General features: G+C 39.4%; 1 protein-coding gene across 1 annotated transcript; it reads right to left on the minus strand.

Moving 5' to 3' along the window:
* Positions 1–20655: 20655 nt before the first annotated feature.
* TAT (tyrosine aminotransferase) lies at positions 20656–34125 on the minus strand. Its single transcript, XM_020963744.1, has 12 exons — positions 34043–34125; positions 33101–33337; positions 32769–32873; positions 30991–31058; positions 28043–28201; positions 26749–26887; positions 26065–26117; positions 25439–25591; positions 24510–24635; positions 24027–24110; positions 22738–22836; positions 20656–21868 (listed from the first exon to the last, which is right to left on the minus strand). Exons 2-12 carry the CDS (start codon positions 33333–33335, stop codon positions 21728–21730), a joined length of 1362 nt encoding a protein of 453 aa, XP_020819403.1. The 5' UTR covers positions 33336–33337; positions 34043–34125; the 3' UTR covers positions 20656–21727.
* Between the last annotated feature and the right edge of the window lie 37964 nt (positions 34126–72089).

Below are 72089 nucleotides of genomic sequence, written 5' to 3' on the forward strand. Positions count from 1 at the left end.
CAATTTGGAATGGAGATGCTATTATTATCCCCACTTTACAGATAAGGAAATTGAGGCAAACAGAGGTTAACTGACTTGCTCAGGAAAAGTGACTGAGGCAGGTCTTGTCTTTGACCTCATTTTCCTGACTCCATGTCTAGCCCTTTATCCACTTCACCACCTGTTCTAGCCTCTAATCCCTTCTCTCTTCCTCCTCTAAGATATCTAATCAACTACAAAGTCTTTTTTATCTTTATTCCTTGGCATCTCTTGCATTCATCCACTTTTCTCTATCCACACAGCCACCATCTTAGTTTAGGCTCTCACCACTTCTCAACTAGACATTGGCACCAGCCTACTAATTGGTCTTCTTGTCTCCAACTCTTCTCTCTCCAATCCATCTTACTTTCAAAGAAAAGCAACCCCAGGACTCTGCAAGAGTTCTGACCCTTGTGTCTGAGCAGAGAGTTATGTTAAAGATGAACTTCATGAAGACCACACAATGGAAGATGACTTCCAGTAACCAAGAGCTGTGAGTCCCCTCTGGACACATGTCCTCTTTAAGTCTGAGCCTATTCTCCCTAGGAACTTTGTGTGTGCAAGGGGAGAGTGTGCCTCTAGTATGAGGTAAAGCTTTGTACTCACTGTTCTTATTACGTCAAATTAGTAAATACTCTTTCTGAAAGGGTAATTTAGTATAGCTGCTTAATAATCAACAGGAAGTACACCAGATGGGAGCTCATGAATAACAGTAGTAGAATACCCCAACCCTTTAGGATTATGTCTAGAACCCTGAGGGGTGGAGAAGTCAGGCTCCCTCTGGGGATCCAACCTGACTGTACTAGGGGAAGACATTGCATATTGTCTACATATTGTCTCCCTTGACAGAATGTAAGCTACTTGAGGCCAGAAACTGCTTCATTTTTGTCTTTGTATCTCCAATGCCTAGCACAGTGCCTGACACATATTAGCCACTTAAATGCTTGTTGATTTGTTGGTTAATTACTGTCCCTCACCTCAAAAGATCCTATTTTTAGCCTGACTGAGAAAACTATGGACTCTCATCCCTTCCTCAGTAGATCACGGCTCCCACTAGAGACGATAATTCTCATTATCATTTCCTCTACCCTGTCCTGAAGTCCTAAGCCTCCTCTAGTCACATATATAGCCCCTGTAATTGTAGCTCCTGCCCTTAACAATCTTACTCTAACTATAGAAGTTGACATTCTCACCCTTATTCTTATTGGAAGGTGTGTGGGACAGAGACCACTTACTCAAAAATAAAAACAAAGACTTAGATACCTTGAAAGTAGAAAGGAGTCTGTTACTTCTCATGAGAAAGGGTACCACCCTAGTTGCCATTTGGGGGCCAGGACAGTACGAGTTTGGTACAGAAATCAAGGCTTATTTATACACTAACGAGAGCTTCTCCACCCTAACCCCTTTCCCTTATCCCACTGGCTGGGCTTTCAGGGGGTACAATCTATTCACAGAGACACAAATTTGCCCAGAGACAAGAAAAGGCAGGAAGCTTTTCAAGGGCAAGCAGTTCAGGTTGGGGGCAGGGCTAGTCTTTCTGCTAAGCATTTAAAAACAGGGTCTGAGCTGGGGAGGGTTTTGAAAGCAACAATCAAGAACAATTAACAAGAACGATTGACTCCCTGAGGAGGCTTCACTTCTGAGAGACCATCTCTCACAAAGGTGAGCCCTTATTCAAAGTTCCCATGGATTCTCATGTTGGATGCCTCTTCCAGGCCCATTTCTGCTGCTGATGGGGTACGGACCCAAGCTGAGACCTTTGCCTCCTACCCCAAAAAGAATTTGGGTCCCATTTGTCTAAAGGATTCTCCTTGAATTCTCCAACTTGATCCAGGAGGTCTCTGGGGTTCCTAAGAGGCTATAATCCTAAGAACAGGCTTTTCATTATCACCCAATCTTCCAAATCTCTGTTACCCTTAACCTAGCCCAGTCCTCCGTTGTCTATTACCTCCCAATGGGCCCTGGCTACTTCCTACCCTTGACCCTATCTAGACCCCTTCCTTAATCTCCCAGTCACTCCCATCAAGATCCTTCCTAGATTCCTCCCACAGTATTTCTGTATATAAGGTCCATCTTGTCACCATTAAGGTTCTCAGATTCCTTAAGAACCTAGCCAATAGCTCACAAATGTTCATAATCCATAAGAGTCTGGCCAATACAGAGAATCTTTAATAAACCTTGTCTTTAGCTTTTGGAAGACTGGGGTTGAATTCATTCAGGCAGGACCTGTGCATCATTATTTTAGGGTGCAAGCACCCCTAAACCTCTAAAGCTCATCACTACTACCACCACCCACTGAAGGGGATAAGGCATGTGGGGTTAAAGTTCACCAAATCAATCTTCTTGCTTATCCTCAAACATGATGCTCCATTTCCCATTTCTTGGCTCTGCACAAGCTGTCCCTTTGTTCCTGGAATGCACTTTCTTCTCCTCTCTGTGGGTATCAATAAGGGTAAAGTCTACAGGCTATCTTATACTAAAAGCAACATGCCTAAAGACCACTTTTTCCTTGGGGGAGAGGGAGGAAAAAGAAGAAAATGAAAAGGGGTTAACTCTGACCAAGAGTCAAGATTTCCAGTCAAGATGGCAATGAGTAAAAGTTCAAAGGGCACCAGTCTCTTCACACTCTCCCCCCCTTTTCTTCCCCTTCCAAAAAAATGCTTTAATATAAAGAGAAGAAAACCAGTTTAAAAGTCATACAAGAATAAGAAAATAGAAATCATGCCAGAAAATACAAAGTATAGTGATGATATGACTTTTTAAAATGCTACAGATGGGGCAGCTAGGTGGTGCAGTGGATAGCATACTGGCCCTGAAGTCAGGACAACCTGAGTTCAAATCCAGCCTCAGACCAAACATTGACACTAGCTGTGTGACCCTGGGCAAGTCACTTAACCCCAATTGCCTAAAAATAAAATAAAATTAAATGCTACAGAGCAGCAGAAATAGCTAGAGCACCAAAAATAGCCCAGATAGAAAAAAAAGAAATAGCACAAGATGCCCTCATGACATTTAAAGAAACTAAGCAAGAATTAATTAATCTTGGCAAAAACATTAATTAAGCAGGAAGGAGTTACTGCTATTCCACACCCACTACTCATAACACACATACCTCAATAGGTAATAAAGTGAAAGAGCTTAGTTAAAATGAAGACAAATAAAAATATAGGAAGAACTAAGTCTAAAAAAATTTTTTTTAAAGTAATTAGTTTTAAAATAACTAACATATAAAATAGCTTGGAAATCTGAAATAATCAACCAGCCACAGACTGATTACATAGGTAAAAGAATTTCATGCAAGGTAGACCAACTAGAAAAGCAGGCTGAAAAAAAATTGCTGAACCATTTGAAAATTGGAGACCTATTCAAGCGACAGATTTGGAAGATAGGTCAAAATATAGCAACATCATGATTACTGACATTGAAGAAAATGAAAAAAACAAAAGCAAGTCAAACTACATAGTATAGGAAACCATCAAGGAAATCTTCCCAGATTTAGCTAAAACAAATCATAATTTTCAAATAAAAAGAGTTACAGGAATCTGACCAGGAAGAACTCAAGATTCAACACTTAATACACTTAATTGTTGTTTGGTCTGACTCTTCATGACCCCATTTGGGGTTTTCTTGGCAAAGATACTGAAGTGGTTTGCCATTTCCTTCTCTACCTCATGTTACAGATGAGGAAACAGGCAAACAGAATTAAGTGACTTGCCCAGAGCCACATAGCCAGTAAGTATCTGAGGCTGATTTGAACTCAGGTCCTCCTGATTCCAGGCCAGGCACTCTATTCACTTCACCACCTAGCTGCCCTCAACATATTTAAACCAACACAATAACAACTACAGAAAACATTTGAAGCCACTAGAAGAAAAACTGAAATTAAATGTCAAGGAAGACCAATCAGAATCACAATCAACATCCCCAGGAAGTTAAGAGATGATCATAGAAACAGAAATACGACATACACAAACATATACAAAATGAAAAAGCACTCACATTGAGCCACAATTTTAATCTACCCTTCAAAACATAGTATGCCGTATGAAGGCAATTTGGAATCTTTCAGATGTTGATAGAAACAAATTAAATTCAAAGAAATCTTTGAAGAACAGAATCTTCTATCCCAAGATATAAGTAATTAAAACCATCCAAATTCCAAACTAAAATAAATTAGTTGATAGCAAAAATAGAGAATTCTCGAGAATATTGTGTTAGCTAAATCACTAAATGTTACAGAAGGTTGTTGCAATAAACAAAAGATAGTGGGGTGGAGAGAGATAATAAAAAGGGGAAAAAAATTGGGAAAGGGCAATCCCAAAGTGATGTTTCTGTTTTTGAGAAAGAGAAGCCCAAATTAATGAAATCTGTAGAGTTAGTAACATGACAGAAAAATTTTATTTAGAATGGGTTTGTTAAATTTAGATTAATAATAGAAATATTGATTTTAAAGTGCATGGTCCCTTCTGATATAATATAAAGAATATATTATATAATATATAATAATATAAAGAAGAGGAAAAACCCTACAATTGTGATGCTAAACATAAATGGACTAAATGCTCCAATAAAAAAGAGATGCATTACAGAATGAATTTAAAACTAGAATCCAAAAGCATGTTGTTTGAAAGAAAAGAAATCTAAAATGGAAAGTTTTAATAGATTCAAAATAAAAGGGTAGTCCAAAACTTTCCATACTACTGCAAAATCATGAAAAGCTAGAATACCATCAATGATATCAAAATTGAATTAAAGCCAAAAAGGATTGAGAAACAAATAAATTATATGATGCTAAAAGATTCCCTCCAAAATTAGATTAAATCAACTTAACTATATATGCACACAAACTCCATAGTCTTGTATGAAGAAATAGCAAAATTCAGAACAGTGGGAGAAGGAAATACTTCACTGTCAGAAGATGATAAAATTAAACAAAAATATAAATAAGAATTTAAAGGTATGAATAGATTTTAAAAATTGTGTCTAATAAAGGTAAAGAGATAATTTAATGGAAAAAGCAAATAGTTAATTTTTTTTCCTTAACGTGTATAAAGCTTTGTACAAAAAATGTATCTTATCCTGGGCCACAAAAATGACATTACCTATGGGCCTAATCAGTGCCAAGTCTTTTTGATCCTACTTCTATAACATCTCCTGGGTCTGTCCCTTTCTTTCTACTCACACAACCACCATCCTAGTTCAGGCACATATCACCTCTCTCTCTTATCACTATTTCAGTAACATCCTAAATGGTCTCCCTACCTCCAGTCTCTCCCCTTCAATCCATCTTCCACACTGCTGCCAAAGTAATGTCTCTAAAGCCCACTTTTACTCAACAAACTCCAGGGTTCCCAGTTATCTTTAGGATCAAATATAAACTCAGCACCAACACAAGGTCTGGTTACATAGTAGATGTTCAATCAATGCTTGTCAATTGATTTTTTTTTTGTTTGGGGGTAAATATAGAAAAAAATGGCCTTTGTATCTTCTACACTTACAGATCATAATGCAGTATATTTTGTAATAAATAAAAACACAATAAACGAAGAGTATTATCATACTTGGAAACTAAAAAAAAAATTATCATATAATGCCTGGATGAAAGAGGAAAGTATAAAAACAGCAAATCAACAAATCTATCAAGCCAACAAGCAATTATCAAGCACCTACAGTGCTCTAGGCTTGTTGTTGGGCATATAGATGAAAAATAAGACATAGCTTGCCCTCGAGGAGCTTATATACTGCTGAAAGAATACAACATATTCTCCAACAAATATAGACTATACATATGTTTGTGCGTATGTATGGAGGTGAGAGATTTTTGTGCCCTTCCCCAGCTGTTAGTATTGTTTCTCCTTAGTTCTTAGGACCAAAGACATCACAAGGGTGATGTCTAGAATTTCCAGTGAATTGGATTTAAGTGAGTCAGAGCTGCTGCCTCAGCCTCTCCTCCAGAGCCATGACCAACTCAAGACTGCTGGCAATAGTCCAGGCTGAAGTGGGTGGCCTTGGTCTTTCTAAACTAAGGTCTTTTCTAGTGCTCAGTTTGTCTAAGGCAACACCCATTAAACGGCTAAGGGCTAGGTAAGAATTGAGAAGAAAGGTTGCCTAGTCCGGGAGGGGAAGACTCTCATAGTTTCAAGCCAGAACAGAAACTATGCAATTACATTTATATTACATTTAATTATGCTATTTACATTCATTCTATGCCATCAAAACCTAAATAATGAGCCCCAGAAGCTTGGGTTGGGGGCTATTATTGGCCATTTAATGGAAGCCTTGACTAAGTGGCACTCATAACTTGGTGTTAATATGTTAATAATGTATTATCCTTCAGAAAGTAGGACCATTCTCTACCTCCCTCTTCTCTCCCCCAAATTAAGTACCCGTAGTTCAGAATTTGAGAGCTGGAGGCAGTTGTGATACCACAGGGCAAAAGTGATATAGGGAGGAGTTTTTTTCACTTTTCTTTCCCCCTTGGCTATGTCATCAGTTAGTAGAATCACAGAAAAACTGTATCCAGTAAGGAGCAGAGACACATGCTGCACATAGACACAGGTACAGAGAAACAGTCACCAGAGGGAGGAAGCAGCTTCAAAAATCGTGGCTCTTGACAATTCAGAATAGGACTATAAAGAGGAATTATAAAGCTGTGAGTTCCCTTTTACTTATATATAGCCTACCGACAAGCTTCACTATCATTGTACTAAGTTTTAATTTACTCTTCCCATGGACAGCATAGATTTATGGGACAATGAGCTCCAAGTTTATGGGGATAATATACTATGCCTATTGACATTACTTGCTATTGTTCTTTGTCCTTCATTCTCAAAGAGGACCATTACATCAGGGAGGTGATGCCATGACATGCAGATGAATTGTATTTGAGTGAGGTAGGGCTAGGCAGAGTCATCAGCCTCACTTTCATCTTCAGAGCCATCTGGATCCAGCGGCCAGATATAGATGAAGATGACTGGAGATGGTCCAGTATGCAATGGGAAACCTTGGCCTTTTCAAGCTGAAGTCTTTAACAGGTTTCAGTTTGACTGAGGCAATGCCTATTCACTGATTAAGGCTTAGTAAAATCCTGAAGATCTTTCTGAAAATCACCAGGTGAGATAAGGTACTGGACTCTGAGGTCCTTTCTCAAGCTGAACTGCCAAGAATTAAAATTCTTCTGCAGAAAGTGCAACTCCAATGGGCTGGCCGTGTTGTTCAAATGCCAAATGTACATTTCCCTAAAAGATTATTTCATGGAGAACTCACACAAGGTAAGTGCTCATATGGAGGTCAGAAGAAGTGATATAAGGACACTCTCAAGGTTTCTCTGAAGAACTTTGAAATCAGTTGTAAGACATGGGAAACACTGGTACAGAACTGCCCAGCGTGGTGTGCCCACATCAAAGAAGGCACTGTGCTCTATGGGCAAAGCAGAATTGCAGTAGCTCAAAACAAATGTGAGATGTGCAAATTTCGACCTCTCCACTCCAAATGTTCATATGGACTATTTGTGCCTGACCCATGGTAGAGCCTTCCAAGCTATAGGTCTGATTAGCCATAGCAGGACCCACTGTACCTTGACCCCCCACATAGTGATGTCATATTGGTCCTCTTTGAGCATTGTGCAGGGATGCCACTCAAATTAAAAAACACAGAGGTATCCAAGGAGAAACAGAAAGTTAGTTTGTTATTATTATTTCAAATCTCAAGATTTGGGTGTCCCTCCACCAGTATGCTCTGATGAGGGGAGACAAAGACACAGAAGCAGAAAGCCAGGTTAAATAGTCTTAACGGGTAAATTCCCCCTCCCACTAGCTGTCCATCCCTCGGTTACTCGGCTCACAATCTCACACGCAAGACTCTACCATAGAACAAAGGACATAGTAGACATCTCTATATTTCTTAGTTTGCTGAGATAATGTCAAAGAAGCAATAAAAAATGTGCAGTCAAGCTAGACTTTGTACTGTGGAGCCAGGCCATCATGGCAGAAAGATAGTTTACAGCTGTTTTGGAAGGTCTGAGAGATTGAATAGACAATGGGAATAGATAATGGAGGGAACTGTGGAAGGCATCTGAGTAAGGTCCTTTCAAAGGGAGATAAGGTTTTCCGGCGCCTGTAGACAAACAGGAGCCAGATTCTTCTAGGGTGAGGGACAAAGGTGCATCTGAGTAAGATTAAAAGGTAGGCTAAGGCTTAACAACTAGACAAATTTTAACTACTAATATATGGAACTAAAAAAGAACTTACAGAAATCTATACTTAACCCTATCCTGCCTCCTGAACTTATTGCCAGATTTAGGATAGTCTTATCCCAAACCTTAATTACACTGAGAAGTTTTCACTGGGACATCCCATTCAGTATGAAGAACAGCAATCACCCACCTTCTATAATTATATTAATTGAGGCGAAAGTAGATAACGTAATCTTAACAAAAGCCAAGGGTATTTTTCCTTCTACTATTCCAATGAGCAGTTCTCATCCTATTTTTTTAGCTCTCCAGCCCCAGCATCAGACTGATAAACTAGGTGGTGTTATAGAAGCATACTGAGCCCCTGTCATCTACATCTCTACATATTACAATGTACTAGGCTACATATTCCTAAATAACATTAGGACAATACTCTAGTCTGAAGTCCTTCCTTGGTCACACTTGGATGAGGAACCCTCACAAGTCATTCTTTAACTATTAACTCCAAAACAATGCCCTGAACTAAAATCGTTTTTCCACTCTACCAGGGACATGGTCCTTCCTGAAGCCAATCACCTACTTATCTGGTCCTCTGCGATTTACCTGCTGCCAAACTCCATGACCTATCTAACCTTCCTCTTTTTATACCTGGCTGGAATCTTCCTGGCTCATCTGCCTTGCACTTGAGGGGCTTTCTAGTCAAAAGCGATCCAACTTCTTCTGTAGTGCGCCATATGTTTAAAAACGTACACATGAGAACTCTTCAGTCATTTTTCAGTCATATCTGATTCTTCCTGCCCCATTTGGGATTTTCTTGGTGAAGATATTTGCAGTAGTTTGTCATTTCTTTCTCCAGCTTACTTGATAGACGAAGAGATTGAGGCAAAGAAGGTTAAGTGACTTGCCCAGGGTCAAGCCCAGAAATCTAACAGGTAGAGATGAGACAGTAGTACATTCTAGGGATGGTTAAGCATGACAGCATTCTGTGGCAAAAGCCCTTCTGTTGGTGTTTGGAGGAAAGTCCTCTCAATGGAACGGAGGATGGGCCCCTGCTCATGTGGAAGGATAAGCTCATGGGATGATGGAGAAGACTGTATGTAAGAGAGAGTACAGAAAGTGCCTGACTCAGCATTCCTTGCTTGTTTTTGAGCATTCTACAGACGTTAGACCCCCGGCAAATAAGTCTGAAAGTAAACTGTCCCTGCATGTTTAGGAGGCAGAGACAGAGCTCTTAATGGTTGTCTAATCAAGGCTAAGGGGAAGCTAATAGAGCTAATAACCATACAACCTGGAGGCAGGGAACAAGAGTCTGCAGTCAGGAACCCAATGGTCAGGAGATGGAAGTACTCCCTTAACAGGGTATCAAACTTTAAGTGCCCACTTTTGCATATGAAAGAAATGTGGGCTAAGATATTAGATTGGGGGAAGAGGAGAATGCCTCTGTGCTTCTTCTTCTATTTCCATGGGGAAATAAGAGAGTCAGAATTTAAAAATAGATAGATATTAATTGCACATAGTTGGGTCATGCCCAGGAGTGTGCTGGAGCCGGCTCAAACTAAGAGCCCATCTAGGATTCAGGCCTTGGGAAAATCCAGGGGTGTGCTGGAGCAAGCTTGAGCTCAAACTGGCTCTGAGAACTAATTGTTAAATTTTCAAGTGGGAACATTTACACTTTGGAAATCAGAAAGTGCTACAAAGCAGGGCTTGATTTACCATTTTGTTGGTTGTCTGGACTTTACAAAGTGATGGAGAAAGGGTTAATTATGCAGCTTAAACTTAAAAGTGTATCCTGCTACAATTTTTTTTGAGAATCAGTTGTTAAACATTTGCTAGCATGCCACGGTCATACCCATCTAATAAAAATGAAAATTTAACCTAAATTACCTTACAGATTTAGTGCTATCCCAATCTAACTACCAAAGATTAGTAGTTTATAGTTTATAGAACTAGAAAAAAATATTCATCTAGAGGATATTCATCTAGGGAAATTGGTCTATAATTTTCTTTCTCTGTTTTAGGTACTCTTGGTTTAGGTATCAGCCCTATATTTGTGTCATAAAAGGAGTTTTGTAGGACTCCACCTATTTTTCCATAAAGTTCATATAGTATTGAAATTAATTATTCTTTAAATGTTTGATAGAATTCACTCGTAAATCCATCTGGCCCTGGAGATTTTTTCTTAGGGAGTTCATTGATGGCTTGTTCAATTTCTTCATCTGAAACAGGGTTATTTAAGTATTTTATTTCCTCTTCTATTTATCTGGGCAATTTATATTTTTGTAAACATTCATCCATTTCACTTACATTGTCAGATATATTGGCATAGAGCTAGAAAAATAGATCCTAATTATTTTTTAAAATTTCCTCTTCATTGGCAGTGAATTCATCCTTTTCATTTTTGATACTGTTAATTTAGTTTTCTTCTTTCTTTTTTTGATCAAATTAACCAAAGGTTTAATCTATTTTATTGGGTTTTTTTCCATAAAACCAACCCTTAGTTTTATTTATTAGTTCAATAGTTTTCTTAATTTCAATTTTATCAATTTCTCCTTTGGTTTTCAGTATTTCTAATTTGGTATTTAATTGAGGATTTTTAATTTGTTCTTTTTCTAGCTTTTTTAGTTGTATGCTCAATTCATTGATCTCTTTCTCTATTTCATTCATGTAAGCATTTAGAGATATAAAATTTCCCCTAAGAACTGCTTTTACTGCATCCTGTAAGTTTTGGTATGTTGTCTCATTATTGTCATTCTCTTGGATGAAGTTATTGATTGTTTCCATGATTTGTTTCATCCACTCATTCCTTAGAATTAGATTATTTAGTTTCCAATTAATTTTTAGTCTATCTTTCCATGTCCCTTTTTTACATATAATTTTTTTTGCATCATGATCTGAAAAGGATGCACTTAATATTTCTGCCTTTCTGCATTGTATTGTGAGGTTTTTGTGTAGGTGCTATGTACCTCTGACATAAAGGTATATTCCTTTCTCTCCCTATTCAGTTTTCTCCAGAGGTCTACCATATCTAACTTTTCTAAAATTCTATTCACCTCCTTAACTTCTTTCTTGTTTATTTTGTGGTTAGATTTATATAGTTCAGACAGGGGGAGGTTGAGGTCCCCCACTAGTATAGTTCTACTGTCTGTTTCTTCCTGTAACTCACTTAACTTATCCTTTAAAAATTTGGATGCTATACCACGTGGTGCATATATGTTTAATATTGATATAACTTCATTGTCTATGGTACATTTTAGCAGGGTGTAGTTTCCTTCCTTATCTCTTTTAATTAGATCTATTATTGCTTTTGCTTTGTCTGAGGTCAGGATTGATACCCTTGCTTTTTTTTACTTCAGCTGAAGCATAATATATTCTGCTCCAGCATTTTACCTTTTTTCTGTGTGTATCTCTCTGCTTCAAATGTGCTTCTTGTAAACAACATACTGTAGGATTATGGTTTTTAATCTACTCTGCTATCCATTTTCTGTTTTATGGGAGAATTCATCACATTCATATTCACAGTTATGATTACTGTCTGTGTCTTTCTCTCTGTCCTATTCCCCTTCCCCCATTTGTTTTTCTCTTTCCTTTCTCCCTTTCCCTCCTCTCCAGCATTTTGCTTCTGACCACAATCTCTCCCTCAATCTGCCCTCCCTTTTTTCAGCCCCCCTCCCTTTTCTTTTCCCTTTCCCTTCCTGCTTCCTATAGAGTAAGATAGATTTCTATATCCAATTGAATGTGGATATTATTCCCTCTTTAAGCCAAATCCAATGAGAGTAAGGTTTGAAGAATGCTTGCCTCCCTCCTTTCTTTCTCTCTACTGTAATAGGTCTTTGCACCTCTTCCTCTGATGTAATTTACCCTTTTCTGCCTCCTCCTTTCGTCTTCTCCCATTACAATCTTTTTTTCACCTCATAATAAATTTTTTTTATTATCACATCAAAGTCAATTTATATCCTCATCCTCTGTCTATATATACCCCCTTCTAAATGCCATAATAAAGATACAATTCTGAAGAGTTATAAGTATCATCTTCCCATATAGGGGTGTAAAACAGTTTACCCTTATTGAATAACATTTTTTTTCTTTTCCTGTTTACCTTTTTATGCTTCTCTTGAGTCTTGTATTTGAAAATTGAATTTTCTGTTCAGTTCTGATTTTGTTTTTTTTAAAATCAGGAATGATTGAAAGTCCCCTATTTCTTTGAATATCCACCTTTTCCCCTGAAAGATTACACTCAGTTTTGCTGGATCAGTGATTCTTGGTTGTAATACAAGCTCTGTTCCTTTCCAGAATATCATATTCCAGGTCCTCCAATCCTTTTATGTAGAAGCTAAGTCCTGCGTGATACTGACTGTGGTTCCACAATATTTAAATTGTTTCTTTCTGGTTGCTCACAGTATTTTCTCCTTGACCTGATAATTCTAGAATTTGGCTATAATATTCCTTGGGGTTTTCATTCTCTTTCAGGAAGTGATAGGTGGATTCTTTTAATGACTATTTTGTCCTCTGGTTCTAGGACCTCAGGGCAGTTTTCCTTGATAATTTCTTTCCCTCCTTTTTTTTTTTAGGCAATTAGGGTTAAATGACTTGCCCAGGGTCACACAGCTAGTATGTGTCAAGGGTCTGGTCTGAGGCCAGATTTGAACTCAGGTCCTTCTGACTTCAGGGCCAGTGCTCTATCCATGATAATATCTTGAAAGATGCTGTCCAGGCTCTTTTTTTTTTTTATGGCTTTCAGGTAGTCCAATAATTCTTAAATTATCTCTCCTGGATCTATTTTCCAGTTGTTTTTACACTGAGGTATTTTACATTTTCTTCTATTTTTTCATTCTTTTGATTGTGTTTGACTGATTCTTGATGTCTTATGGAGTCATTAGTTTTCTATATTCTAAACAACTAAATAGATGAATATTTGGCCTTGTTATCTGCCTGTTTCTAATTAGATATTCGTGTATAAAATAAGCTCCTTAGATGTTTCAAAATAATGCAAGAATAAAAGGATATTGATGCAAGAGTTTATGAGACCAAGCTATTATTCTATCAATTATTAAGACTCAATCAGAAAAATCTTCAGTTTTATTTTTTAAAAAATTTGGTGTAATCAATTTCTGTAGAGAAGAGTAATTTATGGAATAACTAAATGACCTAAATAGGAAAAGTCAATTTTATTTGGGTTTATTATTTAGTTTGAATTACCCACTGGGTATTGAGCATGTCTTGAAGTGCAAACATGTTTTATCGTAAACAACTTATTTGATACGCACTATTTTGAAATTGATCCATCCCAGAACCTTTTGTTAAAATTGAAGTTAATTTGGAAACTTTTAAATGGATTCATTTTTGTATTAGAGGTCAGCTTTTATTAAAAAAAAAAGTTCTGTTATTTCCTTAGCAGAATCTTTTCCTCCTGAGGAGGAATAAGCAGTTAAAAGTAAATAGCTAGAGTAAATAAGATTTCATTTTTGGTAAAAATTTTATTTTCAAAAAAATAATAAGATCAGATAATGATATATGTCAAATATAAGAACTGAGTTCAGAACTTTTTGATTTTTCAGTTTGTATTTGAATTTCCCAAATACATCAGCATGACAATTTACTAAGCTACATCACAAGGCAAATATAGGTGATAAACTGAAGTTCCTTCTTTTTCTGGAACTTGAATCTGAAGGGAAGAATGAAATAGATGAAGACCAGAAGTTAAATCTATGGCTCCTTTTAGCTTTAGCCTATACAATTATATTTGTAGATATCAAATTCTTAACGAAAAGGGCTCATTCTACAAGTCAGATCCACATAGATACTTTTTAGATTCTTCCTTCAAACTTGAATTGTATTAAGATCTATTTTGTAAGAGATTTTAACACAAAAACGGATCCCAAAAAAGCAAATCTGCTAGAAGCTGCTCTGAAACCCCACCCATTCCAGAATGCTTAAGAGGACCAGAGGACTGCATTAGATGTTCTCAGAAACGGGACACCTGTATGAGACATCCAAGCCCTAATATATAATGGACCAGTGAAATGGACCCTTCACTTTTTACTCCTTCCCTATTCGCCTCTGTTCTGCGTAATACCTACTTGCTTGCTGGGGATCATAACAAGCTCCTTTCAATGTATCAATCAATTTCTCTCCCCTTTCCCCATATTATTGAGTGTTATACCAGTCAGTGATTCATTGAAAAGATTCTGCCTTCTCAGAATCAGAGTGGGGAATGACAGAAAATTGTTAATATTAAATGTAATGTTACTTGCCATTAACCAAAGCCAGCTTGAACTAAGCCTGGTTCCAAAGTGACTCCTCATGTTCTTGCTCCCTTCTGCTGGAATTCATGGCATGCAGTGCAAAACAGCCAGAATGAAGTGGTTCTCCTTGCCTGGATTGCCCAAGCGTGACTAGGGTCTCATGATCAGACCTTGCTACTTCATACTACTTCCTCCCCTCTTTCTTCTAAGAGTATAAGAACCTTTTCCTGTGAGTCTGCTGGTGGGATATCCCCCAGGGTGGCAGGCTTACTACCCTGTTATCTTGATTAAAGGCCTTTTATTCCTTCACTTATGACTTTGAATTCAGGACTTGACATTCTTCCTCTGCCTTCTCCCTTCCAATTTCACCTGTGAATGATTCCCCTAACCTTGTGTTCTAGTGAAATTTGGGTTTTGGACCTGTGATTTCCCTGGTTCAGGGAGCTCCAGGCAAGTTTTTCATTGATATTGTATATACCTAGTGATGTATATGTTATTTTCCCCACAAGAATGTCAGCTACTTGAGGGGCAGGACTTTTTTTTTACCTTATTTTGCATCCCCACCACTTAGCACAGTGCTTGAAGCCTTAATAAATAATTATTGACTGGCTGAGTGTGCCAATGAAGATCAACACGTTTGGGAGTTGCCAGCAGGCACTTAGAAGAGACTTATATTTAGTGTGTATCAGAGACAGGTCTTGAACCTAAGTCTAACTGACTCAGAGGCCAGCAGTCTATGTACCACAGCACAATAACCTCCTGATGGCTAGAGAGAACAGAAAAATGCCCAACCTGATGCATAAGGAACTAAAGCCACAGGTGTCTCAGCTCTCTGCTGGCAGCTTCCAGAAAGTGCTCCTTTTTTCTTTTTCTAGACAGAGGCACTCCTGGGGGGAGCAGGGTGTGTGTGTGAAATACTGTTTGTTTGAGGTTCTTTCCATAAGACAACCAGCATCTGAGAGGTGGCACATGGAGCGTTGGGTGTGGAGTTGGAGAACCCAGATTTGAATTCAGGCTCTGTTACTCACTAAAGCATGACTTCCAATATGTCATTAACCGCTTCAGGCTTCAGTTTCCAAATTTGTGAAATCAGGGATTGGAACTCTAGAGTACTTTCCAATGTGATTCATTTCAATAAGCACTTATTAAGTCCCTACTGTGTGTGAGGCACAGTACTAGGTGAAGACAAAGACAAAACAAAAACAATCCTACAGGCATGGAACTTACTTATGTTTTTCTGGGAGATATAGTAGGTACAAGGTTAAGTAAAAGCAAATTCAAGACTTTTTGAGGCTATAAAGAATGCTCAAAACTACGGGGGATCAGTTCAAGAGCTTATCAGAGGATCCATAGGCATGGACAATTTATACCATTTGAGTAAGCATGCAGGGCATTTAAAAAATTATTTATTTTCAATGAACAAAAATTTATTATTATCTTTCCCTCTTATATTCCAACTGCCCCCAGGTGAAGGAAAACCTTTGTAATAAATATTCATGGCAAATAAAACAAATTCTCATATTGTCCACATCAAAAAAAAAATTCATTCTGTACCCCCAGTCCATAACTTCTCTGTCAGGAGATGGGTACCCTGCTTTATCATTGGTCCTTTGAAATTGTGGCTGATCATTGCATTGATAGCAGTTCTTAAGTATTTCCATATTGTTTGCATTTACAAATTTTTTTAGGGGAGTATAAATTATTCTCCTGTTTCTACTTGTTACACTCCACATCAGTTCATACAGGTCTTCCCAGTTTCTCTGAAATCATCCCTCTCTTCTTTCTTACAGCACAATGACATTCCACTATTTTCATATATTTCATTTATTCTCTAATTGATAAGTATCTCCTTAGTTCCCAGTTCTTTGCCTTTAAAAAAGCCGTCATAAATATTTCTATATTTGTGGATCATTTTCTTCTTTCTTTGATCTCTTGGGTTATAGACTGAGTAGTGGCAGTGACAAATAGTTTTGATGATTGTTACTTTTTATAGTAGAAGATCTGATATTGCTAGACCCTTTCTTTCCAACTGTTTTTCATTATTATTCTTAAGATTCTTGGCTGTTTGTTCCTCCAGATAAATTTTTTTATTCTTTTTTGTTTTTCTTAATAGTATTTTATCTTCCCCCCAATTACATCTCAAGACAATTTTTGGCATGCATTTTTACGAGATTTTGAGTTCCAGATTTTTCTCCCTCCCTTCTTCTCTTCTGAAAATGACAGGCAATTTGATATAGGTTATACATGTGTTATCATGTATTTTCATATTAGTTGCAGTTGTGAAAGAAGAAACAGATTAAAAGGAAAAAAATCATGAAAAAGAATAAAGTAAGTGAAAAAAATATATAGCCTGCTCATTTTAGAAAAATTTATAACAACTGGCTGTGAACAGGTACATGAGGGCACGGTTCTTGGTTCTGGTTCCAGGCCAGAGAGGAGAACTAAGGAGGATCTGAGGCCAGAGGCATTATCCCCCATACCACAGGAGTAGGGGTGATTACAACAAGTTGTTACAATTTTTTTTTTAATGAGCAGGCAAAGGAGAAAGAACCTAATCATAGGAAGTTACTATGGGAATAGAGAAGACCAAGGTTCATCTTCAGAGGAGGATACTGAAGCAAAAAACAAAAGAAAAAGAAAAAGAAAAAAAACCTCTCCTACCCCAAGGAGTCTTCTAAATTTATAAAGAAATAAGAAGGCGAGGGAGTAGGATAAGGGTGGGTGGTATAGAAGGGTATCTAGATGAATGGGAATGGGATAAAGAGGAGACAACATATATATTTGGAAGCTATAAAAGTCTTATAAATTCAGATAGGAACAAGAGGGCAAAGGGAAAGGGTTGGGAGGAGAGGATAAGAAAGGGATCATTGGGGGCAGCTAGGTGGTACAGTGGATAGAGCTCCACCCTTGGAGTCAGGAGGACCTGAGTTCAAACTCTGCACTTGACACTTAGTAGCTGTGTGATCCTGGGCAAGTCACTTAACCCTGATTGCCTCGCTAAAAAGCAAAAAAAAAAAAAAATGGGGAATCTTTTAAGAGGGGATAGGCTAAGTAATAGCAGGGCAAAGTAGAGGGTAGAAGTAAAGTCATTGAGTCAGGAGAGATAGGAAATAAGAGATATACACAAACATAAAATAAAGATCAGAAGTATAATTCAGTAGGAAAGAAAGCAGTAGTAATCATGATCTCAGACAAAGTTAAACCTAAAATAAATTTCATCAAAAGAGGAAAATAGGGAAACTACACTATATGTCAGTCACAGCACTGTTTTAGACTATTCAAAATAACTAGACAGCATAAGGTTGGAATATTGCTATGGTGTAGGAAATGATGACTTGGTGGATTTAGAAAAATGTGGAAAGACTTGACTTATGAAGGAAGATGTTATCCACCTTCAGAGAAATAGAGCACAAATAAGTAGTCTAGAGGTAATAGAACTCTAGACCACGTGGCCAAGGGAGAATGGAGCCTAGATAGGATTAAGGGTGGGAAGTGGCTGGGTGCCATAGGGAACTAAGATAATGGAGGGCTAGGCTGGGTTAAGGGTAACAGAATTGAGAGATTGGGTGTAGCCACAATGAAAGGCCAGTTGATAGGATTATAGCCTCTGGAGAAAGCCAGAGATTTGGCCCTGAGGGGAAGTCCAGGGTTTTTCCTTTTTGGGGTCTGGATCCCAACCTCATCATTCCCCCCTTAAACAAATGGGACCCAAATTCTTTTGGGGTAAAGAGCAAAGGTCTTGACTTCTGAAACTGCTTTGTGCTGGCAAGGGGCGTAGAGCTGTCCCTGCCTCGAGGGGGTCCCAAAGAAGAGGTTAACTGGCACCAAGCACAGACTGCATCCGAGGAAGGATGGGGGAACATTGGTTGGTACCCACTGTTTGCTACCAACTGTAGGTGAATGGCCTACAGTCTGGAAGACACAAATCTGACAGAAAAGACTGCAGGGCCCAAATATAAAGCAGGGAGTAGATTTAGGGCCCAAATATGAGAGGATAAAACATTCTTAGCTCTGTTTGGATTCAGATAATTCAGTTTTCCAATCACGCTGTATCGAATCCACCTTATAGCCAGGCTCAGGAATAGCCAGGTGGGTAACATTCTTTTTCAAAGGAACATAATGGGAAAACTGAGCCAGGAGGATCCCATCTTAGACTGAAGCTAAAACTGTCTTCTCAGCTTTTCCCAATGCTGATTTCCCACCAGTATCACATGCTCCTGAGTAGCTTGTGGCATTTCTCTCAGATGGTGGATTATTGATTTATCAATAGATTGTTAAGATCCATCAGATAACTCAAAATAAAATTCTATGAGCTTTTACCTCACACTTTAGATTCAAAGATTTTATCTTGCCTTAGGAGTTAATAGGCCATATGAATCTCTGTTAGTCTGGAGACTTAACGTAGACAACAACAGTTTTCTGGGGGTTTTGAGTTAACTCATTAACTGTTCACTGTATGTGTGAAACTCAAGAATGTGATTATCCTTAAATAATAAATGAAGGATAAATGAAATGTCTTTATATTTGTTCATTATTAACTGTTAGGGAAACATTAGAAAACTAATAATATTCTAATTCTAAACTGTGATTAGTGAAACTTTGCTATTAGAGGTAACATCTTGTGAGACTGTAATTTAATATTACTTTTTAAAATTTTGATTTCAGGTATAATTGTCCGGATTGCCATTAAGCCAATAGTCCACCACTCAGGAGGAATGCCATATGCTTTCCAAAGGGAGTGCAGTCTGAGAACGACTACGGGTGGATGTCTGTGTCTAGAAAAGTTGAGGGGATGACCTTGTGTAGGTGAAGGTAGATTTCTCTTGACTCACTTTCCCCATCATGCTGTTTCCTTTCTGAACAGGAAAATTTCCCACTTGGTTAATTCTGAGCCTTGCTTTGATACCTTCTGAATGACGTGGAACTGTGCTGTGGGATTGTCTGTTAATTATGACTCTTTCCTACAATCATTCAGAGGCGAGGGAGTTTTTTTCCCCATTATGGCTTGTGTTAGATCAATCTGTGCCCTTGAGGGAATAATCTTGATATTGTCTTAGCCATGTCCATCCTTTTTCCTTTCATTGCAAAATTTTTATAATCAAATCAGGTGAACAGTAGAAGTTTGTCATTGCAAAACTAAATCTATTAATAAATTAGTACTAAAATTCCTGAGTTACTATAATAGTTGCGTGTATAATAGGACACAACCTTACTATTTTTAATCTGTATTTGTGGTCTGCTCCATATCCCATGTAATTAGGTAAATGAGTTTTTAGGCTTGCCACTGCCTTGCTTTCATCTCATCTCCCTTACCTCTAATTTCATTTCCCTATGATATGGCATTGGGGGAGAAGCTGAGACACATACCTTTTTAGAAACCTGAATCTATCTTGACAGTAAACTGTAATTGCAAACCCTCTCTGAGATAACACTAGCCCATCCTCTTTTGGAGACGTATACCTATCTGGATTGTTTTCCTCTTATTATGAAAAGTTGTCTTTAGAAGTTGTTCCCAGTTTGAATCCGATGTTGGTCCCTCATGGCCATTCCACCAATATGTTTCAGCCTTGGTGTTTTTTTCTATTCAATTCCTTTTAATTTTCTCTACCTTAGTTTTGCCTCTGTAATTGGGGCAAAGGTCTGAACAAAGATTTTCTTTCAACAGAGGAATGATAAGTAAAACCTTGTGCCGTGGCCAACACTATCATAATGAATTCTATGACCTCTTCAAAGAAAGGTGAGTGTGATTAAAATATTTTAATCCCCCAAATTACCAGGAAGCTCCTAGGAAAGTGGCAGGGACAGGATTTGAACCCACATTCTTTGAATCCAAATCTACTGCTTAGTCCTCTGTAGTGTATCGCATCCCCTAATTAATTCTGCCCCCAAGACTCTGAGATTACAGTCTGTCTCTTGCTTGATGAACTCATTTAGCACCAGGAGGGCTACTTAAAGTTATCCCAGGGCTGTGCAAAATCTGTGCAAAGTATTACCACAGGAAGTGCATAACTCATATTTTGACAGCACTTTATATAAGATCTAATTTGACATGAAGCTATAAAAGAATCAATGGAATTACTAAATTGGGTGCTTCTCGAGGATTCCTGACTGTATGTAAAGTAAATGGCGACCTCACTGGCCCCCTGGAGAGTAGAGACTATCTTTGTCTCCTCAACAGAGGAGAAAAATCACACCACACAAAGGTAGACTTTGTAAAATTTATTTTAAAAAAATAATTTATGCCCTTTGCAAAACAAAGGGTTTGGTCAGTATAAATGCTCTTTAACTAACATATTAAAAGATAATATAATATATAATATAATAAATCAACATCAGAGTTACACCAAAAAGGATTCCATGACAGGTCAGGGAATTCCTGCTCCTTTCACCAGAGTGGTATAATATCCAAAAGGTCCTTTCTGGCATAAAAGTTTACCCTCCACTTCAAGAAAATTCAATATACAAAAATATCAATGCAAAACAGATAAATTATAGTAATTATTTGCATTACAAAAGGAATCTTTATGTTATAAAAATGATTCCTCTCCTGGTTCCTTTAAAAAGTTAACTCCACAAATACATTGAAAATACAATTGCCAAAAATTTGATCCAAATCCAATTTTTTCCCCCAGTAACATCTGTTTAATGATGTGAGGTATACCTAGAGTCAGTGACGTGGTGACTGAATTCAGCTCTAGAACTGATTTGGGTATATAGGGTCCACAGTATGAGAAAGTATCAGGGGTTCTTTCAACCTTCTGTTTCCATCCTTCTTTCTCTTTAGATTGGAAGTTCCTTGAGAGCAAGAATTTTCTTTTGCCTCTTTTTGTATCCCCAAAGGTTAGCATAACGCCTGGTACATAGTAGTTGCTTAATAAGTGCTTATTTACTGACTCCTGATTGACTGATTTCTTTGCTCTTCTTTTTCTCACTTTTTGTATGGTGCTTTGTTTTTAAGCCAGAGATTATATTAACCAGGTTAGATCTTTACTGATGTGTTACACCGAGAAAAAGAGAAGGGAATCTAATGGTGGGGAGAGACTAAAAACTAGGGGAGTTAATCATGTTACTACAACTTTAGGAGAATCTATGGAGGCAGAGTGTGTTCAGTTGGGACTAGAAAGCACCAGCAGTTCTAAAGAGTTGAGGTGGAAGTGGGGTGCTTTGTGGCCGTGCTCCGAGTAGTAGGCATTCACCTCAGTGAGTAACAGAAGGGCACTGCCTAGCCTAGCCCCAGAAGGTATGCCCTGTGTGTGTGGGGGGGGAGGAAGATGGCCTATTTGTCACACTCTTCCTGGGCTCCTTCAACACTTTGATAGTGCTTCTCACAGAACTCTTGGATGCGACTGCAGGCCTCCAGCATCATCACTTTAGGGACTGTGATGACCACTCGGAAAAAATTGGGGTATTCAAAGCACTGCCAGAAAAAAGATGTATGTTAGTTAGCTTTGGAAAATCTGAACCTGGAACAAGACAAAGATAAGACCCCTAAGACAGTTCAACCCCTAGGTTACAAACAACATTGACGTAATTTTAGATGTTTTGGGATCCTTTGTTCTTGAAGAGGACCATGGCATCACGAAGATGATGCCATGACTTGCAAGTGAATTGGGTTTACGTGAGTCAGGGCTGTGGAAAGTCATCAGCCTCACTTTCTCCTCCAGAGCCATATACATCAGGATGGCTGGAGATGGCCCCTTTGGGGTAAGGAATCATTCAGCAGAGGGCCAAGTGGAAAGTTTGATGTTAATCTAAAGGAAGAAACATGGCTTCCTTTCAATCCTAAAGCAAAGACTCTCTAGTCAGTTAACAAGCATTTATTAAGCACTTACTGTGTTCGAGGTGCTATGCTAACTGTTGGGGATACAGATTAAGACCAAAAAATCATTGCCCTCAAGAAACTCACATCATAGTTAATAGATCAAAGTCAGACCCAGTCTTCAGGTCTGTGTAGGTTGAAGAGGAGTGAGGAATGGACCTTTGAGGTCCTGAGAGATGTACTTTTGAGTCCAACCAAATGACAAGGAGTTTAGGGAAGTCAGGAAGGTCCTGGGCCCATCAAGACCCTTCAGCAATATGAGATTATTCTGGGGTTTGGGGGTTTTTTTGGTGAGGCAATTTGGGTTAAGTGACTTGCCCAGAGTCACACAGTGAGTAAGTGTTATGTGTCCGAGGTCAAATTTGAACTCAGGTCCTGAATTCAGGGCCGGTGCTCTATCCACTGCGCCACCTAGCTGCCCCAATATGAGACTATTCTGACAGAGACAAGACAAGACACTCACTCACCTTTCCTGGAAGACAGAAGACAGATTGCTCTTCAATTAACCTCTCGCTGAATTCAACATCATTTTCAAATTCTGGGAAATGTTCCATCTCAATACCAACCTATATCCATAGCAGGAAGAAGGAGACACTAGTGAAAGATCTTTTCCAGTTATAAGGAGGAGTGAGGAGGGTTAGCACAGCCCTCAGAAAATGTCCAACTTAACCATCTTCTGACAAAACCCAACATTTTTTTTTTTGGTTAGGCAATGGGGTTAAGTGACTTGCCCAGGGTCACACAGCTAGTAAGTGTTATGTGTTTAAGGCTGGATTTGAACTCAGGTCCTCCTGAATCCAGGGCCAGTGCTCTATCCACTGTGCCACCTAGCTGCCCCAATAGCTAATATTTCTATAGCAGGTTAAGGTTTGCAAAGGGCTTTAGGAAGGTAATCCCTGTCCCAAAGCCCATTGGTATGGGACCTTCTCCTTATTGGTGGAGACGCATGCCCAACCCTGGGTGAAGGGTAAGGTAAGAGTTGGTGAGGAGAGCTTCAATTCTCAACCAATCCCTGTTTTGGGGACTTTTCAAACAGGAATTCCCCTTGGGGGACTCTTCAAATGCGAGTACTCCTTTAGGAATCTCCTCCCCTCACCCAGGGCAGGGCATTCATCTCCACCAATCAGTAGAGAGTCCCATACGAATGGGCTTTGGGATAGGAGTTACACAATTATGTTCTCATTTTATCTTCGCAATAACACTAGTTCTGTTATTATCTTTCCCATTTTGCGAATGAAGAAGGTTAAGTGACATATAAAAGTGACATATAAAAGACCTTAGGGGAGGAATCTTAACAGAAATCCTGAAGCTGTATCAAGGCATCATTAAGACTGATGCATTCTTTTAGGAATGGAAGGGTTAGTAGAAGAAGAGCAATTATAAAAGGTTATTATAAAAAGGGTTATTATAAAGGTATAAAGATCAAAAGTAGTCTTTGAACTTAATGAAGAGTTTAGTTCTACCTGTTAACCTGTTAACTGGTAGTTAACTACTGGAGATGAAATCACTTTAGCCACTGACATAAAAAAATGACTTTTTTTTCATCAAGTCTTGAATAAATCAAATTGCACTTAGGCATGCATAGAAAAGAAAAGGAGTCTCCTCTATGCGGACAGTTCTAGCCACTGATTAGTCTTCTCTCTACTAAGACAGAATTGAAGACGTTCAGAGAGGGAGTGTTTCTAATCTACCTGGCTCCCTCTCTGCCCCAGGATACGCCATAGATTGATCCAGTGGTTGGTGGAGATGAGCTTACCATGAGGTACATGGCCCCAGCAGGTAGGACAGGCTGGAGTCCAGGAATAGCAGCCAAGGCCCCATAACACAGGTCAGCATTTGACTGTAAGTGACAAGAAAGAGGCCAAAGATCACCGTTTCAGCAAAAGGAAAATCAAGCCATTCCAATGAGCACCATTTGGAGGGCCTAGTCCCTACATTTGCTTGCTTATGAAAGGAGTCAACAGGGCAAAGATCATGTCCATTCCACCCTTGTCTGGAATGAAAGGGATTGCCAAAGCCCAGAAAATTATTCACATTTCTGTGTCCATCCTGACCAAGCTGGATGAGGGAAAGGTAGGTGATCATACCCCAGAATCAGCCATTGTAATGACCCTCCCAGGATTAATTGTATTGACTGCTGGCAGGACTGCAGATGAGATGAGGCCATTCCCAGGGTTCTCTATGAGCTTTTCCTTGTGGATATCTCCCTTTCTCCAAAGAACATCGGGGCATCCCTTACCTTGAGAAAGCTTAGGGTATTGTGGTAGAATTCTTGAGGCGTTCTCATGATGCTTTTCAGTGCTCCCTGGACAATGGTACAGGGTCCCAGGATCTTCTGAGTCAGCTTCACCAGCCCATCTCGGATCTTAAACATTCCAGGAAGTACAGTCAGTACCTCCCAAATTACCCCCTATCTACGTAGCTCATGTGTTATGGAGGCCTTGCCTTTCCATTTTAAGGAAAGTACCCAGGACAGTCAAATCTTCATTCCTCTCCAGAGTCCATTCCTGACTCTCTAGAATTTACCACTATGCCCCTGCTCAGGTACCTCTGCCTTCCTCCCCCTTCCCCTATCTGCTTCCTTTTTTCTGTTGTCTTCCCCCATTAGAATGTAAGCTCCTTGAGGGCAAGGACTGTTTTTCTGCTTGTGCTTGGATTTCCAGCACTTAGCACAGTGACTGAAATATAGTAAGCACTTAATAGATGTTTTTTGACTTGACTTGATCCAAAAGTGGGAGTGCAATAAGATCTCTTCACTAACCCAAGCAAAGGGAAATTAAGTTTGGGGTAGGAAATGGAGATGACTGTTGCTTCTCTTTATTCAGTATCTTCCTCACACCTTAAGCCTGAGGTCACAGGGTCATAGGATCATGGATTACGAGTTAGTAAGTCACTTTTACAGAGGAAACTGAGGCCCAAAGAGGTTAACTAAGGTCACAGAGATTATAAGTGGTGAGATGGGGAATCCAACCAGGACCTCTGACTCCAAATCCAGCACACTGTCCATTGTACACATTCTTGTTACCAATGCTAAAAAAAACCAGTTCAAAAAACCCCAATTCTATCTCCCCATAGTTGTATGTGCAAGACAAAGAGATACATATATGTATTTGTGTGTTGGAAGAAGGGATGCAATTTCCACTGAAGAAGAGATTCTTCTGCCCTTACCTCATTACCAAAGATGTCTCTTCTGTCATGGATCAGAATCCAGCCCAGTCTCCAGCCTGGAACCAACCAACGCTTAGCCAGCCCCCCACAGGATAAAATGGGAACGTTGGTGCTGAGAGAGGCCAAGGGTTCATATTTACAGTCCGAAAACACCTGAAGAGTAAGAAAGTTCATGACATTTCTTGTCTGCTCTCCTATGGATCTCTATCCCCTTCTATAGACAGGATGCTACCTCAGATTTATGTTATCCTCTTGACCCTTCCATCCATATTCAAAGCCTAAGGAATGATTGGGAACTCAAGGAGATTGGGGACTGATATTGATTCCACATGGGCTTAGACTCTGGCTGCTTCAAGACGGCTGGCCTGGATGTATGGAAGGAGGTTTGTAAAGAAAGGAATATGACCCAAGCCCAATAATATAGAAAAGGTTCCATATTGAATCTGTGTGAGAGAAATGAATACTAGCAAGGCATGCTGTTGTGGTAGAAGACTCAGGAAATTTGTTGAAAGGAGTACTAAGATTAGAGAGTATGACATACAAGAAAATTGCTCAGGGGTGACTTTTGTTAAGGTGATGATTCCTTAGAGTAGGAAGCCAGAGAGAGTCTTTTGCTCAGTGCTCACCATATCTCCATAGATCTCATCAGCCAATATGGGAACACGTTGTCTTGCAGCCACTAAAGAAAGGAGAAACACGCTCAGGATCACTCCTTTGCCCTGGGGTCCCTCAGGATTCAAATAGTCAACAAGTCCTGCGTTATATTACATTTTTGCTATATTGTCTTGTTATTTTTCTCAAGTCATTGCATATATGTATGTATCATTTTCCCAAATGAAATTATAAACTCATTGACCTGTTGGAATATATCCTCTAGTCCTTTTTTTTTAATTGCCTCTAGTACAGACACTATTAACTTTTAAAAAATCAGTTAACTAAAGCCATTTAGGAGATAAGAAAGGAGGAATAAAATTCCCTCATCTTGCTCCTTCCTTCTGTGTGTGTATATATGTACAGATAGATGTGTGTATGTGTATATATGTATATGTACACACGTGTGTATGTGTGTGTGTGTGTGTGTGTGTGTGTGTGTGTGTGTGTGTGTGTGTGTGTGTGATTATCTTGCTAGGTCCATCACATTTCCCTCTACCAACTCCCCAACTCCATTTGCCTCTATCTCAGCCCTAGATGATAACCTTATTCCTTGCTTTTGAGCCCAGGCAGGAAGTCTTTTACTTTATTCCACATGCAGGGGAAACCTTTGACAGATCTCTAGTTGTCCTGAGCCCAGACTAAAGAATTCATCTTACCAGATAGGATTTCCTGGAGATGGCTTTTGCTGAACACTGAACCACAGGGGTTTGATGGGTTGTTGACAATAAGACACGCTGTCTTCTCATCAATCAATGATTCCAAATGCTTCAAATCAATTTCCCAAGACTTTTCTGGCTGGAGATGAAGGAAAGATTACAATAAGATCTGAGAATTCCTTGCAGGCTTGGCTGTTTTCATTTTGTCTTTGTATTCCTAGCATAATATCTTGCATACAGCAGATTCTTGATAAATACTTTTTGGAATGAACTTAATTGGAACTTTTGCATAACAATTACTTAATATAATATTTAACTTAAATGATAAAATATATTTATAGCTTTGGCTACCTACATCAGCACCTTTCACTTCTGAAAAGTGAGCAAACCTACTCATATCTGAGTCAATACTTCTGGAGATTATGAACACATGCATGCTTTGTGAAGGGACAGAGATGGTATAGTGGAGTTAGAAGGCCCAAGTTTGAATTCTAGATTTACTAGCTGTGTGGCCTATGTGAAGGAATTGGACAACATAATCTCTAAGGTCCCTTTCTTCCATAACATCCTGTGAAATCCTAGAAGTTCAGGGAGAGACACAATCAATCCACAAGCATTTATTAAGCACTTACTGTGGACCAGACCCTTTACAAGGAATGAGGATATAAAGCAATGAGGATCTAAAGAAAGGTAAAAGCAGATCCCTACCCTCGAGAATTCATGTTCTAATGAGGAAGAAATGTGCAAACAACTATAAACATACAAAATGTAAACAGTTCACACAACCCCATGTGAATGGGTGGGGGGTATCCCCAGAGGGAGGGCACTAAAGGAAACAACTGAACAATGAAAAGGATAAAAGGGGGAGAGGATGTTTGGGGATTAAAATCAGAAGGAAGGAAGAAAAACCCCAAGTAGCCTAAGGAGGCAGAACAAAATTCTAGAGGTCTTGAAAGAAAGTAAGCTCACCAAGAGTAGAGAAAAATTGATGTTAACTGCTAGACAATAATAGATCCCTGAATTCTTACACATCGCTGAAAACGTGGGGGCCCCGTGTGGCTGAGCTTAGGAATCAATCAAGAAATGCTTAGTAAGTGTATGGAGCTCTGAGTGCCTTATATAGAAAGCACTAATATGTAAGTCACAGGCAATTATGTATAAAATAGGCAATCGTATATAGGAAGGCAGAATGAGTTGGCTCTGTGGCAGGGTTCCTGTCTCCAATTCTATTCCCAAAATAAAGAAACCTTCCCAAAGTGTCATCTTGCCAAGGTTCCCCCAAAAGCTCACTCACCAATAAGTTATAAAATTTGACCTCAATCCCCATGGATTCAGCCAGAGTCTTATAGAGAGAGAAGCCGGGTCTGGGTATCAGGATGTTCTGTCCTGGGTTGACCAACACAGACAGGGCAAGCTCAATGGCTTGGCTACAGCCACTTGTCAGAATGACATCCTGCAGAGGACACAAGGGGTTAATTAAGATGGTGATCCCTGGAGAACAGCAATGTGAGAACAGACAGGAATTCAAGAGTTTAACAAAAAGGAGAGAGTTGGGAATAAGGAGAAAGAAGTTCATTCCTGAATTCTAGGCAATGATAGTCTAACTCAAATTTATATGGCATTTTAACATTTGAAAAGTACTTTCTAGGGGCAGCGAGGTGGTGCAGTGGATAGAGCACCGGCCCTGAAGTCAGGCGGACCTGAGTCCAAATGTGACCTCAGACCAAACACTTGACACTTACTAGCTGCGTGACCCTGGGCAAGTCACTTAACCCTAATTGACTAAAAATTAAAAAGTTTTTTTAAAAAAAGGAAAAGTACTTTCTTCACAGACAGCATCAAGGTAGGTATTATATCAATTTGTAGATGAGGAAATGGAACTTAAGAGAGCTTCAATCATCCACAGAGCTGGGATTCAAATACATGTCTTTGGCTCTAAATCTTTCTGTTATACCACATTGCCTCTTGTTAAAACAGTATTGACTATGCTGAGCTAAAACCAGAAAATTAATAGGTTTAATGCATATGCGTATACATATGATATAAATACATTATTATACATGTATATGTACACATATACACCGTATACATATGTATGTGTGTATATAACTTTATTAGAAAGTTGGTCATGCCTCCAAAATAGCCACCACTTAAAAACGCAACCCTGTTGGAGTTGGGAAAAACTCTTAGCTGATAACGTCCTTGGACTTTCTCACTGGCTTATTTGTTCCTGGCCAGGGATATGATATAGATGGCAGAGGGAGGCCTTCTCTCTTAGGAAATACCAATCAAAAACATCAGAGGATTGGTGGGGGGAGCAGTTAGCCCCAAGCTTGGCATCGTCATCAATTCAATATACAACTGCAGTTAAAAGATCTTAACCATTTAACTGCATCAAAACTCAGTTTTCCCTACCTTTGGCAATTGTTGAGACTATAGACAATTATAAACACTAATAACAACTATAATTCAAGATATCAAGGACCTGTAATTCATCAGTTTGGGAACTTCCTTCACCAAGATAGATCATAAACTCCCTATAAATAATTTATAATCTATAACTATAATCTTTGAGACTAAGGCTCTGGTGACTTGTCTGTAGTCAACCAGTCAGTGTCAGAAGCAGGATCTGAACCCAAGTCTAGCATAATTAACCATTAACCATGATGGTTAGACAATATCTTTTTATTTTAGTGGACTTGTTTTTTTTTCCAAAGTATTTTCACACATTCTCAAGCATTGGGAGGCTCCATCCATTAAAAGAGTCAAGGGGCAGCTAGGTGGTGCCCTGGATAGAGCACCGGCCCTGAAGTCAGGCGGACCTGAGTTCAAATCCAGCCTCAGACCAAACACTTAACACTTATTAGCTGTGTGACCCTGGGCAAGTCACTTAACCCCAATTGCCTAAAAAATAAAAAACAAACAAAAAGAGTCAAAACGGGATAATGGGAAGAGCACTAGATTTAGTCAAAAGGTCAGGGTTGAAACCCCGACTCTATCCCTTAGCAGCTCTATCCTGAGCAAATTACTTAGCCTCTCAGCCTCACTTTGCTCATTTGTAAAATGGAGATAAAGATTCTCAAAGGACCTTCCTTCTTTACTGAATTATGAAGAGTGTGCTTTGCAAACTTAAAGCCCTATAGAAATGCAAATTGATATTATCATTAATCTGATTAAAAAGAAATCCAGGGTAGCTCTGAGCTAGTTACAAGGCCCACACTAATTAGTCAGTAGGGTCCAACTCTTTTGTGACTCATTTGGGATTTTCTTGGCAAAGATATTGGATTGCCATTTCCTTCTCCAGCTCATTTGACAGATGAGGAAACTGAGGCAAATCAAGGTTAAATGACTTACCCAGGTTCACATAGTTGGTAAGTGTCTGAGGCCAGATTTGAACTCATAAAGATAAGTCTCCCTGACTCTAGGCCCAATGCTGTATACACTACACTAACCAGCTGCTTATGTCAGGAGGTACCAAAGGAGAATAAAATATATCCCGTAGCTGGCAGGGGGCCAGGACCAACAGTTATTTATTAAGAACCTTTGTAAATTTTGGTCCCTTAACCTTTCTATCTGATGACTAAACTCCTACCTCACACTGTATATTTTTCTATTTCGTAGTAGATATCCTGCAAGTGCCAAAAGAAAAAAAAATAAATTAAATGCAGCATTATCAATATGATCACCATTATCATGACTTGGAGCCAAGAAAACTTGAATTCAAATCCAGCCTAGCTGTATGATCCTGGACAAGTCACTTCATCTCAGCCTCAGTGCCCTCTTCTGTAAAATGGGGATAATAATAGCACCTACTTCCCAGGGTTGTTGTGACTATCTAATGAGATAACATACGTAGTCAGCCTTAAAGTGCTAGCTATCAAAATCCCTAGAGATGCTAAAGGACCAGGACAATTAGCCCTCTCTTCATCTATTTATTTACTCATTTATTTTTTAGGCAATTGGGGTTAAGTGACTTGCCCAGGGTCACACAGCTAGTAAGTATCAAGTGTTTGGTCTGAGGCTGGATTTGAACTCAGGTCCTCCTGACTTCAAGGCTGGTGCTCTACCCACTGTGCCACCTAGCTGCCCGTTCCCCCCCCCCCTTATTTCTGAAGCCATTTATTTGACTTTTGTGATCAGGAGCTAGAGATGGTGGGGTTTGCCCTAAATGAAATCTCCGAATAAGCTCCCAGCTTCATTTCTCTCCATGTGGTGGAAGTCTGCAAAGCTGCCTTCGGTTACCTTAGCCTCCAGGGGGGCCTCTGAACAGTGGTAATAGGAAGCGATTTCCTCCCGACTAGACAGATAGCCTGGGAATAAAAAGAGAGATCAATGAATAGAGTGATTTTCTTCCTGACCCTGCCAGCAACCTTGGGTATTAGAAAACAGACCTTGCTATGGACCCTGGGCAAATCACTTAAATTCTCTGTGCCTTAATCTCCTCATCTGTAAAGTGGGGATAATAATAGCCCAGAGCACATATTATATAATTTCATGCCTAAAGAAACCTGCTTAGATGCCAAACTACGTAACCTGAAGATGAGATTCCAATAAACAATTTTTTAAAAATGGATTTCTCTTAGGCGTCATTGTCTACTCCTTAGTACCATACCCTTTCTCGAAAGAGTATAACTAGAACTAGAACGGCAGCCACTGGGATTTGGCCTAGGTGCCAGCTTCTCCTAGGTGCTCTGGAATCTTCCATTACTGATGCTGTTGTTAACCTTCCCCTCATTCTAGATCTCTTCTTCAGCGCAGCAAAACCTGGTTTTCTGCTGAGTACACATCTTTCTGTATGTTCTTCAAGGATGGGTGTTCTTTCACAAACCTTGACACCCAGAGCCAAGGAGAGGAGTTGGCATACTGCTGATTCCTCAGTTTCCTTTTCAGACCTTCCCTAAGCTACCACCTCTATTTCAAGTGGCCCAGGTCCTTGTTGCCGTCATCAACGGTCCTCCAGTTATTCTCCCTCCTACCCAATAAAAATCATCCTTACGGGCTTCTGCACCTGAACTCCTACCTCCTTCCAACTCCCTGGCTCTCCTAGTTCTTCAGCCTCCCCAACTCCCAGGACTTCTTTCTCCAGCCAGTTCCAACCATTCACAGGAGTGGTTAAGGAGTCTTGACTCCCTTTCTCTTGTTCAAATGAATTCGCCCCAGGCAGCAGAACATCTAGTTATGGCTCTGGCTAGTACCACAATTAAATCTTAAGAATCTTAAAATGGGAGTGAGGGGCAGGGCAGCACTGGACCTGAGCTCAAATCCAGCCTCAGACATATAACACTTACTAACTGTGTGACCCTGGGCAAGTCACTTAACCCCCATTGCCCAACCAAAAAAAAAAGAAAAAAAAGAATCTTAAAACAAGAAGAAGTACAGGGAGGGCACAAAAGGAGTTATTTTCATGGGGTCAGCAAGTTCTATTCCCTAAGCCTAGGGTGGGTGCGGGAGAGAAGGGAAGGGAGGGAGGAAATTAGCAAAGGGTTAGTCCCAACCAGATAAAGAAACCTCAGAATCAGTAACAATATGACAATAAACTTATTTGAGAAATGTGACACAACAGTTGGTGGTTATGCTAAATGGGGTCTGAAAGAAGTATCAGGTGTTTCTCAAAGATGGGTCTAAGATATCAGTTTACCTTTATGATTTACAGTAAATTCCCCTAAGCAGGAGTTCTTAGACTGGGGATTTCCAAACTCGGTTTTTAAAAAATATTTTAAGAACTGTATTTCATAAAATTGGTTTCCTTTGTAATGCTATATTTTACTTCATGCATTTAGGAGCATTATTCTGAGGAAAGGCCCATAGACTTCACCAGCCTGCCAAAGGGGTCCGTGACACAAAGTTAAGAACTCCTTCCCGAGAACCTTCTCCCCAGATCCTTATGCTTATTTCATTTTAGCCTCTGAATACCAAGACAGAAACAGAGAGCAGAATAAAGTCTAGTAAGATTAAAAAGATGGAAAAAAGCATTGGGAAGCACTAAATTAAATAATATTAGCAAAGTAGAAGAAACTTACCAATTGATGGAGCATAACCATTATACTTTCCCGAATCTAAAGCATCCTTCATGGCCTGAGTAACTTCAGAATCAGTAGGGAGGTTGCCAAAAACAGTCGGATCTCCTTTTTAAAGGAAGAAGGAAAGGAACCGTAATAAGATTAATAATACTGCAGAACCAGTGAACAAGACAGGAACACTCCTCTCCTTCTAGGTCCCTCCATCCACCAAGAGATCTGAACTTTCATCTCCATTTTTATTCATTTTTATCCCTGATAGCCAATGAAATAAACTTAGTGAATGGGAAGTTGAGTTCCCTTTCTTTTGTAAATGATGGTCTAGTGGTACTCACCTATTGATAAAGAGATCATGGTTTTATTAGCATTCGGCTGCACTTTCATGCTATCTACGATGGCTCTGATGGGATTGAAAGTTTTTTTGGACATATCAGAGGCTCTCACTGCCCATCTAGCCTTCCTGCCTTTCATTTTTCCTAAGACTGTATTTCTTCCATTGATGTTTCCGTGGACACCCAGGACAGAGGAAGGATCACGATTGCCATTCATCTGGATCACATAAGAGTCCATTGCTAAATATGCATAGAGAGAGAAAAAAAAATCCCATGAATATTAAAATATAGGAAAGTCACTCTATTTAGCATTTGTACACCAACATGAAGTCAATTTCATGATGGCTTCAGGCCTTTTTTCTGAGTTCATTACTTCGTCCTCAACCTACTTTTGATTCTCATTGAAGACAGCTTCCACATGAATGAGAAAGTTCTAAGACATCTCAAGTGGGAAGGAGACCCAAGGTATTTTTAAAAAAGTATTTTGAAAGGCATGTTACCAATGACAAGAAATATTCAGAGATGAGTGCCTGGTGTCAGCAAACCAGCCTCACTTGGGGTCAAAACATCCTGCACTGTTAGAGGGAAGATACTCCTTTCATCATTCACCAAAGTGGTAGGAAAATTTCACCCCCAAACTTCTGCTTGTAGTTGACTTCCTGTTGAACTGAAACTAAGATAAATAATTACATGACTTCAGGTTCCCAATATATGCTCCATCCCTTGAATGGACTGGCAAACCAAGGGAGATTCTCCCTAAAGCATGATAGACTGGTTCCTGTCACTTGTATATACCAGTCAACAATGTGCTATAAGAATATTAAGAGCCAGATATTAAAAGTTATTAAGAATTTGATATTTCCTGCTGTGGAAAAAGAAACAATATAAAAGTGACTGAAGTAGCATCCCCTGAATTGCAAACAATACCCCAAACTGGGATTTTACCTTTTAAGAAATGGAACTGAAGCCCTAAATTGATGGAATGGATCTGAAAGTTTGCTTCTTTCTCTCTTGTCAAGTTGCAGTGATAAAACCAGAAGCAAATCCCAGCTGCTGAAATAGTCCCTACGAATGGGTGGTGGCCTTGAAAACCTTTCACAATTGGTTGAGGGTGAGTTTTCTGTAATACTCCTCCTCCAGTTCCCTGTCAAGGATTTGTTCTCACTTCAAACAACTGGAATCTTCTAAGTTAACTCTTTATAGGACATGGATGGGGTGAGAGGGGCACAAGGATTGTTAAGGGTTGCTAAGTTTTTCCTTGGGTACTTATTGAACAACTAAGACAGGGTGGGACTTAAGGTAAGCCCTTTCTACTCTACTGCCCAAACATCCCTGAGAGACAGATATCTTAAAGAGAAGTCTTTTCTTCTCAATCCAATACTCAAATTATTCTCATTCTTGAGCAACTGCTATATTGGTTGTTGAACTGAGATGTCTGGTATGACCTAGAGAAATCTTCATAAGGTTCATTTACCAGAGAGCTGAAGTTTCTTCCAAGCACCTAAAAAATGACCACTTATTTAAGGGTTAAAAGGAAAGGCTGGCTCTTCCCCTGGCAGAGCTCCCATCTTTCTGTTTATTTTTTGAGAGCTACAGCAATGTGTTTGTCTGTTGAACTTCACTTAAACGAGTTACTGTTATCTAACTCACAAAATGCTGAAGAAGAGTTGGAAGACTCTTGTTGATTTCCTATCCCCCGCTCTGAGAGCCATATACTGTATAGATTGGGTTCCATTCTTTTCTGGTGCCTCCCTTCCCCCAAATGCAAAATGCATTGGAAAATACTTAACTTAAAGGAGGAAGAAAACGAATTATTTCAAATTCTGGAAGGTGCTTAGATCAAGGTGGTTCTTCACCTGGGATCTGTGAACTTGGTTTTAGGGTTTTTTTTTTTATAACTATTTAAATATCATTGGTCTCCTTTCTGATCCTATGTATTTAGTTTTATTCATTTAAAAACGTGATTCTGAGAATGGATCTCCAAAGGATTCACCAGATTATTCAAAGGAACTAGGACACACACAAAAAGGTTAAGAATCCCTGGCTTGGAGAGAAAATACTCAGATAAGTAAAAAGTCTCCAGCCTCAAGAAGCCCTAGCCTGTAATAAATAGTTACTTAGGTGGGATAAGATAGTTGTCTTGAACTATTTGAGAGACCATTACATGGAAGAGGGATTAAACTTGTTCTATTTGGTGCCTGAGGGCAGAACGAGAAGCCCTGAGCAGAGGTTGCAAAGAGGCAAATGTTAGGCTTCATGAAAAGAAAAGCTTCCTAACAATTCTAGTGACCCCAGAGGGGGATGGACTGCCTCAAGAATTAGTGGGGTCCTTCTCTGTGATTCTGGTTCATTCAAATATCATTCAAGAAGAAAGCATAAGTGTCCCAGCTTCTCCCAAAGTGTTTCAAACGTTAGCCAACCATGCCACCCTTTAAAATAGGCAAATTCATAACTGTGAGACCAAAGCAATTGACTGAAAAAGGAAAAAAACTGAAACTGAATTGGTCTTCAGGTAGATAGAAGTCAAAATATTTATTTGGGTGAATCTAAAGTTGCTGGTTGTTTGGTGTTGATGAGGTTGGGATTGTTAACCTGAAAGTTTGGTTAAAGAAGGCAAACAAGTTAGGTGATACATGATTATATAGTTTATTCCCCTTTAGCTAGCGAATCATGTTAACGTGGAAGCCAGAATGTGATTATGACTTGGAGATTAAGCAAAATGGGAAAGGTTTTATACAGTTTAGAGTGATCAGACTCAGGATGTCTGTGTTACAAAAAATACAGCCTCCATATGTTTGTTTAACATATAGCATGGGAAAGGAATTTTCTTAATTGAATAAGGTTGTAAATACAATAAAACAGAAGAATGTCAAAGTGTCAGTAGAAACTCAAGATAAGAAAAGTCCTGCTATTCAAGAGAGTATCTGGTCCCAGACATCCTGGGCCTAGTTGATCAGTTCTATCTGTTCCTGGAATTTGCTGACACAGGAAGGGGTGTTTTTAGTTCACTCAGAGAGAAAAAGATTAATTCAGGTTTTTTGGCCCTTACTGGGGCTCAATTGATCTTAAATGATTATCAGGATCTAGACCCCAAACAGGAAAAATCCTGGACTTTCCCAATGGCCAAATCTCTGGCTTTCCCCCTAGCCACTACTCAGATTCTTATAATCTAGCCAATAGCTTACTAATGTTCAGACTCCTTAAGAGTCTGCCCAATATGACGGATGTTCTGATAAACTTTGTCTTTGGCTGAAAGAAGGCTTGGGTAGAATTCTTTTGGACAGGACCTGCATGTTGTGATTTTGGGGTCCCAGCACCCCAGCACCCCTAAACCTCAACAGCTGGGAAGATTAATGGGATCATTCTGCATAGAATAATTGCAAAGTAATAGAATAAATGCAGACAGGTCATTGCCCTCCAGTTTTCTCCAGTACAACCTAATGGCCCCACTTGGGTTTACAGAGATCAAAGAGCAAACACTCTCACCACAGGATTTTGGCCATATGTCTTGTAAACAGTGGGGGTGACTTAGGACTGGCAGTGATGTGGATGGGGGCAGTGGCCACTGTATCAGAGGGGTCATCACACCTGATTCTCACTAATTTCTGTTCCAACTAAGGATAAGAAAGAAAAATGGATAATACAAACAGGCCTGTGCTAGCATTCCCTTTCTCTTATCTGTCCCTAACAAAGAGAAAGTGATGTTAATCCTTCCGTTCTTGAATGTCCAAGCCAAGTAAACCTTAGTTAACCATCCAGGAGTCCTCATGAAAGTGGCCAGCTATCATAAATGTCTCTTTAATCAGCCTATCCCATCTGCTTCTAGGGCTAACACACATCCCAGAATTTCTGCAACAGTACCACGAGTGCCTTTCCTCAAGACTGCGTCCTGTTTACACTGTCTATAGCTAGTACATATGTAGTTGTTTGCCTGTCTCTACCATTAGACTGTAAGTTCCCTGAGGATAAAGAAGTGGTTTTGGGGGGTTTTTTTAGCCTCTCTTTGTATTCTCATTGCTGACTCTGTGCTTGGCACATTGATTCATAAGTCCTTGTTGACTGGCTGATAAATATTCTTTCCTGTTTTTCCTGTGAAATGTATCAGAAATTTCAGAATCTCAGAAAGTGGACATTGAATGAATCAAGTCAATAACAATAAAAATGTATGTCATAACAAATTGAGAGCCACAAAAATGAAGAATCATAAAGACTGAAGAAATTTCAGATTCCTTATGAAAATGTACCTCTATAGCCTGTGTGGTATAACCTGTATGAACTTGGGCATGTCACTTAAACTGTATTTGCCTCAGTTTCCTCAACAGTAAGATGGTGATAATAATAGCCTATACCTCCTAGGATTATTGTGAAGATCAGATGAGATAATAGTTGTAAAGCACTTAGCACGATGCCTGGCACATATTGGTACATATATATGCTAGCCATCATCATCATTATTAATGTCTGTGGTGTTATAGTAATAATAGCAACTGAATAATGCTTTAAAGTTTGCAAAACACTTTACGAATGTTAACTCATTTGATCCTCGCAACATCCCTGAGAGATAGATGCTGTTATTCTGCCAATTTTACAGATGAGGAAACTGAGGCAGACAGAGGCAAAATGATTTGCCCAGGTTGTATAGCTAATAAAATAATTCAGAGGGGCAGCTAGGTGGATACAGCACCAGCCCTGGAGTCAGGAGGACCTGAGTTCAAATCTGGCCTCAGACACATAACACTTACTAGCTGTGTGACTCTGGGCAAGTCACTTAACCCCAATTGCCTCACCCCCCAAAAAAAAATAAAGAAGAAGAAGAATTCAGATCCTCCTTTCTCCAGGTCCGGCACTCTGTCCATTGAACTGTTTAACTGCCTCATACATAGTATATAATACAGTACGCGTACATTCTTGTGGGTAAATCCTGCCACAGATTGCTCATCTACTTCTTTCCTCAAGACAGCCATTCCACCAGACAGAAAAAGCAATATGGTATAATAGTTAAAGAGCTAGAGGCAGAAAGGCTTTGGTTCACTTCCTGCCTTAAGACACTGACTGACTATGTAACTCTGGGCAAATCTCCTCCTCTCTCTGGATCTTGGAGTCCTTATCCATAAAATGAGAGGTCTGGATTTGATGATCTGTAAGCTCTAACTGGTGGTTCTAAATCAGTGTTCTTCTGGGCTTAGGCAAGCAGGTCAAACTCAGCCAAGACAGACCTTATACCATATATATGAGAGATTATATATATACACATACACACATACTATGCTACACAATATACGTATATATGAGACCTTATACTATCTATTATACATATTTTACAGTTTGCATTAAGATTCCCTCCTCCCTGAGCCCTTAAGCAAACTTCGTTTTAGCTTTTGAACACTGGGCTCTGCAGCACAAGCAAAAAATAGTGAGTTCAAAGTTAGAATGAAGCCAGCTCATTGCAGCTTGGGAGATTCTTTCTGTCTTGTAGGGACCCATCTCAAGCAGTGAAAGAATGAGAGAGACATTGGGACATAATAGAAAAGTCACTGGATTTGTAGTCTTTGCTCCTTACCCATAACAGACCAGCTCTCATCTCTGTGCATTTGTACTGGCTATCTCCCATGCCTGGAATGCACTTATCCTTCACTTTTTAGAAACTCTTGTTTCCATCAAAACTCAGCTCAGGCTCCCCCCTTCTCCATAAAGCCTTTCCTTACCTCCCCTACTGCTACTGCCTCCCCTCATTAACTGGTAGTGATTTTGTTTATGCTTTGTATGCGTGTGTATAGGTACCTGTCCTCTCTCCAGATAATCAAAGGGTCTTGAAGGCAGCTATTATTTTATGTCGTTTATCTTTAGCACCTGGTACAGTGCCTAGCAAATAGCAGATGCTCAATAAATGTTTGTTAATTGGTTATATAGTAAATATTGAATTTAAGTGAGTTGAATCCAAGACAATATGCTAGTGTGCTGTAAGGAATAAATGAGCAAATGGTGGTATATGATTATAATGTAATATTACAAAATGACAGATATGACAGGATTGAGAGATACATGACAAACTTTCATGAACTGAAGCAGAGTGAAATGAGAAGAATGTCTTACCTACCCAACATGAACTTGAGTGTTATTTTTTCTAAGTATCTCCCATAGTATCAGTGTCCCGCATACAGTAGGCATCCAATAAATGTATTATTTGATCTTGACGTTACATGTACATGAAGCGGTGACTATTTTCACACTATTTCAAGAATTGAATCAAAGGAAATAATGAAGATCGCTTGTTTTGAAGAAGGGGAGAATTGGGAGCTTGGGAGGGGAAGACTGTGACTTGATTACTCTAGCACAGTGGCTAACCAAGTAGCCCTAGGCTGAGGTCACAAGGAGGCTGGAGATTTTTGTCAATTCCTGTCCTTTACCTGCCCTCAAAGTTGGCTCTGGGTTCTTTGCTCTGGGGTTGCCTAGCACTCAGCCCAGTGTCTAGAACTTAAAAAAGCCAGGGTCTCCCACTGCATCCTGGGCCATCTCCAGTCATCCTGATCTGTATCTTGCCGCTGGACCCAGACAGCTTGAGAAGAGAAAGTGAGGCTGGTGACTTTGCACAGCCCTGCCTCACTTAAACCCAATTCACTTGCATGTCATGGCATCACCTCCCTGATGTCACGGTCCTCTTCGAGAACAAAGGACAAAAAAGAACAGCAACAACAGAACAGAGATGCTCAGTGTTGTTAATTTGATTTGTCAACCTGACTTGGCTTGCCTGTCTTCTTAACAGGAAATCTAGATTCTTCAGGGCTTGGGTTCAACCCAGACCTTAGATTCCCAAGAAACCATTTTATTTTTGGCCCTAGTTTAAAGGACTTCCCCCTGAAAAGGGGGAAAGTAGAAATAGCTATTCATGTACAAACATGAATCAGATATGCAACAAGGTTTATTCTTGTCAAAAAAAAGGATAATGCTCTGCAATAAAGAATCATAAAATGATTAGACAGACTCCAATAATTCACCATTACTACTTCAATCAGTTGAGGGTGTGATATTCAAACCTCTTTGAGACACTTACAAACAGTTTCCTTGAGAGCCAAACACAGTCCAACCAGTAGCAAATGGGCTTTTTTGTTCCAATGGTCTCTGTCTCTCTTTGTCCCTCCCTCTCTTTTTCTCAATCTCTCTCTTTCTCTCTTGGCAATAGGCAATTATTTTCCTTTCCACCTGTCTATTTCTGCTGCTGTTGCTACCACAGCTGCTCTGGTCTCTGCTACCCTTCCACTCCAGTACCTGAGAAAGGGAAGATACCCAGATGGCTTTTGAGATCTCAAAAGGCCCTGAAGCAAAAGAAAGAAGACAAGTGGGAGGTGACTTCATTATAGGTGCAGTCTTGTTCAAACCCCACTTAGGAAAACTCGGAATTATCCTTATACTTCAAGGTTGTCAGGAGAAGAACTAAGGAGCGGGAATCATCCCTTTCATATATCTTTGGAATTCTGCGTCTGCATACTATTAAGCGACTTCTCCACTACACAGTATGAATGGTACTGTGAACTCTGGGTTCACAGGAGTCACCATGGTCAACAGGAAGCAGGCAGAAGAAATCTATATACACTCTGAAATGGAAGAGGAGTTAGAGGAGGAGAAGGCTCTTTCCATCATTCATACCTCAAAAGAGACTCACCCCAACTTCCAAGTACTTTATTGGAATGCCTAAGGTGCATGCTCCAAGGAGGTGGATGGAGGGGAGAGAGGGAGAAAGGAAATACTACACTGTCAACTGAGTATAACTTTTCCTTGACTTATTCAGTCATTTCAGTCATTTCTGACTCTTCGTGAGCCTATTTTGGATTTTCCTGGCAAAGGTACTACAGCGGTTTGCCATTTCCTTCTCCAGCTCATTTGAAAGATGAGGAAACTGCGGCAAACAGGGTTAAATGACTTGCCCAGGGTCCCATAGCTGGCGTCTGAGGCCATATTTGAACTCAGGTCTTCCTGACGCCAGACCTGGCACTCTAACCACCTAACTGCACCAATGACCATTATAAAGCTAAGCTGAGCCCTGCCTCAGAATCCTCTGGCTTCCTAAGACAATCCGAATGGTGAATGGTGTCAGACTTAAATAGAAAAGGATCCCAGCAGGCTACATATTAATTTAGAAACCCACCAATTAACATTATCTGTGTAGTATTGCATTATTTATTTTGTTAGGCATTTCCAATTACACTTTAATCTTGTTCAAGTCATGCTCTTTTGGGGCCCATGTTAGGCCTGAGGCTGAGTTTAACACCTCTGGACAAGAGTCTATATTTCAGTAAGAATCAGAGAATCATCAGAGAGCTTTTAGATAGAAAGATGGCAAGGAATTAGGGGATGTAAGAAGAAAAAGAAACAGTCCTGGTGCTTTTCTTTGTACCTCTAGAGCTTTGTACAATTCCTGGTAAACGGTGATAGATGATTCTTGACTAATTCTGTTCAAGAAAGGAAGAGCAAATCAAATAAAAAAGTCTTTTCAAGTACCTACTGCACATAATAGTAGGCGTTTAGTAAATATTAGTTGAATTTCAGCGAGTTGAATCCGAGACAATATGCTAGTGTGCTGTGAGGAATAAACGAACAAACAGTGGCATATGATCATAATGGGATATTACTGGGCAATAAGAAATGACAGATATGACAGGATTGAGAGATATGTGACAAACTTTTACAAACCGAAGCAGAGTGAAATGAGAAGAATTAATCAATCAATCTGATGGAGTGCTTGTGCCTAGACTCCAGCCCTAGGACCATCTCTCTGCCCCTCCCAAAGACCCTATCTCTTGCAATAACTCATAAGTGGATCCCAGTGAGGCAAACTAACTCTCCCTGTGACAAGAGCAAGCTGACCTCTGTAGAATTTCCCTTGTCTGAACAGGACTATCTTGTACCAGCAGAACCATTATGCATCGATTCCCACAGTTACTGTACACAATCCAGACGTGAAGTCATAGATGTCAACTCCCAAGGCTGTCTTGTTGCAGATGTAGACGTACAGACCCTTAGAAGCTCCCCTGCTACTCCCCCCACCCCAGGCCATGCCAGTATTGAATGACACCTGTGCCCAAGATACAGAAACTGCATGTTTGGCATACCACTCACTGAACTTTTTCTATATAAGCTTTAGCATCACTCCTGTTAGGTTGCGTGTTCCCTAAAGGAGCTCTGCCCACCTTTATTAGCATTAGTCCCAAGAGCTTTTTACCTCAAACAGCAAGTCTCACTAACCACAGCTTAGGGCCAGATACAATTCTTTTTATTCTCGTGGAGTTGCGGTAAGCAATAAAAATTTACCGGGACTCACATACGTAAGAGATTTCACTTAACATCTTTCCTTCTCAAATTTAAATTTGTCCTGGTATAAATGCCATCATGAGAAATCATTTCTATCTTACACATAAACTTGCCAATTCTCAGCAAGCCAAGTTCGTTGTTTAGGAACGCCATAACCCAAACAAGCTCTTTTCCCCAGGGCTAATGATCTTACCCACACAGATGGTTTCCAGGGACCTAGCAAGTAAACAAAACAAGGGGAATGGACAAGGACCCCAGAGAAGGGGCTGCTCTTCCTGTCCGCTCCATGATATTTTCCCTCTGGACTGGTGTAAACCACATACTTTCTGGTACTAATACAAAAATTTACCAAGTTGAAACATTATATATTTGAAACTTGAAACAAACCCATTACTGTTTAGGTGACTTCAATTTTGTTGAGTTCATTTCCAAATTACCAACACAGAAGAATAAATTTTGATCTACCTTCCACATCAAATTAGGAGAGACATATTTCACTTAAAATGAGACCAGAATGAATTCAATTACCTTTTGCCTGTGTCCTGGCACACAAAAACTTTCCCTTTCGGTGAGGCAGGAAAGGGTTAAATGCCAGTTCTGTTCCAAAGTGCAAGCCTTGAAACTTTTTCACTGACACAACTCCCAAGTTTGCCTCTAATCAGTGAAATGAATTATCCCTCTGTACTCAGAGCCTGGATTACACACAGACACTCACTCGTACCACAGAGACACAAACAGAACAGAGGGACAGATAATGACAGTGAGAATCCCAAAGCTCAGAGAGGCTTGTCAGAAATCCCCTGCACAAATCAGACATTCTCTATTGGTCCCCTAGACAGTTCCGAGCCCAGGCAAGACATTCCTTTTTAAGGTCTTGGAGACCAAGCTTTGGCCAGTTCTGTAAGCTAAGGGCAAATTGGCTCATCTTTTCACCTGCAATAAACACCTATAGTCAAGCCTTTACTGGTGTCCCAAAGAGGGAAATGACAGCATGTCTTCCCAAAACAAGGCATCCTTTGTCAACAGGGAATTCTGCCAAGTGCCTGTTGCAGGCCCAACCCAGAGTTCTGATAAGTCTTCCTAGGTGCTTATGGGACAACCCAACTATAGGACAAGGGGAAGGGTGGGGAGGCTTACCTTAATTGGGAGAGGGTTTGAGGCCTCAGACATACCCCATATTGGGCACCATTAAATGATGCGGTTTTAGGGGTTGCAGGGACCCCAAAATATGGTCTAGCTGTCTAGAAAGAATCTGGGGAGTCAAGCAGTCTTCTAATCAAGTGGTAAAAAGTTTATTATAATGCTAATAAAGGAGTGATGATAAAGCTTATATAGAAAAAGTTTAGTGAGTGGTGTGGCAAGTACGCTAATTAAGTGGTGAACAGTTTCTGTACCTTGGGTGCAGGCATCATTCACCACTGGCATGGCCTGGGGTAGGGGAGGGGGCGCTTCTAAGGGGTCTGTAAGTCTATGTCTGCAACAAGAAAGCCTTGGGAATTGACATCTATGGTTTGACGTCTGGATTGTATACAGTAACTGTGGGAATCACTACATAACGGTTCTGTTGGTACAAGGGTTCTGTTCATACAAGGGAAATTCTACAGAGGTCAGCTTGCTCTTGTCACAGGGAGAGTTAGTTTGCCTCACTGGGGCCCAGTCATGAGTTACTGCAAGAGATAGCGTTTTTGGGCTGGGCAGAGAGATGGTCCTAGGGCTGGGGTCCAAGCACAAGCACCCCATCAAATCCACAAGAACTGATTATGTGATTCTCTGTGCCAACCACTTCCCTAAGTGCTGGGAATAGGAAGGAAAGATAGAAAGAGTCATTGCCCTCAAGGATTCCACATTTCAGTGGGGGAGGCAAGCCCAAAAATGGCAGAATGGGTCTCTCCACAATCCGACTTGCAAGATACCCTTCAGAAATCCTGATGTCCTCCAGCACGGTTGAGAGGCCCTATTCCTTCATACACTTTGCTTTCCTCTCTCTGCTAGAACAAACAAGGAACAATTTTCCGTGACCATAACCACAATAACATAAGGAGAATAACTGACCAAAAAGGCAAACAAATGGCAAGAAAAAATAGTTAAGTTAATTCAGTGTGTGATGGGTTTTGTCACTGTAGGTTATGTGTGTCTATATAGGTCTGTCCAGATGCGGTTTACAGGGAGGTAAGAAAAGACATCTATACAGTCTCCTTTCCCCATCCTTCTCCAAGAGAGACTTTGATTCCTACCAGAAGGCGAAGAGGGAGGTTGGGGCGGGCAAGGCTGGCCACTCTCCTGTCTTCAGAGAAAGGGGGTACCAGGCTAGAATTATATCTATCTGCTCCCTTAAATCATGTTAGTCTAGGGAAAATAATTTTTGGGTTAAAGCTGCACTCCTGATTACTTTACCTTAATGGGGAATGAGTCTCTCCCCAAGCTATATATCCAAGATTTTCCAGCAATGCCAGTTCCACAATGAGCAGGAAACAAATAAACTCATTTATTCAAAATATTAGCAAACAGAAATCAAAGAAAATATACTTATGAGAATATACCAGGCAATACAGAGTGAACAAGCTCTCCTATTTGGAGTGAGATAATTCAGCTGGTCTATGATAGAGAGTCTCAGATTTCAGCTGTGGGGAATTTCCCCCAAGTTTCTAGAATTGTTGTTATTAAGCTGGGAATAGGCACATGATTGAGGTTCTGGCTCCTTTACCTGTCAGCTTCTTCCCAGAGTTTTTCTCTCCCTGCAAGGACCTGAGAAAGTCTGGAAGTGCATGTGTTTTCTCTGAAAATGGAAACCAGAATGCAAGGATCTTTCTTCTGTCAAATTCTTGCTAACTCTGCCCCTCATATAGGTGAGGAACGTTAAGTAATCAGTCTTCACCAAGGAGTCTTACGCAAATGACTTTGAATCAAGAATATGTTACCTGGTAAAATTAGATATGTTATATATAAATTAATATGTGACTTATATAATCCAACAAGGTATTGACAAAACTCATCTATTTGCTTGTGTCCTCTTCTGTTTTCTTATATATATAGTTTTAAATGTTTTGTTGATATTCTTTTTTAGTACAATATGTATACCTAATTTTTTGGTAAAATTAAGATTCCACACGCACCTCAATCAATGAAATTACAACCGTGTTTAAGTATAAGGGCCGTAGTCATGGGCAGGAAGTGTTTTAAATGTGTGAACAGGTTCTGGACAAGACCCTGGGATCTCTTTATGAGGTGTGAACTACTCTTTAATTGGACAGAGAAGGGAGTAATGTGGTTGGTGAACCAAATAAACTAAGCACATGCCTGAGGGTTTTACTTTTCCCCTCCATTTAATAATATTTCATTTTTTCCAATTACATGTAAAGGCAGTTTTCAACATTCACTTCTATAAGATTTTGAGTTCCAAATTTTTTTCTCCCTTACCTCTCCCTCCCCAACCTGATATAGGCTATACTGTACAATCATATTAAACATATTTCCACATTACTCATGTTGTGAAAGAAGAATCAGAAGAAAAAGGGAAAAACCATGAGAAACAAAAAAAAGAGAGAGAAAATAACATGTTTCTATCTGCATTCGGACTCCATAGTTCTTTTTCTGAACTTGGATAGCATTTTCCATCTCAAGTCTTTTGAAATTGTCTTGGATCCTTGTATTGCTGAAAAGGGCTAAGTCTATAAAAGTTGGTCATCGCACAATGTTGCTGTTACTACGTACAGCATTCTCCTGGTTCTGCTCACTTCACTCAGCATCAGTTCATACAAGTCTTTCCAGGTTTTTCTGAAGTCAGCCTGTTCATCATTTCTTATGGAACAATAGGATTCCATTACATTCATATACCACAACTTGTTCAGCCATTCCCCAGTTCATGGGCATCCCCTCAATTTCCAATTCTTTGCCACCACAAAAAGAGCTGCTATAAATATTTTTGTAAATGTGGGTCGTTTTCAATTTTTTTTTTTTATCTCTTTGGGATACAGACCACACAGTGGTATTGCTGAATCAAAGGGTATGCACAGTTTTATAGCCCTTTGGGCATAGCTCCAGATTGCTCCCTAAGGACTTTAAATAGCATGTAAGAATGTGGGTAAGGGGGTGGGCAAGCATGTAAGGGGGATAATTAGAATTTTCAGCAGTTGATTTAGTCCAGAAGCAAAAGCAGCAAAGTAGCAGAGGACTCCAGGTTTGGGATGGCCCTGAGGGGATGGATCCTTGAGTCTGTACCAGAGGGCCATAGAGGCACAAGGAAGGGAGAGGGGAAGAGTGAGCTCAGAGGGAGGGCAATACTCTCCCCACTATCAGAGGAAGGGGCTAGTAGAAGACAATACACCAGCCAGGATGAGATGAGACACGAACAGACACAGATGGAAACAGAAAGAAGCCACCTGAAGGAGGAATTGCTTCAAATTGAATAACTTCTTGCACCAGAGAGAAAAGCCAACTATGGACTCAAGAAAGAAATTCCAGCAGGAGCTGTGAATTCACCTTTGGACCACATTTTCTTTACAGTTAGAGCATATTTTTCCATGGAGCTGAGTATACTTTTGGGTGAGTGTGCCCCAGACCTTTGGGGGAATTGTTTTGGACTAACTGCTCTGACTGTACTGCCTTAGTAAATACCCCTTTCTAAAAGTTAATTGCATCTACTAGCTGATAATCAATGAGCTGCACAGTAGTAGGAAGCAAGTACCTAAGCAACAGTATTATTGTTGTTCATCTTTCATTTTCTTTTTTTTGTAAATATTTAATATTTTATTTTTCCCAATTATATATAAAAATAATTTTTAACATTCATTTTTTAGAATTGTGAGTTCCAAATTCTTTTCCTCTCTCCATCTCCTCCTCTTTCATTAGAAGGCAAGTGATTATATATAGGTTATACACGTGCAGTCATGAAAATCTTATTTTCATATTCCCATGTAGGTTTGTAAATATTATTGATTCCCTTATGCTTTCTCTTCCTTGTTTACTTTTTTATGCTTCTCTTGGGTCTTGTATTTGAAAGTCAAATGCATGTTACGAAAGAAAACACAGACAGAAAAAGAAAGATAAAGCTTAAAAAAGAATGCTTCAATCTTAGTTCAGACTCATCACTTCTTTCACTGGAAGGGGAGGCATTTTTCACCATAAATCCTTCAGAACTGTCTTAGATTGTTGTATTGCTGAGAATAGCTAAGTCATTTATAGTTCTTCATCATACAATAGTGCTGTTACTATGTACAATGTCCTGGTTCTGCTCATTTCACTTTGTGTTAATTCATGTAAGTCTTTCCAGGTTTTTCTGAGAACATTCTGCTTGTCACTTCTTATAGCACAATACTATTCCACCACAATCATATACTACAGCTTGTTCAGCCATTCCCCAATTACTGGGCAACTCCTCAATTTCCAATTCTTTGCCACCACAAAAAGAGCTGCTATAAATATTTTTGTACATATAAGTACTTTTTTTTTATGTCTTTAGAATACAGACCTACCAGTGATATTGCAGGATCAAGGGGAATACCTGGTTTTATAGCCCCTTTGAGCAGTTCCAAATTGCTCTCCAAAATGGTTGAATCAGTTTACAACTCCACCAATTAATGCACCAAGTACACTGGTGTTTCAATTTTCTCACATCCCCTCCAACATTTGTTATTTTCCTTTTCTGTCATAGTCAATCTGACAGATGTGGGGTGTTACCTCAGAGTTGTTTTAATTCACATTTCTCTAATCATTAGTGAGTTAGGGAATGTTTTCACATGACTATAGATAGCTTTGATTACTTCATCTGAAAACTGCCTGTTCATATGCTTTGAGCATTTATCATTTGGGGAATGACTTTTATTCTCATTTGTTTTTTGTTTTTTGGGTTTTTTATTACTGAAACTTGAATATACAATAAGAAGAAAAAAAAGAAACATATTCTAAACTTAAATATTAAAATTTAAATGCAAAATAAGAAAGGAAAAAAGCATGCCATGCGCAGCAGAACCTAAGAGAGGATTCAAAATATATTGCAATAAATTTCCATTTCAAGAAAGCCTATATAATAAATACTGTGTTGTGTTGAGAACAGTCCATATTTTCTTTGCTTCCTTATTAGTTTTCTTTTCTTCTCTGCTGTGTACTTTTTACTTTCCTCTTTTTCTCCCTTCCTCCCCCCCATGCAACTATGTATAGATATAGACATATAGATACACATATACACATATACCCATGCATACATATACTTTCCCTAACAAATTCTGCTTCTGATCTTTGTTTTCAGGTTTGTGTGTATCTCTTATTTCTTATCCTCCTAACTTCTATACTTCTACCCACTACCTTGTCCTATTACTTAACTTCCCCTCCCAAAGGATTCTTCCCTTATCATCCCATTCCCATAAATCTAAACTCCCTTCTATAATCCCCTTTAACCTATTCTCTCACCCTCCTCTCTAGAGATCCCTCCCTTATCCTCTCCCCCCTTAGTATTTTATTTCTTTCTGAATTTAGAAGACTTTTACACTCTTCTAAACATATGTATATTATTTCCCTCCTCTTGAACCTATTCCCGATGAAACTAAGTTTCTAGAACTACCAGCCCTCCTCCAGCATCTAATTCCTCTGTGTTGGTTCTTCTTCTCACACCTCATTTGTATAAAATAATTGCTCTTTTTAGCTGTTCCTAAATGGTTTTACTTTTTAAAGCCAAATCATACTCAGGTATACCTCAGTCTTTCTTACAAACTACCCAATTACTAATAACAATCTTTTTTCCCCCTTTTTTCTGTTTCTCCTCAATGTTTTGTTTTGTTTTGTTTTTAATTTATTTTATTAATTTATTTTGATTTATCAACAATCACTTCCATAAGCTTTTCAGTTTAAAATTTTCTCCCCCTTCCTCCCCACCAGCCTCCCCAAGACAGTGCACAATCTGATATAGGCTATACATTTACATTCTTATTAAACATATTTTCACATTGGTGAAGTTGTAAGTAAAAATTAAAACCAATAGGAGGAACCATCAGAAAGAGGAAACAAAACTCAACAGAAGAGGAAAAAAAAGATTGCGATTCAACTTCCACAGTTATGATTAGTATCTGTGTCTTTTTCTCCATTCTTTTTCCCCTGTTTATGCTTTTCTTTCTCCTTTCTCCTTTCCCCGCCTCACTAGTGTTTTGCTTTTGACCATTGCCTCCTTCAGTCTCTCCTCCCTTCTATTATCCCTTTCCTTTTCTTCCCCTTTGCCTTACTGCTTCTTCCCTCCCTTCTATCCCTCCCTTTTCTTTCCCCTTTTCCCTCCTACTGCCTATAGGGCAAGTTAGATTTCTATACCTAACTGATTATGTTATTCCCTTCTTGAGCCAAATCTGATGAGAGTAAGGTTCAAACAATGCTCACCCCCCTCCCTTCTTTCCCTCTGTCTTTTCCTGTAATGTAATTTACCCTTGTCTGCCTTCTCCTTTCTCAGTACATTTTCTAAGATCAGACTAATCCACTTACTTGGATCCATTTAACCCACTTGATTAGATTTTTTTTTATCATTACATCAAAGTCAACTAATATCCACCCCCTTTATGTATACTCCTTTAACATGGTGTAATAACAATACAGTTCTCAAGAGTTGCAAGTGTCATCTTCCCTTGTAGGGATGTAAACAGTCCGCCCTTATTAACAACATTTTGTATCTTTCTGTCCCATTTACCTTTTTATGTCTTTCTTGAATCTTGTGCTTGAAGATCAAATATCTGGTCTTTTTATCAGAGAAGTTTGGAAGTCCCCTATTTTGTTGAATATCCATCTCCTCCCTTGAAAAATCATGCTCATTTTTGCAGGGTAGTTGATCCTTGGCTGCAATCCAAGCTCCTTTGCCTTACAGAATATCATGTTCCATGCCCTGCAGTCTTTTAATGTAGAAGCTGCAAGGTCCTGTGTAATCCTGACTGTGGTTCCATGATATTTAAATTGTTTCTTTCTGGCTGCTTGCAGCACCTTCTCTTTCATCTGGTAATTTTGGAATTTTGCTATTATATTCCTTGGCATTGTCAATTTGGGATCTCTTTCAGGTGGTGAGCAGTGTATTCTTTCTATGGTTATTTTACCTTCTGGTTCTAGGACTTCAGGGCAGTTTTCCTTTATGATTTCCTGAAAGATACTGTCCAGGCTCTTTTTTTCATCATGATTTTCAGGTAGTCCAATGATTTTTAAATTGTCTCTCCTGGATCGATTTTCCAGGTCAGTTGTTTTACCAATGAGGTATTTTATGTTTTCATCTATTTTTTCATTTTTTTGTTTCTGTTTGACTGATTCTTGCTCTCTCATAGAGTCATTAGTTTCCATTTGTCCAATTCTAGTTTTTAACAGATTGTTTTCTTTTGTTAGTTTTTGTACTTCTTTTTCCAATTGGCCAATTGTATTTTTTAAGGACTTTTCTACCTTCTCATTAGACTTTTAAAATCCTTCTTGAGCTCTTCTAAGAAGGCTTTTTGGGCTTCAGACCAGTTCATATTCCCTTTTGATGTTGCAGATGTGGGTTTGTTGACAATGTTGTCCTCTTCAGAATTTCTGTCTTGATCTTCACTCTTCTCATAATATGAATCTATGGTACGTTTCTTTTTACTCATGGTTTCTTTATTCCCTGGCCTTTAAAGAGATTGAGCTCTCCTGCTGGGGAACAGAGGGCACTGACCCAAGCTTCTTGTGTTGGGAGCCTAGGTCTTGGTCACTGGCTTTATGTGCTGGGGCCTCTTATGTTGGCAATTGGAGGCTGTAGGGTTTTGGCAGCATACCTCATGTTGGGCTGGAATCAGCAAGGCTGGAACTTTCAGGCAGTTCTAGGTTGCCTGCTTTTCCTTTCCTTTAGCTTTCTTCAGCTCCTTTTAGATGGGTGCTACAGGGTGTTTATCTGCCTGGGGCCCCTTGCAATGCTGCCTCCCTCATTTCTGCTAATGCACTGGGAGATTCCTTTGTGGTAGAGTGCCAAGGCACCTGGTGGTTTTCTAAGCTGGTTTCCACCTCTTCCCCCGCCCTCACTGAGGCACTCAGAGGTCTAGGTGTTGGTGTTTGCCTGCTCTACCACCTGGGCTTCAGGATCTCCTCCTGGTTGACAATTGGAGGCCATAGGGTTCTGACAGCTTACCTGGTATAGGGTTGGAATCAGCAAAGCTGGGACTTTAGGAAGACTCTAGGTTGCTTTCTTCAGCTCCTTTCAGATGAATGCTGCAGGGTGCTTATCCACCTGCGATCCTTTGTAGTGCTGCTTCCCTTATTTTTGCTGAGTCACAGGGGGACCCATTTGCTGGGCTGCTGCACTGCTGTTCCCTGTCTTTCTTCTAGTTCAACTGTTCCAGGGTTTTTTTTTTTTCTGGGGTGATATTTTCTGGGTTTTCAGAGGTTGATAGGGGAGGGTGGGAGCAACTACCTTTATACTCCGCCATCTTGGCTCCTGGAAGCAGAAGTCCCTACTGATAACAATCTTAAACATATGTTTTACATACATAGAAAGTAAACAGTCTGTCCTTACTGAGTCCCTTGTAATTAGTCTTTGGTAGGCACCTTATATTTCTCTTGGCTTTTGTATGTATATTCTCCTATTAAGTTCAGGTGTTGTTTTTTTTTTTAAACAAAGTCCTAAAAGTCTGACAGTTCATTAAATATCCATTTTTTTTCCCATTCAGGATTACACTTAGCTTTGCTGAGTATATTTTTGACCCAGGACCCCAGTTCTTTTGATGTTCAATATATAGTGTTCTAAGACCTGCAGTCTTTTAGCGTAGCTGCTGCAAGGTCTTGTGTGATCTAATTGTGGCACCACCATATTTAACATGTTTTTTTCTTGTTGCTCATAGTATTTTATCCTTGAGCTGGGGGATTTTGGAATTTGATTATAATATTTCTGTGGGTTTTCCTCATAGGATCTCTTTCAGGTGGTGATAGGTGTATTTTTTTTCTATTTCTACTTTCCCCTCTTGTTCTAATGCTTCAGGACAATTTTCTTTTATTATTTCTTGTGTTGTATTAAGATTTCTTTTTTCATCATAGCTTTCAGGTAGTCTCATTATTCTTGTTTTCTCTTCTTGATCTGTTCTCCAGATCTATTGTTTTTCTTATGAGATGTTTCACATTCTCTTTTATTTTTTCATTCTTTATATTTTATTCTATTATATCTTGATCTCTTATAACTTCAGTGGCTTCCCCTTGCCCAATTCTGATTTTCAGGGAGTCATTTTCTTTCTTAAGATTCTGGATTTCCCAAGGAATAGTTTACCTATCAGATCTATGGAGAACAGAAGAATTCATGACCAAACAGGAGATAGAGAACATTATGAAAAGCAAAATACATAATTTTGATTACATTAAATTGAAAAGTTTTTGCACAAACAAGCCAATGCAACTAAAATTAGAAGGAAGGTAGAAAATTTGGAAAGGATTTTTACAACCAGTGTGTCTGATAAGGGCCTCATTTCTAAAATGTAAGACATTTCTAAATGTAAGACAAATTTATAAGACTAGAAGCCATTCCCCAACTGATAAATGGTCAAAGGATATGAACAGACAGTTCTTAGATGAAGAAATTAAAGCCTTCTATAGTTATGTGAAAAAATGCTCTAAATCGTTATTGATTAGAGAAATGCAAATCAAAACAACTCTAAGGTACCATACCACACCTATCAGATTGGGCAACATGACAAAACAGGAAAATGATAAATATTGGAGAAGATGTGGGAAAATTGGAACACTAATGCATTGTTGGTGGAATTGTAAAATGATCCAACCATTTTGGAGAACAATTTGGAACTATGCCCGAAGGGCTATAAAAATGTGCATACCCTTTGATCCAGCAATAGCACTTCTAGGGCCATATCCCAAAGAGATCATACAAATGGGAAAAGGACCCACATGTACAAAAATATTCATAGCAGCTGTTTTTGGAATTGGCAATTGAGAGGATGCCCATCAATTGGGGAATGGCTGAACAAGTTGTGGTATATGAATGTAATGGAATATTATTGTGCTATAAGAAATGACGAACAGGCTGACTTCAGAAAAACCTGGAAAGACTTGTATGGTCTGATGCTGAGTGAAGTGAGCAGAACCAAGAGAACTTTGTACACAATAACAGCCACGTTGTGCGATGACTAATATTGATAAACTTATCCCTTCTCAGCAATACAAGGATCTAAGACATCTCCAGAGGCCTCATGATGGAAAATGCTATCCACATCCAAAGAAAGAACTATGGAAGTTGAATCACTATCATTTTTTTTCTCTTCTGTTGAGTTTTGTTTCCTCTTTCTAATGGTTCCTCCTATTGGTTTTAATTTTTACTTACAACTTCACTAATGTGAAAATACGTTTAATAGGAATGTAAATGTATAGCCTATATGAGATTGTGCACCATCTTGGGGAGGGTGGTGGGGAGGAAGGGGTAGAAAAATTTTAAACTTTTTTTTTTTAATTTTAAGTATATGGAAGTGATTGTTGACAAATCAAAATAAATTAATAAAATTTAAAAAAAAGATTCTGGATCTCCTTTTTAAATTGGTTGGCTTTCTTTTCATAATCTTGTTTTTCTTCTTTTTTTTTTTAAAGGTTTTCCTCAATCTTTCTCATTTGATTTTTACAGTCTTTTTTAAGTTTTTCACTGAATTCTTTTTGAGCAGGTGACCATTTGACATTACTCTTTAGGGTAGAAGAGGGTTTCTTTGCTTCAATATCCTCCTTTGAAGATGAACCCATCTTCTCTATTCCCATAGTAACTCTCTATGGTTGGATTCTTTCTCCTTTGCCTGTTCATTTTTAAAAATTTGAAGTAGCTTAATTTTTATAATCACCTCTAGTTCTGGGGCATGGAGGATGGTGCCTCTGTCCTCAGATCTTCCTTCAGTTCTCCCCTCGACTCTGGAATTAGAACCAAGATCTCTAGCTCCTGTAAGTACCCACAGCCAACCACATCCTAGCCCCACTACTTCTGCACTCACCAGGTGAGTGCTGGTTCCTTCCCACCCCTGCCATTCTCAGCAGCACAGCTGGGTCTGGGGTTCCTTGTCAGCAGAGGATCCTTTGATCTCTCCCGACTCAGATGCCCAACATCCCTCACTGTCCTGGGGGTAAAAGTTCTGGGGCTGGGGCTGAGGCAGCCTCCCAATCTAGCCAGTTCCTGGGCCTATGGCTTGTTGTTTAAGTGAATTTAGGACCTAGGCTGGAGACATTTACTCTTCACAGGGACCAAACCTCATCCTGGGACTTTTCTTCAGATCTTCTCCTATTGTCCCAGGAGGATCTCTGTTCTGCCCCTTCTCTTATTTATTTTTACCACTCTGTGTTCACCCTGAGTCATTATTTCATCTGTTTTGCGGTGGAAGATCTTGAGAGCTTGGAATTTTCTGACGTACTCCACTATCTTCCGAAAATCCTCTAGAAACTCAGCTTGCATTCTTATAAAGTTGACTCTGTTCTCTATATACTTGAGAAATAAAGCCTTTATCAGAGAAACTTGATATAAATTTCTTTTTTTATTAACTAGTTTATTTTGATTTATCAACAATCATTTCAATAAGCTTTTGAGTTTTAAATTTTTCTCTCCCTCTTTCCCCACCTCTCTCCTCAAGAAGGCATGCAATCTGATATAGGCTATACATATACATTCCTATTAAACATATTTTCACATTAGTCATGTTGTAAGGAAGAATTAGAACCAATAGGAGGGACCACCAGAAAGAGGAAACAAAACAAAACAAAAGAAAATAAAAAGAGTAAATAGTATTCTTCAATCCTCATTAAAACTCTAAAGTTCTTTCTGTGGATGTGGATAGCATTTTCCATCATGAGATTTTTGGAGATGTCTTAGATCCTTGCATTGCTTAAAAGGGCTAAGTCTATCAAAGTTAGTCATTGCACAACTTGGCTGTTACTGTGTACAACGTTCTCCTGATTCTGCTCACTTCACTCAGCATCAGACCATACAAGTCTCTCCAGGTTTTTCTGAAGTCAGCCTGTTCATCATTTCTTATAGCACAATAATATTCCATTACATTCATATACCACAACTTGCTCAGCCATTCCCCAATTGATGGGCATCCTCTCAATTGCCAATTCTTTGCCACCACAAAAAGAGCTGCTATGAATATTTTTGTACATGTGGGTCCTTTTCCCTTTTGTATGATCTCTTTGGGATATAACCCTAGAAGTGTTATTGCCGGTTCAAAGGGTATGCACATTTTTATAGCCCTTCGGGCATAGTTCCAAATTGTTCTCCAAAATGGTTGGATCATTTCACAACTCCACCAACAATGCATTAGTGTTCCAATTTTCCCACATCTTCTCCAACATTTATCATTTTCCTGTTTTGTCATGTTGGCCAATCTGATAGGTGTGATGTGGTACCTCAGAGTTGTTTTGATTTGCATTTCTCTAATCAATAATGATTTAGAGCATTTTTTCATATGACTATAGATGGCTTTAATTTCTTCATCTGAGAACTGCCTGTTCATATCCTTTGACCATTTATCAATTGGGGAATGGCTTGTATTCTTATAAATGTCTTAATTCTCTACATATTTTAGAAATGAGGCCTTATCAGAGACACTGGTTGTAAAAATTCTTTCCCAATTTTCTACTTCCTTCTCTTAGTTGCATTGGCTTTGTTTGTGCAAAAACTTTTCAATTTAATGTAATCAAAATTACCATTTTGCTTTCATAATGTTCTCTATCTCCTGTTTGGTCATGAATTCTTCTGTTCTCCATAATCTGATAGGTAAACTATTCCTTGTCTCCCAGTTTGCTTATAGTATCAGCCTTTATATCTAAATCATGAACCCATTTTGACTTTATTTTGGTATATGGTGAGATTTGGTCTATGCCTAGTTTCTGCCATACTCTTTTCCAGTTTTCCCAGCAGTTTTTTCAAAGAGTGGTTCTTATCCCAGAAGCTGGGGTCTATACAAAATAGTAGATTACTATAGTCATTGACTACTGTGTCTTGCATATTTAACCTATTCCACTGATCCACCACTCTATTTCTTAGCCAGTACCAAGCAGTTTTGATGATTGCTGCTTTATAATACAATTTAAGATCTGAAATTGCTAGGCCACCTTCCCCTGCATTTCTTTTCATTAGTTCCCTTGATATTCTGGACCTTTTGTTCTTCCAAATGAATCTTGTTATTATTTTTTCTAACTCTATAAAATAATTTTTTGGTAGTTTGATTGGTATGGCACTGAATAAGTAAATTAGCTTAGGTAGAATTGTCATTTTTATTATATCATCTCAGCCTACCCATGAGCTGATGTTTTTCCAGTTATTTATACCTCACTTCATTTGTGTAAAAATTGTTTTGTAATTGTGTTCATATAGTTCCTGGGTTTGTTTTGGTAGGTAGACTCCTAAATATTTTATAATGTCTACAGTAACTTTAAATGGAATTTCTCTTTCTATCTCTTGCTGTTGGGCTTTGTTGGTAATATATAGAAATGCCAATGATTTATGTGGGTTTTTATAGCCTGCAACTTTGCTAAAATTGTTTATCATTTCAAGTAGTTTTTTACTTGATTCTGTAGGATTCTCTGAGTATATCATCATATCATCTACAAAGAGTGATAGCTTTGTTTCTTCTTTGCCTATTCTAATACCTTCAATTTCTTTTTCTTCTCTTATTACTAAAGCTAACGTTTCCAGTACCATATTGAACAGTGGTGATAATGGACATCTTTGTTTCACTCCCAGTCTTATTGGAAATGCTTTTTAGCTTGTCCTCATTACGCATAATGCTTGCTGAAGGGTTTAGGTAGATGCTACCTATTATTTTAAGGAGGACTCCATGTATTCCTATGCTCTATAGTGTTTTTTAATAGGAATGGGTGTTTGTATTTTGATCTTCCCTGTCACTATAGTAACTTTCTATGGTCAGATCCTTTTTTTGGTGTTTGCTCATTTTCCAGCCTATTTCTTGACTTTTAACTTTATGTTAAAGTTGAGCTCTACTCCTGGGGTGAAGGGAGCACTGTCTCAAGCCACAGCTTTTTTTGTACCACTGTTTTCAGACCTAATTCTGGGGGTCTGTAAGTTTTCATTTCTTCTGAAGTGGTGTGATCTAAGGAAAATTGTTCATCCTTCATTTTTGGAAGAGTACCAATAACATCACAGGGTGATGACTTGACTTGCCATGAATTGGATTTGAGAGAGGCAGAGTTGCACAAGTAGTCAGCCTCACTCTCTCTTCCAGAATCATCAAAGTCCAACGGCAGGATGAAAGTTAAGATACCTAGCAATGGCCCAGGATGCAGTAGATGACCTAGGTATTACCTGACCAAGCTCTAAGCTCTCCACAACACCTGCATTAGCTGCCTTCATGGCTGTTGGAACAAATCGTTCTCATCCACTCATTCCACTGGGAGAAAGCTTCACATCCCCTAACTCAGTGACAGGTTTGAGGCATGTCAGTTGCCCTCAACCTGGTTTTGCCTGTCTGCTGAGATGGTTTTACCAGAGTGTGACCACTATGCATGCTATAGCTTCTTGGAGCCACAGGTGAGAGTGGGCGACAGGTGGACACAAAAAGTGGGTAAGCAGCCCTGAAAAGAGCTCAGCAAGCCCTCACCCAAGAGTTGCTAGGACTCCCTGAACACCCATATGCCTCAATCAACAGTGCTAGAACCCTGAGGGAAAGTAATACAGTTATCCCTGCCACATGACAGGGGGTAGAGGTACAATGCCCCCACATCTGAAAAATCCACATAAAAATTTTTGGCCCTCCGTTTGTACCAGAGAAGAAGTCTGAATTTTTTTCTTTTTCTTTTATGGGGTATTTACAGTACCTTATTGTAAAATTTGGGTTAAGTATTTAATCATAGTATCTGTGTCATCTACTAGCCTTCACACGTCGTCTTTGGCTTCAGTAAAACTCCCAAAAAAGTCCCATTTAATTTCTTATGCCAACCCACGATATATTGAAATCGCAATGAGGAAAGTCTCAGTGTGGAAGGGATAACTATAGCTGCCTTCTGAGGACTCCAGCCTGTGAATACAAGTGACTAGTTAGAAGTTACTAGATACTACACCCTAAAAAACAAAGAAGTTTATAGTTTCTTATACTAACTTTTCTTTGTTCTCTGCATGTGCAAACTTTGTGCTTATTGCATATTGTTGTTAATGATTAAAAAGTAATTTTTTCCTTTTTTTTTTTCTTTTTGGGGAGGCGATTGGGGTTAAGTGCCCAAGGTCACACAGCTAGTAAGTGTTAAGTGCCTGAGATGGGATTTGAACTCAGGTCCTTCTGACTCCAAGGCCAGAACTCTATTCACTTTGCCACCTAGCTGCCCCTAAAAAGTAATCTTTAAAACAAAGTATATGGACCTTACAATGTAACTGTGTGAAAATGTAAGTAGTGACTCAAGATTTCAAGAAGAGTTGAGACAAAAATAGAAATGTTAGAAAACAGTCTGTGATTTATTGCCCCAAAACATTACAGATGATAGGTAAACTCCTAAATGTTATAGGGATTCAGAGAAGGGACAGTTCACTTCAATCTGTGTTGAACTGGAAAGGTTTTTGGGGGATGGTGAATTTGAACGTGGTGTTATCAATAGCATGACTTGAGTGAGTCAGCATAAATAAGACCTAGTAATCCTTATTGGGTATCTGATGAAAATTAGAATGATTAGAAAGCAGCTGGGTATTGTCTTGTTTTATTGACCCTTTTCGTTTTTCCATCACTATCATTCCTTGACATTCAGTGCCACCACTGACTTAAAACCTTTAAAGAAAAACAGTTCATGTGTGACCTATCTGATAATATATTCCATCTCTTTCCTCTCTGTACAGAGAAAAGGTTTGTTTCATTATCCGTTCTCTGGGACCATTATTGGTTTTTCACTTTCTCAGAGTTCAATGTTCTTTTAGTGATCTTTTCATTTATATCGATGTGGTCATTTTGTTGGTCATGTTTTGCTTAGTTTCACTCTGTATCAGTTTTTCTGAATTTCTCATAGTCATCTTTTTTTTTTTAAAGGCAACTGGAGTTAAATGACTTGCCCAGGGTCACACAGCTAGTAAGTGTCAAGTGTTTGGTCTGAGGCTGGATTTGAACTCAGGTCCTCCTGACTTCAGGGCCAGTGCTCTATCCACTGCACCACCTAGCTACCCCCTCATCATTTCTTAATGCCAAGATATGGTTATAACCAACAGCTGTTTTGCCAGCTATGCAAAAGAAATCAAGATTCCTGGCACCCTGCTCCAGGAAAGATGGGTTTGGCCAAAAAAAGAGAGGGAGAGTATTGTTTTTATAGACTAGACAATACTGAACTCCCCATTGCTACCAGTATCATGGACAAAACTGGAAGTGTTTGGTGCTTTGTGAAATTGGCAACTCTTCTTGAAATCTTGAGTCACTGCTTACATTTTCACACAGTTACATTGTAAGGTCCATATACTTTGTTTTAAAAATTACTTTTTAGGGGCAGCTAGGTGGCAAAGTGAATAGAGCTCTGGCCTTGGAGTCAGAAGGACCTGAGTTCAAATCCAGTCTCAGGCACTTAACACTTACTAGCTGTGTGACCTGGGGCACTTAACCCCAATCGCCTCCCCAAAAAGGAAAAAAATTACTTTTTAATCATTAACAACAATATGCAATAATTTATGTCAGAAGACATAAATACAGGCATTAAGGTTATAAGAATAGAATTATGGAGGGTATGCTAGAATCTGATAACAGAAGTGACACCTTACCTTTTTGGTAGCATTTTACATTTTTTCAGCCAGGTTGGGCTTACAAGCTCCCTCCTCAAGAACATACTCACACTTAGACTACCCTCTGCAGAAGCAGTCAAGTGGCAAAGAAGGACAATGGAAGGAGAATGGAAGGAGAAGAAGGCATTAAGAGACTGGTTGGGTTGGATTTGGGGACTTGGAAGCACGTCACTACGTGTTTCAACAGTTAGAAAAAAAAAGGGAAAGGAAAAATTTCATGTTTGCTGATTAGGGTGCCTCCTGTCTACCTCTTCTGGAGTTTAGCAAATAATCTAATCCTGTTTGTTTTGTGTTTTTGCATAACTGTTGAAACCATCCCCCATTACTCAGTCATTCCTAGTCAGGACATGATGTTCTAGGACTTATGGATAACCAGAACCTCAGTCCAGTTCTTATCTTGGAAAAGACATCAAGGAAAAGCAGCTTCATTTCAATTCAAGCAAATATTAAGCATCCATTATGTAAAAGGCATTGTGCTAAGTGGTAGGTACACTGATATGATCCAACATACAGATTCAGCTCTTAAGGCACTTAAAATGTAATTGAGAAATGGGAAATAATGTGTGTACACACATACACACACACACACACACACACACACACACACACACAAATAACCATACACATGAGACAGAACCTGATCAATGGAAATGATAAGAATAGAAAAAAGGGCTATGAGAAATTTGGGGGTCAACCGTAGGTGTTTAAGAGAAATAAGATTAATTCCATCAGATGTAGTCTTTGAAAGAACAGGGCTAGAAATAGGTGCCAACCACACCCATCTCGAGTAAGGTGGATAAGGATGGTCAGCTCCTGTGTATCTGTCTTTTCCCTCATTGTTCTAGTCGCCTGAGTGAGTGACCATGATGAACAACAAAACAAAGCAAAATAATACAGTCTCATACCAGCCCTTTAGATTTTGCTTCTCTGGTTTCCCAGGAGGAAAATGAGTGATGTCAGCAGGGTTATTTACTGCTTAGCTGCTAACACTAATGCCATTCCTCTGCTGATTGTGTCTAATTTATATGTGTCTAATTATGTCTAATTATTTATGTCCGTATCTTGTTTGTACATAGCTGTTTGCATGTTATCTCCCTCATTAGACTGTGAGCTTCTGGAGGGCAGGGACTATCTTTTGCCTTTCTTTGACTCCCCAGAGTTTAGCACGAAACTGAGCACTTTGTAAGTACTTATTAAATGTTTGTTGACTGACTGACTGGTAGGATATCCAGGTAAACGTAAGCAGATAGAAAAATGTGGACTTAGGAACCTGGAAGAAATTGAAGGTGACAAATATTTTTAATTAACTTGCATAGACCAAGTTTGATTGTCACTCTGACACAGAAAAGGATCAGTGTTTATCTTTGGATCATTCATGCCCCTGAGTTTTACTGCAGGGAAATCTCCAGAATAAAGCTTAGGTTTAGCTTATGTCTGAGTTTTCCCAAATGCAGATAAAAGGGTCTCCAACTCCTCTTCAGGCACTCAATGTACAATATGGATATCAGCTATGAGACAACCTTTATTCCAACCCCTATAGAAAATGCAGCCTCACCCCCCCCCACTAGATCTAGTTGATGTAAGTCCAGAATCTTGAGGGAGGGGGAGGGTAAGGGGACCTTGGGCCATGGATTACATGCAAATTCAGAGGCCATCTCTAGTTATTCTGATCTATATCTGGCCATTGGACCCAGACGGCTCAGGAGGAGAAAGTGAGGCTGATGATTTTGCAAAACCCTCCCTCACTTAAATCCAATTCACTTGCAAGTCATGGCATGGTCTTCCTGATGTCATGGTCCTCTTCGAGAATGAAGGATAAATAACGGCAACAACTACATACAAAATCCTTAGCTTCATGGCCAAGACCTTTCACAATTTGATGCTACCCTACCTTTCCAACATCATCTGACCTGGCTTTGATTTACATTCTCTATGTTCCAACCAAATTAATCCACTAAACGTTGGTCCTCCAATCTTATACTGCTCTCTCCAGCTTCTGTCCTTTTACTGTCTCCATCTCCAACTTTTGCAATCTCTTTCTTTCTTTACTATCTAGCTCATCGGCCATCTCCTCCATGAAGCCTCCCCCGATCCTCCCAATTAGACGTGGTCCGTCCAGTTCTCTCATAGCACTTTGTTCGGTCCTCTCTTCAGGACCACTTTAATTTGTGTTACAATCAATTGTGTAAATGTCCTGTTTTTACTATCAGGCTATAAATTCCTTGAAGGCAGAGGCAATATCTTTTTTCATTGTATTCTCTGTATGATTTTCACATAATAAGTAATTAATAAATATTTGTTGCATTGATAATCAACCAATCAAGTATTTTTCAGGTACCTATTATGTTCTAGACTATGCTAGGTACTGGGGATACATATACCAAAAGGAGGCATTTCCTGCCCTTAAGAAGCTTACATTCTACTGAAGGGAGACAATATGTTTACAGATATGTTAACACAGGCTATATACCAGATGATTTACAAAAATTAGAGCATTAAATGAAAGTAGCAGAAAAGGTCTTCTCCTTGAAAATAGCCCAAAACCCAAAGAATTTGGTGGCAAAAAAAGCCTACTTCTTCCTACCCTCCCATCTGGAACGTAGGCTAACGCATTCATAACTAAGTTTAGAAACCTGTGTCTGCTTGCCTTCACACGTCTTGATGAGATGATTCTCTCCCTTCTTTTTAATAAGGATGCTGCAGTGTCTTTGACATACATTGGCTGAGTGACCTTTGGCTAGTCACTTAATCTCTCAATGCCCCAGGCAGATTTCTAAGTTGTAAAGAGGCAGAGAAAATGCCATCAGCATGAGTGGAGGGAATTTCATCATCTGGAGTTTCTCACACTGATGATAATAATATTCAGCCCTTACATACTTCTTTACGGTCTGCAAAGCATGTGTTTTTTATATATTATCTCATTAGATCCTCATATCAATTCTATTTCGCAGATGAGGAAGGGGCAGCTAGGTGGCACAGTGACCCTAGACAAGTCACTAAATGCTGTTTGCCTCAGTTTTCTCAACTGTAAAATGAGCTAGAGAAGGAAACGGCAAACCCCCAATGGGGTCATGGAGAGTTGAACACAACTAAAAAAACTCAACAAGAACAGATGAGGAAACTGAGGCAGAGAGAGGTGAAGTAATTTGATCAGGGTCACACAGCTAGTTAAATATCTGAGGCAGAATTTGAACTCAGGTCTTCCTGACTATGATTTAGCTGCCTTTCACTGATGAAATCACAAGTCCAGATCAATTTCCCTATGACACAAAACTTCCAATGAATTATTCATTCCTATTCTACTTCTCATTGGAGGGAGAAAGAGTAGTGTTTTACAACAAAACAAAGAGGCTAGTGTAGATACAGAGAAAAATTTCTTGAAAATGAGTGTCATTTAATATGATAATAATTCAATGGACACCTCCTCAAAGGGCAATCACCTTTCTCTATTTGATTATATAGCATAGCATACTGTATTGTATTATTTTATATCATTAGATTGTAAGCTCCTTGAGGGCAGGGAATATCTTTTGCCTCTTTTTGTATCCCCAGCTCTTAGCACAGTATCTGGTACATAGTAGGCATTTAATAAATGTTTGTTGAATTGAATTGAATTATATGAGAAGCTTTCCTTTATAAATGTAACAGGAATTTGAAAACTGTCATCCTGGCATTTCTAGTTCAGAAAGATGAGCATTCCTACCTAGCCTGTGGGCTAGGCTAAAAAATATCCATTTCATTACGTTTTTGTTATTGATCATTATCATTCGTTTCAGTCATGTCTGACTCTTTGTGACCCCATTTGGGATCTTCTTGGCAAAGATACAAGAGTGGTTTGCCATTTCCTTCTCCAGCTCATTTTGAGGAAACTGAGGCAGACAGCATTAAGTGACTTGCCCAGGGTCACACAGCTAGTATCTGAGGCTAGATTTGAACTCAGGTCTTCCTGACTCCAGGCCCAGTGCTCCATCTACTGCACAACATATCATCCCTCGAATTCTCTTCATTGTCTTCTCAGAATGTTCTCCACTTTTTTCTTAGGTTGTGAAGCCCTGCACCCAAGTAAGGAGCTCCATGGGATGTGATGTGCTAAGTATAGAGAGTGAGTTGCCACGGATGCATCTCTGTGCCTCACCTGAATCGTTTTTAGCTGCACCACCCTGCTGATTCATGCTCACTTTGTGGTCTACTTAGGCCCCTAAGATTCTTCTTCTTGAATCTTTACCGTACTGTTTCAATGCAGTCTGGAACCACAAGTTATAGGAGCCTGTGGTACAGGGGTCAGAAGTTCATTCTACAACTCTACCTCTTAGGAATTTCTGCCCCAACTCTGCCACCAAAGCTAGATACCTACCACTTATTCTTTGCCTTGACTTATCCATTGGTGAGGCAGGGTGCCATATTGGAATGGACACTACACCTACAGTTAGAAGAACTCTAGCCTCTGGACCCCTCTGAGCCTCAGTTTTCTTATCTGTAAAATGGGTGTTGGATTAGATAACTTCTTAGATCTTTACAGTTCTAAATACTCTGATCCTGTCATTTCCCACACAGGGCCCTCCCTTCACCCAAGGAGATTTCAGGCCAAACAGTCCTGGAAGTGAGCTTTTCTACCCGGCCGGAGGGTCACTGACCCAGCCTCACCTACAGAAAATTCTGAATAGGCCTGAACAGAGCCAGCACTCCCATAGCTAAGAACAAGTCAGTATCCTAAGGGTTAAAGGGTGGCCTCTGTCCCTCTGATGAGGCCTCAAGGCCACTGGCTCCAGTTCTGGGTAGAAACAAAGGCAAAAGGATGATGCAACTCAGCAAACTTTACCCAGGTCCATCTGTGATCCCGATGAGCCGGAGATGGCTGCAAAATAATGATGAGAATGTGAGTTCCTTCAGCCTGGGTATCCCGGAGGAGACAGAGAGAAGGTAGAATGGGGTGTTTACAGTTAGGGGAGAGGGCCCTGGGGAAGGTCCTTCTCAACAGGGAAGAGAAACAGAGGCAGAGAAAAAGAGACACAGACAGAGATATGGGAGGGGGAGAGGAGGGGGAAGAGGAGGAGGAGAGAAGAAAGACAGAGGCAGAGAGAAGAGAGACAGAGGCAGAGAAATCAGAGAGAAACTGAGAGTAAGGAGAGAGACACAGAGATACAGAGAGAGAGAGAGAGAGAGAGAGAGACTTTGAAAGGAGGGATGTAGTAAGTCAACTAAAGTCATAGAATTTAGAAGGAAAGAGGACCTTAGAAATCTTAGTGGCTTCCTTATTTTACTGAAACTGAGAAGAAACTGAGGTTCATAGAAACAAGGTGACTTGTCCAACTTTACACAGCTATTAAGTTGCAGATGAAGGATTTGAACTCAGGTCTTCTGACTTCAAATTGAGAAGGGGGTTCATTTATGCTATTTATGTCTATATAATAGTTATTTCTAGATATCACACACAAATACACATATACCCACAACACACACACACATACACACACACACACACACACACACACACACACACACACACACACACACACACACATGCATTGAACCCTTCCTTGGCATAAAAGAACAGTTCAGCAAAAAACAACCAACGAGGTGACTACTTCTGATAGTGTATACAACGTTCTACTCCTGCAGTCCCCCAGCTTTCTACCAAACCAACTCTGTGACTAGTTTGCTTTGAAATAGTACGAATATGACCACAGTTGCAGGTTTGATCCCTAAACAGGCCAGTAAACTTAACACAGAGAACCTCTCCATTCCATGTCCACAGACTGCACCCCTAATCCTGCCCAGTTACTTCACAAAGGCACACTATTGATGACCGGAATGAACCATTCCTTCCCTCATTCATTCCTTGGTGACAAGGGCCAGAGGGCAGGTGAGTATGATTGCTTAGTACTAACCCATCCCAACCACAGAAAAAGGAACCCCTCTAGATAAATGTCTCCTTGGTGAAAGCTAATGAGGGTGTATTCTGCAGATCGGAGGTGGTGTACAGAAATAAAATCTTAACTGTCATATCAGTCTTCAAAATTTGTATTCTCATTCACTACTCAATATAGGTCAGCTTGTTCTACTAGGCCCTAAGCTTTCTTAGCTCTACAACTGAGTTTCCATGCCAACAGAACCAAATTCCCAAGACCAAAATCTGGAATAGTAATACTAACTAACATTTATATAGTGCCTACTATCAGGCACTTTACAAATATTATCTCATTTGATATTTACAACAACCCCGGGAAGTAAGTGCTATTATTATCCCTATTTTAAAGATGAAGATAAAAAACTGAGGTAGACTTAAGTGATTTGATCAGGATCATACAGCTAGTAAGTGTGTGAGACTGGATTTGAACTCAGGTCTTCCTGACTACAGGCCTGTAGTTCCATCTATTGAGCCACCTAACTGAGAAATGGTGTATGCTCCATTATAATGTCATATACTTTCAGCTTTTCCAGATGCCACTATGATTAGATTACCATGTCACTTAATCTCATCTAAAATGCCACGTTCTATAAGTATCTCTGAGAAAGGCCTCATTTCTCAAATATATAGAGAACCGAGTCAAATTCATAAAAATATAAGTCATTCCCCAATTAATAAATGGTCAAAGGATATGAATAAGCAGTTTTCAGATGAAGAAATTAAAGCTATCTACAGTCATGTGAAAAAATGCTCAAAATCACTGCTGATTAGAGAAATGCAAATTAAAACAACTCTGAGGTACCACCTCACACCTATTAGATTGGATAATATAACAAAAATGGAAAATGATGACTGTTGGAAGGGATGTGGGAAAACTGGGACACTAATGCACTGTTGGTGGAGCTGTGAACTGATGCAACTTTTCTGGAGAGCAATTTGGAATCATGCCGAAAGTGCTATAAAACTGTGCCATACTCTTTGATCCAGCACTAACTACCACTGGTAGGTCTGTATCCCAAAGAGATTATAAAAGGGGGAGGGGGAAGGACATATTTGTACAAAAATATTTATAGCAGCTCATTTTGTGGTGGCTAAGAATTAGAAATCAAAGGAATGTCCATCAACCGGGGAATGGCTAAATAAATTGTAGTATGTAATTGTGATGGAGTATTATTGTGCTATAAGAAATGACAAGCTGGATGATTTCAGAAAAACCTGGAAAGACCTATATGAACTGATACATAGTGAAGAGAGCAGAACCAGAAGAACATTGTACACAGTAACAGCAACATTGCATGAAGAACTCTGAATGACTTAGCTATTCTCAGCAACATAGTGATCCAAGATAATCCCAAAGGACTAATGATGAAGCACTGATATTGTTTGAATACAGACTGAAGCACGCTTTTCACTTTCTTTTTTTCTTTCATTCTTTTTCTTTTATTTGAGTCTTTTGTACAAAATGACTAATATGGAAATGTTTCACACAATTGCACATGCGTAACCTATATCTGATTGCTTACTGTCTCAGGGAGGGGGATAGGGAGGGAGGGATAGAATTTGGAACTCAAAATTTAAAAAAACAACAAAAAATGTTAAAATGCCACCTTCTGCAAGAAGTCTTTCCCAGGTTCTCCTCAATGCTAGTGCCCGCCCTTCTGAGGTTGCCTTCCACTGACACTTTTTATGTACTTGTAAGGGAAGCTGAGGAGTATAGATCCTCCCCAGTCCCCTGTGTAACCATCTCATGACCTAATGGTGTAACTGCCTCATGACCTGACATAAAGATAGATGGGAATTATCATGCATGGCCGGAGGTGACCATGGAGATGAAACATTAAATAACAGACAAGCTATGTTACCTGGGAAAGCAATTTATCTCAAGGAGCATTTTTCTTGAGGAAGGTGTGTAACTGTCCAAGGAATTGATCCCTCCTCAGAGACTTACACAACAAAAAGGTATTTGGGGCTCTGGTCAAGCCCCAACTTTTGTTAAAGATGTGTGCATGCCTGGACATGAGCTCACCAAGGATACGTACACAAAACAAAATGTCAAGATTGTCTTTCCCTGGTTTACATGGATATAAAAGGGATCATTTGGAAAGGGATTTTTGGAGTACTTTGATGCAGATTTAGGGACGCCGACTCTGTCGGAGGCGGATCATGTGCGCAGTCTCCATTGTGTCTCAGGTAGGATGCCCCCATTGCCTCCCTGACCAGACCCATTGGGCCGTCTCCAGTCTCCCTGGTTCTATGGGTGTTTGAGCTCGCCTGGTCAGTGACTGTGTATCCTTTCTTTTCTTATTCCCTCTTTCCGTAATGTTGATTATTACTTGTTGCATTGAATGTTATCCTTACCTTTATTGCTTGCGTGGTTTTTAATCATTATTAATCATTGTAAATAAATGTGATAATTGTTAAATTTATCCTGAGTACGTGTCATTATATCTTGAGATCCGAACCTAAAAGTGAAAGTACTGTGCAGTCTGTAATCCTTTCGATTACAGTACTACATATGCATATATACATACATATATATATATAATGTTTTGCTTCTGTCTTGTCACTCTTCCTTTATGGAATCTCCAATTTATCCTGTCTATCGCTTGTGTTTACATGGTTGTTTTCATGCTTGCCTCCCCCATCAGACTATGAATTCCCTGAGAACAGATTGTCTTTTGCCTTTCTTTGCATCCCCGTCATTTAGCACAATACTTGGCACTAGTAGGTGCTTCAAAAATGCTAGTTTACTATGACTATGACCCAGGGGTGTGCTGGAGCCGGTTCTGATGACGGCCTTGTGAAAGCTGAGTGTTAAATTTTCAATGTGAGCATTTACATCTCAGAAATCAGCAATCACTATGAATCATGGCTTAATCTATTATTTTATTTCTTGTCTGGACTTAAGAAAGTATTAATAATACAGATTAAACTTTTAAGTGTATATGTTGGAGGCAGAGCCAAGATGGTGGAAAGGTAGGAAGCAATGTGGTGAACTCTGGTCTCTCAAACTCCTTCAAACAGACATAGAAAATGCACTAGATCAAATCCTGATGAGGAAATACAGGAAAAGTCAGAATGAGTCATTTATCCAACCCAGATCCGCATAGGGAGCCAGACAAGGAAATATACAGACATTAGGATGGGATAGGTGAAGAGTATCCCACATGTTAGCACTCCAGCACCCCGGAAGAGGCTGCATACCAGGGCAAGAGGAAGTCAGACCCATACCACACCATTGTGACAAGTATAGGTGCCAACTGGCACCTATCTTCCACTCTGTCATCTAATTATGTCATCCACTACCCAGTTCCAGGTAACAGGCATAAGGTAGAGTGAGAAGGGGACCTGCACAAGGGATGGTTTCTTGTGTAGGGAGCCCTTGGGTGGTGTACCAAGGAAGAAAAACATTCAAAAGCCAGCAGCAGTAGAATGGCTTAAACCCCAGACTCAGAGCAGGATCTAATTTACAGCATCTAACTAAGCCTACAGAGGAATAAGCAGGGCAGGAGTCCTAAACCAAAAGGGAACCTATAATTCAGAACCAATAGAAATATTCCACCTGTCAGACAGAGGCTGATTCCATCAGCAATCTATTCTTGCTCAGATCCAAACCTGAGTCAGAAACTTGCAGCACTCAGACCAGGGCAGCAGAAATCATACTTTGCCCCAGATCAAACCATTTTCAGAGTACTGGAAGAGTAGAGTTTCCCATCATGTCCCTGAGATCCCAGCATACAACATTCAATATCCCAAGAAAGCAGCAATAGGAACAGCTCAGAAGTATTGCAGAACCTAGCCCTAAAATCAAGTCCAAATTCAGGAAGTAGGATGAAAGAATAGGCAAATAAAAACAGAATCCCACCATGAAAAGCTATTGTGTTGACAGTGAAGCTCAAGACACGAAACCCAGAAGAAGGGAATGATTCCAAAATGGCCCCAAACAAAGTCTCAGAGGAAAACACAGCTTGGACAAACATTCAACTAGAATTCCTAGAAGAGATGAAACGAAAGCTTCAAAGAGATTTTTGGAAAATGGTTTTATAAATGAAATGAAAGAGCTTGAGAAAAAGACTGGAAAAGAAATAAGAGTCATGAAAGAAAGAAGAGGAAAATAAACTGGTAGCTTGGCACAAGAGGCGCAAAACTTTGCCCAAGCAACAAACTCCCTAAGAGTTAAAATGGACTAAGTAGAAGCTAATGACTCCGTATGACAACAAGAAATATTAAAGTCAAAAAGCTAAAACACATGTGTCTCCTCTGAACTCTATCATCATCAGAAGAGTCCAATTAGACAAAGTTCTTTGATGTACTGAAGAAAAAATGGAGAGAGGAATACACTTTAGGGAGCTGAGGAGTGGGAAGGGAAAGGAAGGTTAGGGGAAATTATTTTACACAGTCAGGGTACACAAGCCAACTTCTGAACAAAACCAGGAGGAGAGGATGGGGGAACATGGCTGACACTTGAGTCTCACCCTCATCTGAACTGGTCAAAAGAAGGAAGAATACATGCACACAGAGAACAGGGAACAGAAATGCCTGTTCCTCATAAGGAAAATGAGGAAAGGGGGGAAAGGAGTAGGGAGACTTAGACAGTGGGTAAATTAAGGGACGGATTAGTCCCAAGCAAAACAAACTCTAAGAATGTACAAAAATATTCGTAACTCTTTCTGAGGTGACAAAGAATGTAAATCTGAGAGGGTGTCCGTAAGTTGGGGATTGAATAAATAAGTGATGGTTTATAAATGTGATGGAATGCTGTTGTGTTAAACTCTTATCCGCATCATGACCAACCAGGATTCCAGAAGACTAATGATGAAACTACCCACCTTCTGAGAGGAGGGGGCAAGGATTCAGAATGGAGCAAATATATTTTTGGATGCGGCCATTGTGAAAACTAATGTTGATTGACTATACATGTTTGTAATGGGTTTTGCCTTTCTCGTGTTCTCAATTGGAGAAGGGTAGAAGGGTGAGAAGGCAGATCTTAACTGAAACCAAATTTTTAAATTTTTTATTAAAAGTGTGTGTACATACATTTTTGTTTTTCAGAGACCCTGTTTGTTAAACATTTACCAGGACCCCTCTGACTATGACTATGCATCTACGTTTTTTACATGCTGTCTCCACCTTCAGATTGTGAGCAAAGACTGTTTTTGCTTTTCTTTGTATCCCCGGCACTTAGCAAAATGCCTGGCACATGGTAAGTACTTAATAAATGTTCTTTATTGAATTACTAAACCAAGAGTCTGATAACAGGATCATCAGAATAAAAAAGATGAAGGGGTTGTAGGGCCTCCAAATGTTTTAAAGATGAGGTATTCAGGGGGCAGCTAAGTGGTGCAGTGATAGAGCACCAGCCCTGAAGTCAGGAGGACCTCAGACCAAAGTGCTTGGCATCAGACCAAACACTTGACACTTACTAGTTGTGTGACCCTGGGCAAGTCACTTAAACCCAATTGCCTAAAAAAAAAAGATGAGGTACTCAGAAACTTATATTGATGGTAATTTACTTTCTCTAACAGGTTTTAATATTTGGTAACCCTTTAGATTTTTTTTTCTTTTTGAGATGTTGCCTGCTCTTGGGTTTTTATTTTGTTTTGTTTTTTCCCCCAAAGTGACAATTTTTGGTAAAGCTTACTTTTAATATTTGTGGGCCTTCATTGTTCACCACTGGTCTTCAATAACTATGAAAAAATATTCTGAATTGAAGAACTGTCAGTCATATATTCAATTCTTCTGAGTCAATATTTGTAGAAGCATAGTGCAGCTATGGAATTGTTTGCAACTCTTCACATAGCAATAGATCCTTACTGAACGAGATGCTATTGGCCTACCTGCAGTAGGGCATGAATTTTAGCTATTTTTCCTATGAGGTAATGGAACTGAGAAGCTCAAACTATTCTTTTACCTTAATGTTCTGGTTATTTTTCTTTTAGGTAGTTGGGGTTAAGTGACTTGCCCAGGGTCACACAGCTAGTAAGTGTCAAGTGTTTGGTCTGAGGCCGGATTTAAACTCGGATCTTCTTGACTTCAGGGCCCATGCGCTATCCACCGTGCCACCTAGCTGCCCT

This window comes from Phascolarctos cinereus, unplaced genomic scaffold (genome assembly GCF_003287225.1).
Source record: "Phascolarctos cinereus isolate Bilbo 61053 unplaced genomic scaffold, phaCin_HiC Scaffold_2;HRSCAF=192, whole genome shotgun sequence".
In the NCBI taxonomy this organism is placed as follows: Eukaryota; Metazoa; Chordata; class Mammalia; order Diprotodontia; family Phascolarctidae; genus Phascolarctos; species Phascolarctos cinereus.

Bases quoted from the DNA above. Each gene is read 5' to 3' on its own strand.
- TAT (XM_020963744.1), bottom strand. From the start codon at position 33,335: ATGGACTCTTATGTGATCCAGATGAATGGCAATCGTGATCCTTCCTCT. The intron at 31,059-32,768 runs GTAAGTTTCTTC...TTTTATTCCCAG, and splicing joins TGGTTATGCTCCATCAATTG to GCTATCTGTCTAGTCGGGAG. The intron at 22,837-24,026 runs GTAAGCTCATCT...CTATGGATATAG, and splicing joins CTGGGGCCATGTACCTCATG to GTTGGTATTGAGATGGAACA.